The 61,767-nt window shown below is 30.8% G+C and overlaps 8 protein-coding genes across 12 annotated transcripts; 3 read left to right on the top strand and 5 right to left on the bottom strand.

Moving 5' to 3' along the window:
• The first annotated feature begins 6,514 nt into the window (after positions 1 to 6,514).
• LOC123221099 (general negative regulator of transcription subunit 3-like) lies at positions 6,515 to 17,738 on the top strand. 3 transcript variants are annotated; one of them, XM_044643797.1, is made up of 16 exons: positions 6,515 to 6,786; positions 7,700 to 7,831; positions 8,822 to 8,959; positions 9,898 to 9,948; positions 10,296 to 10,385; positions 10,469 to 10,615; positions 10,811 to 10,921; positions 12,142 to 12,198; positions 12,988 to 13,716; positions 14,078 to 14,233; positions 14,897 to 15,059; positions 15,453 to 15,598; positions 16,226 to 16,504; positions 16,628 to 16,759; positions 16,850 to 17,031; positions 17,400 to 17,738. In XM_044643797.1, exons 1-16 carry the CDS (start codon positions 6,694 to 6,696, stop codon positions 17,464 to 17,466), a joined length of 2,673 nt encoding a protein of 890 aa, XP_044499732.1. In that variant the 5' UTR covers positions 6,515 to 6,693; the 3' UTR covers positions 17,467 to 17,738. The 3 variants fall into 3 exon arrangements, with proteins under 3 accessions (XP_044499732.1, XP_044499731.1, XP_044499733.1); XM_044643796.1 differs by having other exon boundaries at positions 6,516 to 6,786; positions 14,072 to 14,233; XM_044643798.1 differs by lacking the exon at positions 12,142 to 12,198 and having other exon boundaries at positions 6,516 to 6,786; positions 14,072 to 14,233.
• Positions 17,739 to 20,086: 2,348 nt separating this feature from the next.
• Positions 20,087 to 22,977, top strand: LOC123220480 (glucan endo-1,3-beta-glucosidase 8-like). The gene is made up of 2 exons (XM_044642714.1): positions 20,087 to 21,244; positions 21,718 to 22,977. The coding sequence occupies exons 1-2, from the start codon at positions 20,916 to 20,918 to the stop codon at positions 22,823 to 22,825; spliced, it is 1,437 nt and encodes a 478-aa protein (XP_044498649.1). The 5' UTR covers positions 20,087 to 20,915; the 3' UTR covers positions 22,826 to 22,977.
• Positions 22,978 to 28,790: 5,813 nt separating this feature from the next.
• Positions 28,791 to 30,304, bottom strand: LOC123220281 (GATA transcription factor 5-like). The gene is made up of 2 exons (XM_044642395.1): positions 29,973 to 30,304; positions 28,791 to 29,797 (listed from the first exon to the last, which is right to left on the bottom strand). The coding sequence occupies exons 1-2, from the start codon at positions 30,123 to 30,125 to the stop codon at positions 29,063 to 29,065; spliced, it is 888 nt and encodes a 295-aa protein (XP_044498330.1). The 5' UTR covers positions 30,126 to 30,304; the 3' UTR covers positions 28,791 to 29,062.
• A 3,808-nt stretch (positions 30,305 to 34,112) lies between these two features.
• Positions 34,113 to 39,155, bottom strand: LOC123219883. The gene is made up of 7 exons (XM_044641833.1): positions 38,568 to 39,155; positions 37,396 to 37,450; positions 36,915 to 36,989; positions 36,666 to 36,757; positions 35,538 to 35,619; positions 34,656 to 34,739; positions 34,113 to 34,389 (listed from the first exon to the last, which is right to left on the bottom strand). The coding sequence occupies exons 1-7, from the start codon at positions 38,891 to 38,893 to the stop codon at positions 34,273 to 34,275; spliced, it is 831 nt and encodes a 276-aa protein (XP_044497768.1). The 5' UTR covers positions 38,894 to 39,155; the 3' UTR covers positions 34,113 to 34,272.
• Positions 39,156 to 40,157: 1,002 nt separating this feature from the next.
• Positions 40,158 to 45,259, bottom strand: LOC123221364 (TATA-box-binding protein). Of its 2 annotated transcripts, none has more exons than XM_044644214.1 (9): positions 44,650 to 45,259; positions 42,952 to 43,039; positions 42,592 to 42,663; positions 41,956 to 42,006; positions 41,594 to 41,638; positions 41,378 to 41,470; positions 40,959 to 41,060; positions 40,775 to 40,848; positions 40,158 to 40,532 (listed from the first exon to the last, which is right to left on the bottom strand). In XM_044644214.1, coding segments are annotated over exons 1-9 (606 nt in total). In that variant the 5' UTR covers positions 44,730 to 45,259; the 3' UTR covers positions 40,158 to 40,531. The 2 variants fall into 2 exon arrangements, with proteins under 2 accessions (XP_044500149.1, XP_044500148.1); XM_044644213.1 differs by having other exon boundaries at positions 40,158 to 40,509.
• Positions 45,260 to 47,141: 1,882 nt separating this feature from the next.
• On the top strand, positions 47,142 to 50,851 carry LOC123220263 (PHD finger protein ING2-like). Its single transcript, XM_044642362.1, has 7 exons — positions 47,142 to 47,365; positions 47,480 to 47,551; positions 48,297 to 48,496; positions 49,566 to 49,629; positions 49,913 to 50,169; positions 50,283 to 50,321; positions 50,530 to 50,851. Exons 1-7 carry the CDS (start codon positions 47,320 to 47,322, stop codon positions 50,638 to 50,640), a joined length of 789 nt encoding a protein of 262 aa, XP_044498297.1. The 5' UTR covers positions 47,142 to 47,319; the 3' UTR covers positions 50,641 to 50,851.
• A 3,543-nt stretch (positions 50,852 to 54,394) lies between these two features.
• LOC123220516 (TMV resistance protein N-like) lies at positions 54,395 to 57,133 on the bottom strand. Its single transcript, XM_044642760.1, has 3 exons — positions 56,839 to 57,133; positions 56,073 to 56,614; positions 54,395 to 54,925 (listed from the first exon to the last, which is right to left on the bottom strand). Exons 2-3 carry the CDS (start codon positions 56,567 to 56,569, stop codon positions 54,697 to 54,699), a joined length of 726 nt encoding a protein of 241 aa, XP_044498695.1. The 5' UTR covers positions 56,570 to 56,614; positions 56,839 to 57,133; the 3' UTR covers positions 54,395 to 54,696.
• Positions 57,134 to 58,191: 1,058 nt separating this feature from the next.
• On the bottom strand, positions 58,192 to 61,206 carry LOC123220341 (TMV resistance protein N-like). 2 transcript variants are annotated; one of them, XM_044642532.1, is made up of 4 exons: positions 61,057 to 61,206; positions 60,214 to 60,795; positions 60,105 to 60,106; positions 58,192 to 58,722 (listed from the first exon to the last, which is right to left on the bottom strand). In XM_044642532.1, the coding sequence occupies exons 2-4, from the start codon at positions 60,718 to 60,720 to the stop codon at positions 58,494 to 58,496; spliced, it is 738 nt and encodes a 245-aa protein (XP_044498467.1). In that variant the 5' UTR covers positions 60,721 to 60,795; positions 61,057 to 61,206; the 3' UTR covers positions 58,192 to 58,493. The 2 variants fall into 2 exon arrangements, with proteins under 2 accessions (XP_044498467.1, XP_044498468.1); XM_044642533.1 differs by lacking the exon at positions 60,105 to 60,106 and having other exon boundaries at positions 60,218 to 60,795.
• Between the last annotated feature and the right edge of the window lie 561 nt (positions 61,207 to 61,767).

Raw genomic sequence — 61,767 nt, 5'->3', positions numbered from 1 at the left:
GGTCCAACTGCATCTTTCTCTTCTTAGATATAATAATTCTATTCTGCAGTCCATCCATTCAATTCCTTTCAGCATATATATCTGAAGTTTTTTATGTGTTTCTGTACAAAAGTTCCAACTCCATTTCAGTTTATATGACCAATGAGCATCACTTGGAATAACCTGAAACAACTGGTTGTGTTTGCTTTGCATATTTTTTTGTTGCCCCCAATATGCCAGGTATTCATGGGCATAGATGTTTGCTATCTCGCCAAGAATATGCACAGACCAATATTAAATCCAGAAATTCTCACATATAATATTATATAATGACTTCATTTTCTTCCTTCTGAGATCTTATTTGACACCTAAAGAAAAATAGCATTAGTTAGAGAAAAATAATGAGAGAATGTATATACAGTTATTAAAACTCTTTAACGGTAGAAAATAAATTTTTAATAATCATTTTTCCTTTGTTAAAGTTTTTTTTTTTTTTTTTTGTAGTGTGAGCAAATACAAATTTGAGAGCTAACTCTCATGTATGCATGCCAAAATCGATCTTAATGTTGTGACGTCGGAACGAAATCTAGATTTTACTTAAATTTTATATTTTGAATGCCAAAAGAGAAGTGAAAGACAATCCTGAAGCAAAGTTCGAGAAACAATAGAAACTCATAAGAAAATGAATATTGCTAATTATAAGTTGAAAAAATTGTGTTTTCTTTCACTTTGTTTCACTTTCCTTGACTTTCTTTCCTACCAAACATCATAAACACTCATCTAAACTCTACAAAGATCAATATCGAAGATCTCATCTAAATTCATCCATGCTATTGTAGTTGAGTCAACTAGTGAAGGCTTTGATCATAGTTCAAGTTGGCTGCGAATACTTGTAAATATATTAATAAAAAGAAATATAATTAGAAGAAAAAATTTTGATCGACACATGATTTTGGGGTAATAATAGTGTCAGCTTGTTTAATCTCTTGAAAGAAATTTGGGATCAAAGCCATAAACACACCAAGTTGAAAAGAGAATTTTATTTTGTAATTAAACTTGGAAAAAATGACAACAGATAGTAGAATTAACAGCAATAGTTATATTATAAAATTCTTCAAAAGTAACATAACTTAAGGTAATCATTTTTCTTTATAAAAAAAAAAAAAGAATCAGAGATTATAAACGTTTAGGCATATTGGGGAGAAAGCTATTAATATTAATTGTTTGAATATATGCATGGCATTTTGTACCTAGAACTTTGATATATATGTGGATCACATATACCCACTTTTGAGTACATAAATAAATATTCATATGATATGATATGATATGATTTTGAATTAAAAATAAAATAACGCTTAATTATATAATGATATATTATGTGTGTATCTATTTAAAAGTGAGAACGCATAACGTTATTCATCAAATAATTTATAGTCGACTTTGTTTGTAATACATGCATATATGGAATATGAATATATTTTTAATTTGCCTAACATATATTTTGAATCCAAGTGCTCAAATCCTCTTATTCCCAAAATAGGTTGGAATTTTATGTGAATTAAAGCATATAATTAAATTGATGTGATAAAAAAATTCATGATGAGTTTAAGAAGGTGTGGTGATAAATTATTCTTTGCTTTGTATTGCAATTAAAATATTGGAGAGGTGTAGGTTAAAAGACATTTGGAGATAATTATTTGACAGGCTAAAAGACTCACTCTCACCCAAGGTTTATTCTATTTCCAAACACACATATGCAAGACTTTAAAAGGTCAAGCACTTATTCATGGGCTATTAAACTTAACAAAATCCATTAGTTTTAAGGGGTAAAAATGTCATTTAACCAGTGATATTAAAAAATATAAAAATATATATAATTTTCCCTCTTTAGTTTTAGAACTAATATTTTCCTCATGATTAAGTTTTGGAAAGTTTAATTTTCCCCCTAAGATTTCAATTTTCTGGTAAAACCTCCCCTCTCCGGCAATCATGACATGGTGGCCCTCTCTCTTCGTTCTTTCGGACTCGTCTTTATTGGAGAAGATGAGTCTTCAATTGGACAAATTGATAAAGATGTTGATTCGTCTTCATCAACTGGCATTGACACCTTTTGTCATTGGCTCTTTGTTGATTTCAGTTTCAGTCGACAAGACGAATCAATATCTTCATCGATTTGTCTTATATTGTTGATTCTTCTAGATTCGTCTGTCGAAAGAGAACATCAGAGGGAGAGATATCATCAGAGAGGAAAGAGAGTGATTGTTGTTGGCCAGAATAGTTTTCCAAACCCTAAGGAGAAAATGGTAACTTTTCAAAACTTAAACATGAAAAAAATTATTAGTTTTTCAAACCAAATGAGGGAAATAATATAAACTTTTAAGTTTTAAGGTTTAGTTGTAAAATAACGATTTTACCTTTAAACCTAATAGAAGTTAAATAATAAGAAAGTATTTGAGTTTTTAAAACTCTATAAGTATGAGTTTATCTTTGCACCAAACCTTAGGTGCGAATAAATCTTTTGGCCTAGTTGATAATTGTAAATTAATAATTAATTTATGCATGAATATGGAACCAGATCCTAGCTAAAAACAATTTATGTTCGCTAAACACTTATGAAGATTTGCATGGCTAACAATGGATAAAATAATGTATACAATAATTACTTACGAAAAAAAACTTTTTTATAAACTCTCCTTTAAGAAGGAGGTGAATGTGGGACTGAGTGCATATGTCTCCAACTAATTTGGGTCATAAGACACCAAAAATTATAACTACTTCCTTATTAAGGGCAAAGGACTACTTCCCACCCAAATTTTAGCTCAATCTCAAAGATATACCTATGATAGATGAACAACCTAAATATTTACTCACTCCTAAACTGTCGTTAAATTTTTTGTTAAATACATCGGTAAAACCATTATTTAACAATAATATTTAAAATATATTATTTTATTTTATTTTTCCTCTCATATTTTAAAAATTAACATTTATCTCTCATATATAAACTTTGAAAAGTGACACCCCCCCCCCATATTCCTTTTTTTTTCTTAACTTCTCCCTTCAGTCACCAGCGACCGACATGGCTAGAGGTTAAATGACGAACATCATTTAGATCTGGATGACACTTGTCTTCCTTCATTAGACGACAGAACATCGTCCATTCTTTGGACGACACTCATCATTCATTATGGACAACGAAACATCATCTAGAATGGATGACTCTCTGTCATCCAAAGATTTGAACAATGCTCCGTTGTCCAGAGATCTAGGCGATGAAGCATAGTCTATATATAGACTATGATCATCATACTTGGACGATGATCATCGTCTAGAGGATGATCTCTGGACGAGACTCCTATGTTGGTCAATCATCGTCAGAGAAAGTGGTTAGAATTTAGGGGGGAAAAGTTAATTTTTTAAAACTTAATTCAGAGGGAGAAAATGTTAATTTTCCAAACTAAAGGAGGAAAAAGAGATAAAATTTTAATTATTTTAATATTACTGATAAAATGATGAATTTACCCTTTAACCCTAACGAAAAATATGTGATATGTCTTAACAAATTAAACTTTAGATAGGTATTTGAGTTTTTATCTGTCATGAGTATATATTTGTCATTTTAACAAAACTTGGGTGGGAAATTTTCCTTTTCCCCTATATTAATTACACCATGATTTTTAAACATGTGCTCAAATAACTACTTTATATTGTATTACATATATTAATTGATAATGTTGAAAATTGAACAAATGAGAAATATATTGAATTGACAAGATTTGAGTGTAAGAATATGAAAATTAGGGTAGAGAATGATTATGCTAGGTTTGGCTGGAAATCATATATTTGAATTATATCTATAGTCTAGCTATTGATATAAATTATTTACTAAAAAGGTAAGGCAAAAAAACTTATTCCCACCCAAGGTTTAATCTATTGTCAAAGTAATATCCATTAACTTTAAAAAATTTAAATATCCACTTGTTATCTAATTTTTGTTAAAATATTTTATTACTTACCATGGTAAAAATGTCTTTAAACTAATAATATTAAAAAAATAAAATTTTATCATTTTTTTCACATTAATTTTGAAAATTAACAATTTTTCTCTAACCTCATATTTTTTAATTTTGAAAAATGACTTTTCCCCCAGCCTTAGGGTTTCATCACTTTCAATTTTCTGTTTTTGTATTCACTTCCCTAAATTTTTTGAAAATTTTGTTTCACCCTCAGCTCTAAGGTTCATCTCTTTTAGCTTTAGGGAATCCGATTGCCAGTCGATCTTCTCCGTTGATGCTCTCCTTCTCTCACGATTCATCTTCCATCTTTGATTTGACCATCTTCTATCTCCTTTATCATGATTCATTGACCAACAGTTCCATCTTCAATATGGCCATCTTCTATCTCCTTCATCACAATTCGTCAATTGACAATTTCATATTCGATTCGATCATCTTCCGTCTCCTTCATCATGATTCATTGACTGACAATTCCATCTTCGATTCAACCATCTTCCATCTCCTTCATCACAATTCCTCAACCAATGATTCCATCTTTGATTTGGCCATCTTCCATCTCCTTCATCACGATTCCATCTTCATAAACCATTGATTCCATCTTCAATTCGGCCATCTTCCATCTCCTTCATTAAGGTGGATATTTAAATTTTCAAAAGTTAGTAGATATAACTTTGGTGATGAACCAAACCTTGAGTAGGTAAGAGTTAGTCTTTTGGCCAAAAGATAATAAGAGCTTAGCTTGCATTAGTTTCCTATAATTAGTCTCTCATTATGCCTGTATATATATATATATATATATATATATATATATATATATATATATGTGTGTGTGTGTGTGTGTGTGTGTGTGTGTGTGTGTGTGTGGAGAAAATTACATTTGAATATATACAATAATTATGAGTAATAATATAGTAGTGGTTTCCAAAATGTAAGGAAGAGTAAATGCACTTTATTGGTTGTTGTTGAATCATAGGATGATGGTTACGTGATAATAAAAAACTTATCAGTACTATTGAGTTATTGTGGAGGTTATGGTGTAGATAGTCTTGGTTGCCTCTTGAAGGTAAACAGTATTTCTTTAACTTTTAATCTTTTGCACTCGAAATTGTTTTTTGTTAGTCATTAGTCGTTGTCTGTTAGAGTAGTCTTTAAAAGTTGACCTCGAGCAAAATTTTTGATCATACAGTAAATGCCTCCAATTTTAGAAGTACAAATAACAGTGTTAAAACTTTTATACTTCTAAATTTGACTCTATGTGGATGGTTAAGATTTCAAGTATGGATGGTAAACACTTACTCATCATATGTATGAGTTGTGCCTAGTTGCTTTAAAAGTCACAATGTCTTAAGAGTCACATTTCTCCACTTTAATTTGATGATTGACATGTATCTAAGAGCAATTTTAAATGGTGAAGATGTTCTCTTCCTCTTTCCTCAATTGCTTATAGTAAGTTGAAAACCCTAGATTTCAAAACCACACATTTTTTAGCTTATTTTTACTTGCTTTAGTGAAACAAGGTTTCCATTGAGCTAACACATTTATCAAAGTTTAGAAAAAAAATAATATATTAGTAATTTTTTATTATTTAAAATAAAATAATAATTAATTTTATATATTAATTTTATCAAATATAATAATAATTTATAATTATTAATCTTTTAATTAATCTATTTTTTAGTTTTTTCAATATCCTATAATCTACATTTTTTTAATTTAATATATTAATTAAGTATATAAATAATTATGCACATTAACATAACACGTGTTTTAAAAAAATATATGAAACTTATAAATTGCATAAACATTCAAATCAATTGAAATTTAAAAACAATAAAATATGATAAAAAATCTAAAAAATTAATGCATATATGTTTGATGAAACTTATTTTAAAATAAAATCAAAATTTATGATATGTTAAAAATGAAAAAACTTTTTAAATCAATAACAAAAGATTTCAAACCGGATATAAAATATTTGAATTTTATTCAGTAAATTTTGCAAAGGATATTTAAAAATTAATTAGCATTAATTCTGATAAAATATGGGATTACTAGAATTGCTCTCAATTTTAATAATCAATAGTCTTTTTTTTTATTATTATAAAGTGCAAGCTTACAATTAAATATGATATTAAGTAAGACCGACCTCAACATAACCTATAGGGTTTGGTTAAGACTTATCACTCGATGAGTTTACATGTCAAATCGATCCAATAAAAACTCAAGATTTGGAGCACGATTTAGAATCTCAAAATCTTGTTCTCATGGGTCTTTAGTGAATCGATCCACGTGTTTTTACGAACTCGCTCATTAAATTATAAGTTTTTAATATTTAATTTTTTTTATTTTTTAACAAATCGTATTGGGTCACCTGTGGGTCTTATCCGGTGGCTTGGGTCGATTAGTGGGTCTTATCTCAGGGTCTGCCGGGCCGATATAAACAGTGCCACATTATACAGAAATAAATCGGTCCAACTGCTTTGACTGAATTGTACTATATAATTGGGCCATGGCGGCCAAATCCGAACTCCTGATTTACGCTCCACGTCCTCATCTCTCTCGATCGATCAAAGAACCCAGAACAACTACAACGCCAAACCAGTGGTAACTCAAATCCATCTACATTGAAGAACGATAAATAAATTCTCTCCACAAAAGTTCGCTACCCTCACTGTCACTTAATCCACCAAAAAGAATGGGCGCCAGTCGCAAGCTCCAAGGCGAGATCGATCGAGTGCTTAAGAAGGTCCAAGAAGGTGTCGACGTCTTCGATAGTATCTGGAACAAGGTATACGCCTTATATCAATGATCCTCTCTTTTTCGTACAATTCGCAGCGTCTGTTTTAAGTGATTTATTGTTTCAGATCGGTCACTCTTGTTCCGGTTAGCTCTCCGGAAGTATTTATCGACTCTGTAAATAAATGATCTATGTTAAAGTTGCATAGTACAAAACTACGAATTTATTTCGTTTTGCTATCAGTCACTCTGTAAATAAATTATATATGTTAAATTTCGCCTAACAGAGTACCGTGTATTTTATGTTTCAATTTAGAAATTATTGCAACGTATATGCGGACAAAAATGTGTAAAAGGTGATGAATACACATCTTTAGATGGCAAATTACAATTCGAATAGTGTACAATTATTTGCATAGTTTTTTTGGTAAGTAATTATTTGCATAGTTGAATAGTGTACATTTTTTCTTTGGCATTAGATGATGCCATACAATGCATTTGTGTAAAGTGTTGTTTATGGATCAAGAGGAAGAAAGTGATAATCTGACTGTGAGATCACTTGTTTATACTATCTGAATTATATGTAACTTTGTGCTTGCATGAATTGACATAAGATGAAAGCAAATGTGTAAGGGATTGTTAGCTTGTTTGTGCATGTGTTTATAGCACACTCATTTATAATTTCTAAACAGTGTTGAAGAAGATATGATTTGAGTATGTACAATGAGCATCGGACAGCCAATTCCTTAGTTGAATGTGTTCTTAAACATCTATTTTCTTCTCTTCCTGTTATTTTTTATTTTTTGGGGTGTTTATGCACTGTTTCATCCCTTAGTGCTTTTGTCTTAGAATTTGACTAGGGTATTTGTGGTTTTAATTGGGTGTTTATGGATTGCTCTTTTTATTTGATTTATAATGTTCAAAGTTTTTTTATTTTCAAATATGGTTTGGGATCTGTGTTATAGGTATATGACACAGACAATGCAAACCAGAAGGAGAAGTTTGAAGCTGACTTGAAGAAGGAGATCAAGAAGCTGCAGAGATACCGTGATCAGATCAAGACATGGATTCAATCTAGTGAGATCAAAGATAAGAAGGTCAGTCTTATTTTCTCTTATAATCTTTTTGTTTATTTCCCTAACATTTTGAGTTGGTTTGACATATTATAATTTTTTTTAGCATGATTAATGCCACCAATTCCATAAAGTTAGTTTATATATGTTGAATGCTGGCTGCAGTTCCATTTTTTATGTAGACTAGATGCAAAGAATTTTTAGTTTATATTATATATGATATTCTTTCTGTTGACCTTAGAATGACCCTAAAAATTTATAATTGCAAATGAAAGAAAAAAAACATATGTAAACTGGAAAAATCTGCAGTTATTACATGTGTAAGTGGAAAAAGAAAAGTTGAAATTTTACTTGAGGAAAATTGCACATGTTTTGGCTTATGAGCCTCTGTACTTAACCACAATAAGAATTTTCTTATATGTTAGCGATAGAACACATTTTCTTAATGAGAAATATGAAACTATATACAAGTGTGTGTGTGTGTGTGTGCGCGCGTGTATATTCATATTATTCCGCCCAAAATAGCAAAACAAAACAGGAGAGGATACAAAAGAACATAATTTAAAGCAACACAGTGTTGATCTCTATGTATAAAGGAAAAAAATTATCCTAAAAAGGAAGCACATAAATAGGCATAAAATCAAAATCTTCCCCACAATGGTAAACCACTATTAAATTAAGATATTATGATTAGAGCAACTGTTTCTTAGTGGGTCTGCAGGTTTTTATTTTCTTTCCTTTTTACACATTTATCTCTAGTTTTCCCAATTGATCATTATGTGTTAGACAACCCATTGTTACCAACCCTATGAGTAATAGAGGTAGTTTCATGCTTTCAAAGTTATCTAATATTCTAAGAATTGGAGAAGCAGGAGATTTCAGATAATTTATTTTTTGGCCTTTCTTTTACTTGCCTGAAGTGGTTTGACATATGGTGATTTGAAGTTATGGATTAGTCTTTACTGGATTTTGGGTTGGTAATTAATCTTTTCCTTCTGTTATATGTTGATGTAGGTCAGTGCTTCTTATGAGCAGGCTCTGGTGGATGCTCGTAAGCTTATTGAGCGTGAAATGGAAAGATTTAAGATATGTGAAAAGGAAACTAAGACAAAAGCATTTTCTAAAGAAGGGTTGGGACAACAACCAAAAACTGTAAGTGCTGCATGCTATAGTTTTCTTAATTTATTTTGCATGCACTTGTAAAATGTGCATTTCATATTCATGGTTTGGCTCTCTTAGTTTTGTGATATTTCAGAACCTCCAAGTTCTTTGAGGCAGTCCTATGAAATATGTTGCTAATAATGTTGATTTGGTAACTTTTACCATGTCTTCTTTCTTTCATTGGATTTAGTTTGGATTAGACCTTACTAAGTTGAGTTGAGTTGATTTACTGGAAAGAAAGAATGTATTGAATTTCTGAAGGTTTTTTAGTGGATAATATAGAGAGCCATAGTTATACCCATGCTGAGTTGGTGCTGTTGGCCCTAATGACTAAGAAGTTTCATTGATGTTGCTATGATTTATAAGATTAACACATATTAATCCTGTCAACATTGAAAAAGTGTGCGAGAGATTGAAAAAAAGAAGAGAGTTTGATTTAGTAGACTTCCACATATGAACCCTCTAAATTATAAAAAAGAATGTATGAGGTTTGATAAAAAGACCTGTTACCACTGTGGTGAAGCTTGGTTCTGGTAGTGGCCTCTACTAGTAGAAAATCCTGGCTATGCTCCTCTGGAGAGCATTGTATGTGTGGCATTGCTGAATTGGTGCTTCTTCATTTGTAGGCAATTTTAAACGGTTTGTTTTGGCAATTGTTATTCAGCCTGAACCTATTTGGTTGAACTTTTTTGGTTCTTTGCACTTTCCCCTTCTTATTTGGTGTCGGCGCATGGCTTTCTATGGGAAATTCATTTTAAATTGCTGTTTCTTTGTCATCTATAGTACCAGTTTGTACTCAGTGTTTGTTGCTGGTTTTTACCATGAAATCAATTTTGCTTGTATAAAAGAATTCTATTCGGTTCTTATTCTATCTCGAACTACCAATTATGTGAATCGTTTATTGTGGGAATCTTATGTGATATGTGAAGGATCCAAAGGAGAAGGCTAAGGCAGAGACAAGGGATTGGTTGAATAATGTGGTATGTAACCAGCCTTCAGCTTAACTATAATGTGGTCCAGTTGCAGAGTTATTCTGCGATTTTTGGTACAATTCATTTGGCATGCATCTAATTGAGTTTTTATTGCTATTACTTTGTGCCTACGCACTCTGCATTTGTTGCAAGTATCTTTTTCTTTTTCATAAATGTGTCATTGATATTGGAAAATAGTGAGAAGTAAATATATTGAGGTCAAAATGTGTGCCTAATGGCATTTTATGGTGTTAATTTAGTCTGTTTCTATTTGCTCCTGTATATATTTTTTTTTTTCTAATTTAAGGAGTATTATATTATGATTTGATCCATTTGTTGGTGTCTTGACATTACAGGTTGGGGAGTTGGAGTCCCAGATTGATAATTTTGAAGCTGAAATTGAAGGGTTATCTGTGAAGAAAGGGAAGACAAGGCCACCTAGATTGGTTAGACAAAATGGAAATGCATATTCGTTTAAATGATTCTTCTAACGTTCATTGAGATAATACTATCATTTTTGTTTCTCCAGACACATTTAGAGACTTCTATTACACGGCACAAGGCTCATATTATGAAGTTAGAATTGATCCTGAGGCTACTAGATAATGATGAACTAAGTCCAGAGCAGGTCAATGATGTTAAAGACTTCTTGGATGACTATGTGGAACGTAATCAGGTTTAGATTACATCCTTTTTTTGCTTTTTTGGTTTATGGGTGCAGTATAAGCAGCTACATTTAGATGCAATTTTGTTGTGAGCATCTGCCTATTACTGTATGTGCCTTTATGCAGCTTCATTTATTTCAACAAGAGCTATTTTTTATGCTTGCATTTGAATCCCTTTCATAAGAAGCTATATATTCTTTCTGCAGGAGGATTTTGAAGAATTTAGTGATGTTGATGAGCTTTACAGCACATTACCGCTAGACAAGGTGGAATCCCTTGAAGATTTGGTTACAATTGGTCCTCCAGGCCTTACTAAGGTGAAATCTTTATCCATAAGGTTTATTCTTGTGATTACGGTATTATGCAAAATATTAAACGGAATTATTGGGGTTGAAATTTAGAGACTTCTATTCCTCCTTACCATATGTTTGTAATAAATTTTGAAAGACATGTCTCCTATTGCCATTGGCTCTAATCTTTGTAGAGGTGACCTATATAGTGATTCTATTTTATTTCTTTTTAACTTTTTAAAACACTGAAACAAATTAATATCGATTAAAGAAGCATTTTCAAGCAGTGAACAAGTACGTTTATATATGCCTGGGTTAGGGGAGCTCAGGGAAAAAAATCCTTAGATTATTAAGGTCTGCACATTGTAGAAGAGCCCTGAAATCGGCAATAAAAATTTAAGACTAATGCCCTCAGTCATTTCACTGTGGCTTGTCATAGTACTTTAATCATTCCCTAATCTTTGCATTATATTTCCCTGTTCTGAAAGCATGATAAATGTATTCAAAGTAGATACTTGGTCTTTTTGTGGGCTAATGATCTTGGATTTTACATTCTTCAAAATGGAAATTCCCTTGTAGATAATGTTGCACAAACTAGCAAGGATGTTATTGTTTTGTCTTGGTTCTTGCTATTTGACTGTACATTTTCATAATTCAGTTATTGGTAGTTATTATTATTATTTTTTTAGTTTGCTTGTCATGCCTGTTATGTTTTATTTTTTAATATTGTTGGATGCTTTAGTTCTTTGCGGTGGCCAATGTAGCCTTCATGTATATTCTGTAGATTGTGGCTTGTTACTTGATAAACTTATCTCCTTGCCTTGCAAGGTTAATTATGCCTTGTAGGTTTATCATTTGATTGTGTCATGGCAAGGTAAGAGTTAGATATAGAAAAGAATAGCAACTTATTTCTAAATATTTTTACTGCCTGTCAGTATCCTTTTATTGGGCTAAATTTGCGATCACTGGGATCGATACCCTTATCAGTCCCTTTCTTTTATTTGAAGCTCTTGAATGTTCATGCGCCATACATCTATTTACTTCTCTAATTTGTGCTCAAAATCCACAATGGAAGAGTTATATGTTTGAATAGTTTTTATAAAATTTATTCAGTAATTGATGATTTGATCTATGGCTTTGGATTCAAATTTGTTCATCATGGTCCCATGAGATAACCACAACTTATCATTCTTTTGTGTCAATGTATGTGGAATTTTGTAGTAAAATAAAATTTAATGTCTTGGCAGGGTGCTCCCGCTCTTAGCCTGAAGACTTCCTTGGCTGCGTCAGCATCTCAAATACCCGTAGTTTTTCTTTCTGTATTTCATTTTATTTTTTTAATCTTTCACTAATCTGAATTGCTAGAGTAAATTGTTTATTAAACTTGAATCTGGTAGTGATATTGAAAAAAAAGAGAATATTTGGCTGCAGTCTATACTCCATCTCCATATGATCTGATTTTAAAGATGCTTCCTTTTTCACTGAAACATCGAGAAATAAATTGGTTTTCTCATTATCACCTCTTCAATAACTAAATATTTTTTACTTGCTTCTCATAGGGAATCGTTGCTACATCTGTAGAAAAGCAATTCCAGGCCACTCTATGGTCCTAGAATACATGAACAAGTACTATTAAGTTTTGAGGTTTGATGGAATCTGGAAAGCAAATTATGTTTTTATATTTTATTGATTTAAAGTGGCCCTTTATTGATTTTCTCTATTTGATTTATTAGCGGTGGAGTATATTATAGTTGTCATGCCAATTAGTGGACTTGCACGTCTATGTTAGGTTTATGTGAATTATTCCTCTTGGAAGAATATTGTACTATTGCATGTTTTCAAATTGTTCTTTTTCCTTTGTTTTATGTGAACCATAAAGAGGTTAATGTGTGATGAGTTTTTTCACTCCTCTTTTCTCTTAATTTTGGACTTAAATGATGGATTCTGTACTGTCTAAATATACTGCTCATTATTGCTGCCAGTTAGTGATTAATTATACAGCATTTTGTTGCATCCATTTTTTTTTAAATAAAAATGTTTTCTCCCTCTTTTATGTTTCTGTCAATATACCTAAGGTTTGGGTTTCATTCTAGGTTACTGCCACTTCCACGCATCAGCAGGGTACTTCTGTCCCAGAACAAGTTGAAGATACAGCTTCCCAGGATAGTAATTCAGAAATAGTCTCTAGGACACCATCTTCAAAAAGTAGTGGACTTAATTCTTCAACTGCATCAACTCCAGCTGTGGGTCAAACAACCCCCATCACTGTCAGTGGCTCAACTCATAATTTGTCAAGTGTGTCAAATGCTTCAGCTGTACTTTCAGGTTCAAGTTCTGTTCGAGGTGTATTGGATAACACAAGTGCCATCAGTTCTTCACCGCCAGTGAATCTGACAAATCCTACTAAGGAAGAAGATATTGTGAGCTTCCCAGGCCGTAGATCATCTCCATCTCTTGCAGATGTGAGGGGCATTGGAAGAGGTAGCCTCTCCAGCCTACCTTCATCCAGCATACCTCTTAATTCTGCCACAGCAGTTCCTAGCAATGGAAACCTTCGCTCAGTTCCTTCAGTTTCAGATATGGCAAAGAGAAATATTTTGGGAGTTGATGAGAGACTTGGCAGTCGTGGCATGGCACAATCGCTGGTCTCCCCCCTTAGTAACCGAATGATGTTGTCTCAGGCTGCCAAGGGTAATGATGGGACTGGATCAGTTGATTCCAATAATGCTGGAGAGGGTATGGCAATTGGTAGCAGAGTTTTTTCCCCTTCAGTAAACATGCAATGGAGGCCTGGAAGTTCCTTTCAAAACCAGAATGAACCGGTTTGTCATTTTCTGCTAATTCTTTTTCATGCTTGTGAAACCACCTTTTCTTTTGTGCCAGTGTGTGCTTGTGTGTTTTGTGTCTGTAGGATCCATTTAGAAATAACACATTGACCACTTGGTGTGGCATACATTCCCTGTCAAATTTTGGGATTGGCATTTTGATCTGTTTATTGATTGCAGAGTGTTTGTTTTTTGCTGACTTATCTGGGATAAAAACTGGTCTGTGCTTCATTGCTTTAGTCATGTGAACGCATAATTACTTGTTACTGTAACAGTGCATTATTCGATATTCAATGTAGTGAAACATTGTTTTGCTTCTGGAACTAAAATATATGGATTTTGGATTTTCAAGGGGCAGTTTCGGGGAAGAACTGAAATTACACCTGATCAGAGGGAGAAATTCTTGCAACGGCTCCAACAAGTGCAGCAACAAAATCACAGTACCCTTCTTGGCATTGCTGGTGCAAATAATAAGCAGTTTTCTTCCCAACAACAAAACCCACTGTTGCAGCAGGTGCTGTTTCTTGCCTTAGATCTATAATTCTTTTTACTACATTCTTAGATGTCATTAAATAATGAAAAGATAGTAATCATTTGACCATTTATATAGCGACCATATGTCTTTACTTTTCGAGGCTGAAGAAAGCCTTGAGTGGCCATCAATTCATATCATTCTTGTTATGGGCATGACACTAAAGTTGTGGAACCAACTAAAATAAATTGGCCATTTCAGACACATAGTTATTGTTGCTGATCACCTTTGTAATATGCATACTTCTATAAGGTTGTTCTGAAACAGAATCTATTATTCTGATGTTATCTCATAGCTGTCGGTACCAATTGGTCGAATCTCTCATTTAGTTTTATTTCTGCACTGTGGGTAAGTTTATTGGTAAATAACAGTATCCCCTTCTCTTTGAGTGATCTGTTCCCCGTTTTATAGTGTTATATTGTATCAATTGATGTTTTATTGTGGAGTGGTATCTCTCTGCTTAATATCATACCCTCTTATTGCTTGAATCTCTGATTATCATTTAGTTTTGGGTATATCTATTGTTTGATAGACTATCCACTCCTCTTTACTGATCCATTCCCCCGACTTTATAGTGTTAGTTTCAAAGAATGTATTTGTGTTGTAACCAAAACTGCTGTACATGACAACATTGTATTTGTGCAGTTTACTCCAAACTCATCCATGTCTCCACAACCTGGTCTGGGACTTGGGGTTCAGGCACCAGTACTCAATACTGTTACATCTTCCAGCTTGCAACAGCAGCCAAGTTCTATCCATCAACAAGCTAGTCAACCGTCATTGATACCTAGTGGTCAGAAAGATGCAGGTTTTTTTCGTTTTCTTTTTCTGTCCATTTTTCTTTTGCTCAAACTGAGAAATCCTGGGATCCAATTATATGTTGTATGTTGAGAAAGATGATAAACTAATTGGTGGGCTATTAACCCTCCATATCTTGAGACTTATTTTCTAAAGATTCACATCATTAAAAGCTTAAAAAACATATTTATTCCGCAATTCTCATAATATTAACACTAAATCAAGTAAATGAATGCCTAACAGAAAAGTAAATTTGATAAAAACCAAAAAGTTCATTGAAGGAAAAATCATCTAGTGAGAATTTATTCAGTAAAAGGTAAGTAAGGATTTGCATGAAGGTATGCGTATGATAGACATCTTTATTGGTTACAGTTGTCTACCTGTCTATCTGTTTATGAAGCAGAAGTTGGCCACTTGAAAGTTGAGGAGCAGCAGCAACAGCAGAATTTACCTGAGGAATCAACTGTTGAATCTGCTCCTAGTCCTGGGCTTTGCAAGAACCTTGTGAATGAGGATGATATCAAAGTTTCATATGCAATGGATTCTCCTGTATGTTGAGTAACTCTTTTTTTATCTTAGTTCTGAGTCTTCTTAATTATCTAGATCAGACTGGTTGATACACTGTCTTGTTTTACCTATCTGATTGTATATTGCATTATCTTAAGTTGAATTTAATATTTTTTTGGGGAAAGAAATCAGTTTGTTCTTAGCTGAGCGGGTCAATTGTATTTGTCCTTTGTAGAAATGTTTATTTAGAAATTGGAGAAGGCAATATGAGGTCTTGCACGTTAATTCCAATCTCCCTTAGTTTATCAACCAGTGATGTCAGTCCATCTGTGTTTAGTTTCTAATTTTAGCATAAAGAAGTTTCTTTATTATTTGAATTTATAATGCATTCTTCTTTGGTAGTGGCTGATTTGAATATGTTCTGATAAAAAGTGCAGTCTGTAATTACACATTCAATGAGTTATCACAGATGCTTGTATCTAATTTTGTTGGAACACAAATTTAGTGTAGATCTATATTACTGAATTGTCTTGTCATCATAGTACCCTTCTTGTCCAAGTAATTGTTTGTCGTGGACACAAATGTCATATCTAATTTGTAGGTGATGGCTTGTCTACGTGTAATCGAAGTGGCATGATTTAATTTGCTTGTAACATATTTTTGCTGCAGGCAGGAGTGTCTGGCCCTTTGACAGAGCCTGTTCAAGTAGTTAGAGATGTTGATTTATCTCCTGGGCAACCCTTACAGTCCAGCCAGCCTTCTGGTGGTCTTGGTGTTATTGGTCGGAGAAGTGTTTCTGATCTTGGTGCCATTGGCGATAATTTGAATGGTTCAACTGTGAGCTATGGAGCAATGCACGATCAGATGTATAATTTGAAGATGCTTGAGTCTGCATTTTATAAACTTCCACAACCAAAGGACTCAGAGCGTGCCAGGAGTTACATTCCTGTATGGATGCACAAAATCCTTGTTTTCCTTCACCTGTTAGATTTGCGCATGTTTACTGTGTTATTGAATAGCTGTCATCTGTTACCACTCAAAGAATAATTATCTTTTGTTGGTCTTTTACAGAGGCGCCCTGCAGTGACACCTCATAACTATCCTCAAGTTCAGGCACCCATTGTGAATAACCCAGCCTTTTGGGAGCGATTGTCTCTGGATAGTAGTAATGATACACTGTTCTTTGCTTTCTACTATCAACAGGTATTATCCGTACTGTATTTATCTTTCTTATGCTGCTTTGTTGGTGTTATACTTCCATCAGTTTGTTATCAAGTCAGTTGTTTTCTACAGAACACATTCCAACAATATCTGGCTGCAAAAGAGCTAAAAGGGCAATCTTGGAGGTACCACAGAAAATATAATACATGGTTCCAACGGCATGAGGAGCCAAAAGTTGCTACTGATGAATATGAACAAGGGACTTACGTGTACTTTGATTTTCATATTGCCAGTGATGATCCCCAACATGGATGGTAAGTCGAATTTGATATTACTTGACAATAAAAAGCTTTTATTTGCAGTTACATGTTCCATTTAATGCATGTGTTTACTCCTATGTGGCTTTGTCATCTTTCGCAATAAATCAGAGTTTCATTGGTTATAAAATTATGCAGTCTTGTCTGCAAAATTTTTAGAATCAATCACCTGAATATTGAATGACATATTCTTTGTCCAGAAGCCATGAACATCATTTCCCTGCTGTTTTATCATTCTGCCTGGTTAATTGATAGAAATTTTTTTTCTTGATAATTCTCTTTTCTTAATGGGACATATTATTCTATGGTGTTCTATTAGAAAATCTGTTTTTGTGGTTATCATCATCTATGTTTTTGGCTTGCAGGTGCCAAAGAATTAAGACGGAGTTCACTTTTGAGTACAACTATCTTGAAGACGAGCTAATGGTATAGACAACATGCAGAAGATGGTACGAAAACAGATTAATTTAGCATAGCTATGAATTTACTTGCAAAAAAATTTTGCATTGTTCATGCTGTGCCTCTTAATGGAATTATCAATTGTTAGGCTAATTGTTCCATGTCCAGTTTTTAATGTTGTTGATAGTAGAGAGTTTTTTTTTTTTTTTAATTTATTAATGGCTAAGAAAATTAGTTTTGCTCACAAAACGTTTCCATTGTTTTTTTTAATATTATCAAAGAAAGTAATCCCCCTATTTGTCCCACTGTTCATCTATTTTCTTGTAGTCTTTATTGTGTCATCTTTTTCTTCCAGCATCTCGTTGATCTTCCAATGATTTAGAAAATTTTCTCTATTCCTCAGAGGTCTAAGGATCATTTGTCAATTTTAATTTCCAAACTTTGAACATTCTTCTGAAATCAAGAGAGATTTTAAATTCTTGTGACAAAATCATTGTCATACATGCTAGGGAATTTCCATTATTTGTTGAAATAGATAACATTTTTTCTATTTATTTATTTATTTTAATAATTACCATATATAAAAACAACTAGTTGAGGCAATGATCCCATTGAAGGATGTGAAGTTGAAATAAATTTGAGATATTTATTGCATGTGCTGTGGTCCAGAGATATTATATTTCTCAAAGGGTGAATTCAATTTGTAGATATGAATCAAACCACTAAGTAGATCCAATGAAACAAATCAGTAGCATCCATTAGTAAAACAATGTGTTATATCTCTTTAAACGACGATGCGTTATAATGTGATTGAGTATAGTTTTTTTTTTTAAATTTAATTATATAATGATATATCATTATTTAGGTATAAAGTTATTAATATAATATTGCTTAAAAAAATATAGTCAAATATATTTCATTTGGTGTCACTGAATCCTGATTGATTTAGTGTGAAATAGTTATCTTGGAAATTTAAGGATGTCAACCAAAGAGTAATCTGCGTTTTCCCAACCAAGGAATGACTTTAAAACATTTTTTCATCTCTAATAGGATAAATAACATTTTTCATCTAAAATTAAGCGTAAATAATTTATTTATTTAAAATTAAATTTTATTAATAGGATAATAGTATTAAAGGATAAAATTATTAATTTATTATTATTAAAGAATAAAATTATTATATAACTCTAAATTAATAAAAATTAAAAATAATATTTTAAAAATATAAATTATTTAAAAAATCATTTTATTTCATTTCTTTTTACCATCACTCATTTTTCTCTTTCTTTCTATAAATAAAAGTACTTTTTATCATATAATTAATATTTAAAAATAAATTGTAATTTTTAAAAATACTGAAAGTTTTTATAAAATTTTTAAGGAGTTATCAAAATTTTTGAAAATATCACTTTCTGTTCTAATTGTTATAAAAATGGTAGTTGTGTATCAAATGACTAAAATTTTTTTATTTTTAAAATTAGTAAATAATGAAATTATTATTTTATCTTTTTCAAGTTCATTTTTTTAAACAAAATTTTAAAATGGATAGAAAAATGTTATTTATATCAAACTTAAGGTGGAAAAATGTTATTTACTCTTACCTAAATGACTAAATTAAGGTAGTGTAGACGAAATTACTGAACTCTTACTAGCAAAAGAAAAATGTGACACCTTTTATCTTGTTTCTTATGCTCCTTAGGTTGTGAACTTCAAGTCCGTAGCTCGGTTATCTTTTTTGTCCCTTTTTATTTTCCCTTTAAATGCAGTTCTATGAAGAGAGATTGCTAGGTGAGCACTTTCAGTCTTCTCTTGTCTCGAGCTCTCTCCTCTTGCGCCTCTAATCAAAGTAACAGAAACTACAATGAATAAAATGTTTTGCTTTTGGTAAGAATAATATTATGTATATAAATAAATTACATATAATATAATTTGATAATATCTGATTTGATGATTTTAAAGTAAAAAATAATAATAATAAATTATCATATTATTCAATCATACGCTATCATCTCAATTTATACATAAAAAGTTGTTATATAATTTGTTTTTTTGTATTGTTTTATTTTATTATTACACTCATGTAGTTTGAAAGCACTCACTTTTCATATAATGGTATATACATAATTTAATACACAAATAATGATACATCATTATATAATTTGATAATTTTAAATTAAAGATAATTTTAAATTACGTATATAATGGTATATACATAAGTTAATACACAAATTATATATATTATGTATAGACATAGTTTTATTGCTTTTCATAAATTATCTCTTGTTTTGTTGTACTTCCTTTAGTAAAAGTGAGAGATTATTCAACTTACATGCATATTCCAAATCCGTAAAGCCAACCACAATAGTAATATGATCTCATCTTAAGTCTCAAACTTATACTCTCGACTTAGTCGCTCAAACTATACCTTCAAGGCATACACAAACAACCTATCCCATTTCTTTCCATCAAATATTTTTGTTATTTAATATTTAATATTTATGATTTGATGAAGTTATATGTCATTTTAAATTATCTAATTATATAATGATATATATATAAATATATTATTTATATACTTAAATTTGATACAGATTGAATTACTCTTCCAAGCATATATTATGATCTTACACATCAATGTCATATGTATTAGTATTCAAACTTGCTCCTCATCTCGAGAGGGACACAGCATTATTTCTTTTTTGAAAAAAAAAAAATTAAAGGATTCAGATATAACTGTAGTTTCAAACTCATTTTCACTAATGGAGATAAAAAAAATTTTGCATGAACACGTTTTTAGATCATAATTCTTTTCTTTTCCTCTTGAATTGATCAAAGTGACTTTAACCTGTCAAGCTCAACTAGCTTGACGTAATTATCTTATCAAAATCTAGCCGTTAACCCCTCTCATAATCCCACTCTGTTTTTTTCTCACCTCTGTTAAATTCATTTGTCCGTTAATCTTTCTTTTTGATCTTCTCTCTCCTTTGCTTTCTGGGTTTCTCATCAAATCTCCTCTGTTTGCCCTGTTTTTCACTCTTTTCATCCCTTTTCAATCTCTTCTAATCATTCCCTTTTTATCTTTTAACACAAACGTGTTTTCTAGAAATGTGTTGTAATACTGTTTTTGTCTCCTAAAACAAAGTCGATAATTTTCATTTTTGGATTCCATTACTGGACTGCTCTGTTTCTGTTTTAACATTTTTAACGCCCTCTCTTCTATAATAGAAAAATATAACAAATATACCAGTATAAATCCTACTTTTTGTATTATTTTTTATTTATTTTGATATTTTTTACATGTTTCACGATCTTTGATCGCTTCATTTTCGCTGGTTTCTCGTACCCACCTACCAGATACAGTTTTTTCCCCTCTCCATCAGTTAGTTTTCTGTTTTTCTTATATTTAATACTTCTCACACCACCTGACTTATTTTCCCGGAAAAAAAAAAGTTATAAACTTTCCCGGAAAACAAAGATAAAAAATGGGCTTTTCTTCGTGTCTGAAATTGCTATTGATTCTTGGTGTTCTGAGTTGTTGTGTTAATAGTCTTGGTGTGAACTGGGGAACTCAAGCTAGCCACCCTCTGCCTCCGAATATAGTGGTACAGATGTTGAAAGACAATGGGATAACAAAAGTGAAGCTTTTTGATGCAGATCAGAACACCATGAGTGCTCTTGCCGGTTCTGATATTGAAGTTATGGTGGCCATTCCTAATAATCAACTTCAGGTTATGACTAGTTATGATAAAGCCAAAATTTGGGTGAGAAAGAATGTCACAGCATACAATTTCAAAGGCGGTGTTAACATCAAGTAAGTTCAAATTTTGTTGTTTTACATTGCTTTTTAGTTTTTTTTTTTTTAATTAGCTGATGTGGGGTTGTGCTATTCTAGCTGGCATTCATGTAGTGAACAAGAATTTCAATGTTTTTCTAGAGAACTTTTGACTTTATTTTTTTTAGAGTTCTGTTCGCCTGAGCTTGTGATCCATTGATTTTGGACATTTGTTGAAATTTGTGATTCTTTGTGTGTGTGTGTTACAGTTGAGGTCTGATGTATAAACTAGGTGACTGAATTCTGATAAATCCGAATTCTGATGCCTTATTAGAAGAATTTGGTTGTATGGTTTTCATTGTTCGATCTTGAGGATTTGCAGTGATTTATGAAATTATTTTATCAATATTCTATTTGTATATGTATTGTGCTAGATTTTTTGGGAAGGTGTTTGCAAATAACAGGCAATCTCATTGATTTTTTCATCGTCTTTTTTAAAAATCTTGCCACAGATATGTAGCAGTTGGGAATGAGCCTTTCCTCAAATCCTACAATGGTTCATTTCTAAATTCCACTTTCCCAGCACTTCAGAACATTCAAAATGCTCTTAATGAAGCTGGAGTTGGAGATTCCATAAAAGCTACAGTGCCCTTGAACGCTGACGTCTATGAATCCCCAGACAACACTCCTTATCCATCTTTTGGAAGGTTCCGTTCAGATATTAGTACACAAATGACCCAGATTGTTGAGTTTCTAAATAAGAACGAAGCTCCTTTCACTGTAAACATCTATCCTTTTCTTAGTCTCTACGGTAATGATGATTTCCCTGTAAATTATGCTTTCTTTGATGGGGCTTCTCCAATTGTTGATAGTGGAACTGGAATCGAATACACCAATGTTTTTGATGCCAACTTTGATACTTTGGTTTCGGCTTTAAAAGCTGCTGGATATGGAAACATGACCATTTTAGTAGGAGAGGTTGGTTGGCCAACTGAAGGGGACAAGAACGCGAACAATGGTTTAGCTGTTAGATTCTATAATGGCCTTTTACCTAGACTTGCAACCACGAAAGGTACCCCTCTTCGGCCTGGATACATTGAAGTATACTTGTTTGCTTTACTTGATGAGGATGGGAAGAGCATTGCTCCCGGAAATTTTGAGCGTCATTGGGGAATCTTTACGTATGATGGACAGCCTAAATTCCCAATAGACTTTTCTGGTCAGAATCAAAACAAACTCCTTGTTGGTGCCAAAGATGTGAAATACCTTCCTAATAAATGGTGTATGTTTAATCCGAATGCCAAGGATGAGAGCAAGCTCACTGATAACATAGAGTTTGCCTGCAGTAACTCTGACTGCACAGCACTTGGATATGGCTCTTCTTGTAACAACTTGGATGCAAACGGGAATGCTTCATATGCATTTAACATGTACTTCCAAATCCAAAATCAGGATGAATTGGCCTGCGGTTTTCAAGGTTTGGGCACAGTTACTACACAGAATCTTTCAACAGGGCAATGCAATTTTCCCATTCAGTTAGCTATATCTTCTTCTTCTTCTTTAAGCCCCTCATTTGTGGGTTTGGTGTTTATGATGGTATTATCATATATGTTGCAATAGATTTATTAGATTATGGATAGAATCTTCTTATTTTTCACTTTATTTTTTTCTCACTTTTTCATTTATTTTTTATAGTTCAGCATATGTTACTTTGAACCTATATTTATTTTGAAATTTATTCAATAAAACTACACTCCCTTTTGTAGTTTGTATGCATCAGTTTTGTTATAAATTTCAGTTTAATGATTCTTTTTTGGCGATGTGATGGAAATTGGTCGATCTTGTTGGATTCACAGTCATATGGCTGTGCTCAAACTCCTCACAGATTCCATTTAGTACAAACTTAGAATTCTGATTTACATCTTTCTTAATCTACTAATGTGCTCTTTCTTCTTCAGCATAGATACATGTTTCAATTTTTGGGGACTGAATGCTGCTTAAGTTTGTGACTATATCTTAAGTGCCTAGAAATCTTTCTGAAATAATCTTAAACTAGAAGCAGACACATTTTGTCATATGTGTGCTCAGACACAACGTTCTCCGGGGAAGAAAGAATCAGAAAGTTCCTTTCGCGGAAAAGTATTGAATGTTCTCCAGGTTTTGATTATTCTGTGAGGCCAGCATGTTAAAAGTTCTTGTATGCCAAGTTTCAGTTGTGGAAATTTATGAAATACAGAGCATTTGATTTGAGGGCATGATGAGTGTTCTGAGTTCCACATATATGTAAATTTCTTTCATAAAATAAGGCTAGCCAGGGAATGTGTAGTTGCATCTTCATCTTCATCTAAAATGGAGAAAAGGGTTTTATTCAGATGGACATTATTGGTAATTGATCCATTGTTGAATCACCCGCCTTTTGTGGTGGTATAGGCTGTGATGAAACCGTTACTACTCACATAAATTAAGATTCTTTATACTGTACTCAAGCCCATTTGTGACCCATTGGGTTTTTAGCCCAATTCACATTTGTCCAATTTTTTCTGGTCTAGAGAAAGAGAGTACATTTATAGGTTTGAATGTTGCTAGGAATTGATAAATTTGTAATTATACTATATTTTATATTCGTAATTACTTTGTTTGGATTAGATCGATAAAACAAAAGTTGGTAGAAGGTGGCAATTTTTCAGGAGGACTAGGCATAACAAGTGATGAATGACTATCCCTGGCCAAAACTCCAATTTGAGGTAGAATGTCTAATAGTAAAGGAAATGATATCAAATTAAGAATGAATGGGCATTCCCAATTATGAACACCCATTTCATGTCAAAACTCCAATTCAAGACAAAATGACTAACGAGCAACTAAATAATATCATTCTTAATCAAACAACGTCAAATTAAAAACCATAATAGTCATTCAAACTTCATCAATATTATAAAACAGAACATGCAACGGCTAAAAAAACGATCGAATGAATACATGTTCTTTAAAGGCAAGTATTGTATCAATTAAAACATTCATTCCATTGCAACTTTATATTTTTCGATTTCACCTTTTCAAAGAAGACTCTGAAACTATAAACAATACTATTTTTTTTATTATCCTAAGATCCTTTGGCATGATTTGGAAGACTAAGTGCATATAAAGATCAAGGAAGACTAAATCTACTCATTTCATCTCATGGGTTGATCTGTAGAAGTCTTCTTTACTCCTCTTTGTACTTTATGTTAAATTTTATTTCATGCATTGAGGGGATCCTAATTTGATGATAATGAGAAATTGTGTCATCAATTTACGAGAAAATCATTTACAATGTGTGTGTGTGTATATATATATATATATATATATATATATATATATATATATATATTATTTAAGATGTGAATTAATTTTTTAATTGAATATAAAAAAAAAATTGATAAAATAAATAAAATATAAAAAGTAAAAGAGGGCCTATAGAAAAGCAAAATAATTGAGAGAAAGAGACATGCACAATTAATTTAGACCCATTATTTTTATCTACCTTCAAAATCTTAGGCCAAGCTTGTTCAATTTTCTGCCCCACATTGCACCACTTGCCTCACATCTATACCTTAATTTCAATTACGCCCCCTAATTATCAATAAATTAAAATTTCAACACATCTCATTGCAATTCCCTCTTACATCAAATTTGTCGGCCAACATTTTTCAAAAGTATTTACAAAAATTAAGATATGGATAAGCAAAAATCTTTCGTATAAACAAAGGTTTCACCATCTATCACAAGACACTTTTTTCTTACCCATCAAACTTTCATTATCATTTTTTTCTACTTTTCTTCTTCACCCTTCTTTTTCGGTTTATTGATTAACCTTATCTTATTTTCTACGTTTAGTCGGCAATTGTTATCGATTATGATAATAAAATAATATTTTAGTATTGTTTTTATTATATTAATCTAAACATAATAATAATTTATATTTAATAATCTTCAAGATAATTTTTTCTTTAATAATATTTTACGTTTTTTTTTTAAATATTATTCAAACCAAACACTTTTCTTAGTCATTTTTACATAAAATTTGGCTCAACCTCCATTTAAGGGTGAATACGAACAAAGCTAAGCTCAAATACCTTTTGACTCGAATTCAGTTTGAATAAAAAATAAATCAATTCAAGTTCTACTCAAATTTAGGATATTTTGAGTTTGATTTGATTGAAAATAATTCGGTTTGAGTTTAACTCAAATTCATAATTAGAATATATGACTCAAATTTGTGGCTCATTAATAAAACAATATCATTTAACAATTATTTAACATAATTTAAATCGAATCACGAGTTAATTTCAAACAAAATTGAGTTATCTATTTAATTTACGAGTCAAACTGAGATGAATTTTTTATAACTTGAATTCAGTTTAATTTTAAAATGAATCAAACTTCTTAATTCGAACTCAATTTATAGTTAAAATAAATAAATTCAAATTAAATCGAACTAACTCTCAAACTCAAACGAGGTGAGGTTGGGTCCAGCCCTAACTCCACCAAAATCTACAAGATTTATAAAAGTTTTCGTGTGAATGTAAGAATGTAACTAGTGTTGGAAGCATGCAAAGTTAAAAGTAAGAAGAAATTAGAAATTGAAACGAGGAAGGAAAGTGGCTGACAAAATAGGCAACAGAGAAGGGACCCATAAGCCATAACACACAACCACCCACCACCTAAAATTAGATTAAATTCAATTTTATTTAATTTAAACGTTATTATTATTTTTTTTTTTTTTCATTTTGAGATTCAAATTTGAAAATTGTGGCTGCTCATTTCACTGCATTGCATTGCAGTGCACTGTCCTCAACAATCAACATGATGTTTTATTCTCACCGTCCTTCATTTATTTAATAATTAACTTAGAATTTAAGTTTTTATTTTCATAAATTTAAGAAAAAAAATACTTTGCATAAAAAATTCACATCATTATTTTTTTTTAGTAATCCCATTTGAATAAGATTGTTCTTTCAAAGTCAACCACACTAATAAGTCAAAAATTTAATTTTAAAATATTATCGGAAGGTATTTAAACTCATATCCTTTTATACATAGAACCCTAGTTAGTAAATACAGAAACAAAAAAAAAGATAAGAATTATGTAGGTATAATATGATAAATGATAAAAAATACGTTTATAAAAATACAAAACACGTATATATAGGTTTAATATAACACATCGTCAATAATATGTTTTAAAAATATGATAATATCAAATATAATTTTAACACTTTTTATAAATTTTCTAATTAACAATTCAAATATAAGGTATTTAATTTACTATTAAACCTAATATAATATAATATATAATCAAAATTCAATTATCATAAAAAATTATCTAGAGAGATTAGATATTTGGGTGATAAAAAAATTAGGTTTTTTATTTTATATAATTATAGTATTATGATAATTAATTAAAAATACAAAAAAGACATTTTTTTAATTTAAAAAATTCATAAAAATTGAAAAACTTAAAAAACAATAAAAATACGAGTTTAATATAAAAAATATATAAAATTCGTGTTTAATATATTTTAAATTTAAACTTTTGAAATAATGTATTTAAAACCCGAATAACTCACATTTTTTTTATCTAAATATAAAATCGCTCAATTATCATTAAAACTACCCGTTAACAAAGGTTTAGTCTAAAGTTGATGTAAAATAAATATATATAATATATTTATAATATTATAAATATTTATAATATTATAAATATTTATATATATCAGTATCTTGAATCATATGATATATAGAAAACATTTAAAAAATGACAATAAAAAATTAGACATTAACAAACTCCATTTCCACGACCAAAATACTTTAATTCAAAATTTTATTTAATTATAGATTTCCCATCAACAATCCAATCTTAATTTCTATGCAAGAAATTTAATTTTCAAACTTTTGTCAATGTTAGTTATCTCTAACACTCTCATCCAATAGGCCAATGCCATCTCATCACTTTTTTTTATTTTTTTATACTAAAATCTCCATAACTTGTGCTTGCACGAAACATCACGCTTTGAGTACTAGGAATTTTTCTCACTTCTTTTGTCTTAGAATATAATGTAAATAGTTCTGTGAAATGGCTGACTTCCGGAAAAATCGATATATTTTTTTACATATAATTTATATATAAAAAAATATATATTATTATATAATTAAATAATTTTTAATTATATAATAATATATTATTTATATACTTAAATTATATACTAAAAAATATACGTATAACATTATCATTGTTGGGCTCCTCTACTTGAGGACTATTCATTCGGGACAAAATCTTACATTTTTATATATAGTGTAATAATAATTTTTTCACACATTTATGACACACAGTATTAGTTGATTAGAAAAATTATATTTTAATAATAAGATTTTATATATAAAAAGATATAAAAAAATAAAAAAATTATATTTTAAGGTTAAATTACTATTGAAGATTTTTATTTTAAAAAGATGGGGATTATCTTAATGAAAAGTTAGAAGCTGGTAAATTCAAGTAAGAAAAGGGTTTTGGTTTTCTTCTGAAATGAGAAAAGAGGGAAATTTTTGGAGACTGAGCTAGTCATGGAAACTTGAAACATTGTGCAGACAAACAAAGGGAAAATGAAAAAGAAAAAGCAAAGGTGAATAAGGAAGAAAGAAAGGACAAAGAATCTCTTAAAACTGTATGCCATTTGGTACAAGGCATCACGTGCATGCCCGGAATGAGTCCATCTCCACACCTTATCTCCATTCCACCACTGCCAAATTACTCTTTCCAATTTATTTATTTTTAACGTAATTTTATATATAGAAATACACATAATTCAATGTAAATTATAAAATTAAATTTAACCATTTAAAATTTATAATTGAGTTCACTTTGATTTATTAAATGGTTACAGTTTAAATAATTTTTAAATCGAATTAAATTATAAATTGTATTTTTTTAAATATATATATAATTATATTTAATAAAATTTTTAATAAACAATTATATGTACAATTTTTTTATATTTATTTTACATATTTATACCTATATTTAACGTAATTTTTCAACAAGTATTCAAGTGTATAGCTTAATTTTTTATATTTATTTTATCATTTTTTTAAGTATATATTATATTCTTGAAAATTACAAGTTAATTAATTTTATTAAATAATATATATTAAAAATGAATTATTTTAATAAATTCAAACTTAATTAAACTATATTTTTTTAATTTGTTTTAATTTAGTTTAAGATCTAACCTAATTTAGTTTAATTTAAAAAATTTTTAAATCATTTTTTAGAAGTGTGGTATGAAAATGCCTCAATCAGTGTAGTTCTTATGATGCTGTTTAATTAGGAGAAGGATCTTTGATTAAATTGATTTATTAGTTTCACCTTTCTGGGTCAAAATATTCTGCTAAGAACAACCATCATTAACATGTTCTTTTCACTGCCTGCCTTGTTTGTCTGTATATTGTATGTTTGCTGCAGCATGTTCCACTTGCCTTTTTCTCTGGCACTATAATTATGCATACATTTTCCCGAGAAAATCTACCCAAGAAACTTTCCCAACCATGACAAATTAACCTCAATTTGATTAATCACAATTGGACTCTAAATACAAAATATCATAAACGCCAGTGATATGAGCACTTTTGGAACAACCCCAGTAAAATCTGAGCAACTGAAGAAGAAGAAAGGAAGAAGATGGCCTTAAAATTTGAGCAATTGACAGCACTAATACTACTACTACTTCTACTAATAATGATAATAACAATTAAAATTTCTCCATATTTTTCTATCTAAAACTTTAAACTTGAATTTACATACTGAAAAATAAGAAATTTTCACTTGGGAACTGAAGGGAGCAAGGCCATTCTCATCTCCATAACTTTCTTGTGAGAATTGGAGTGCAAATAGCTCACAAAAGTAGGACTTTTGGCTGGTCTATATTCTGGCAGCAACCTCCCTGATTTGTACCTCACCCCACATGCATTGCACAGTGTTTTTGGCCCCAATGGTCCAGCCCTCCACTGTGGGGTCCTTTGGGCTAAGCAATGGGTGCACCTCCTTGGCTGCTGCCCCCCTATGTGTCCCTCTACAACACTCTTCTCCACCTCCTCTTGACTTTGCACATCACAATCTTTCACTTTGTTGCTGGTGGCGGTGGTGGTGGTGGTGGTGGGAGTAGGAGTAGTGGGTTCTTTTTTGGGCTCAATGAGTTGACTGTCAGCCAGCCAATAGGCCTGGTGGTGGTGGAGCAAAGGAGGGTCAGAGGTGGGCAAGTTAAGGAGTTGGCTGTGGTGAATGCTATTCCAGGTGGTGAATGGGTGACAGATTAAAGTTTCAGTTTTGGAAATGGAAGGTGCTGGGGATCTCTTTCTTTTGCTTCTGGCCTTGCTTGGAACCACAAACTTCTGCAGAGAAGGTGGAGTTTGTTGGGGCTTTGAGGATTTTGGTACTTCTGTACTTCCATTTTCAACACTAGTTTTAGGTACGGCTGCTGCTGGAAGACAGCTCCCTGTGCTTGAAAAACAATCCTCCACAAAAACTGACAGCCATTCCAAACTAACATCCACCTCCTGCAAAAAACCCAACAAAATAAAAAACATATTTTGAACACAAAACACAAACAAAGCAAAGTTCGAAACTTTATCTCCATTTCAGACTCTTCTCTGAAACCCAGAAGAGGGAAACACAAACACAAACAAAGCAACAAAACAGAGGTGAAAGCAAGAAAAAAGAGGAAGAACAGACCGTGTTTTGAGCGGGGAAAAGGTCATCAAAAGAGGCATGAGTAGTTGTAGTGGCAGTAGTTAAAGAACCAAGCTTTGAGCAAGGAGGAGAAAGGACTTGCTCCGGCTGGTGGTGATACTCACCGGCGACAGAGACATTACGGCAAAAATCCATGGAAATTATCTGTAGTAAAACCAAGAGAAACACAGAAAAGAAAAAGAGTTTAGGTTGAAGAAGAAAAATCTCAAGCAGCCTGTGTTTAAGTCTGTGTGAGTAGCAGTAGTTGTGGCCCTTTATGGCCTGGATTTTGTGTCGGCAGATAAAGGTAACAGAAGCAAAACAATCAAACACAAAGGAAAATTAAACTTTCACCGCTCCCTCTCTCTCCCTTTAAATTTTGTACCAAATTAATCACTCTTTACTGTTCATAAACCTAATTAATTAGGATTAATTGGGTGGTTAATTTTGATTCAATAATGAAAGCGTTATGCAAGTAGAAGTCATACATTTTCTTTCATAAAGTTATGAATTTTGTAACTTATAAGCCTTTAATTCATATAAAATAAAGTTGGCATCAATTAATTGGAAAACAAATGGGCGGGTCGTTTTGGTTTCTCACACGTGTCCAGCTGCTATTGGATCCAACTTTCAAAATGTTGTGACTTATTTATTTGGCATTTTAATTTAGGCCACCTAAGGAGGTTGGGAGGTGTCAGCAAGGGTTGATGATTAGTCAAAATTGAATTATTAAAAAAAACAATTTATAAAAAAAGATAAGATGAATATTTTAGAATGTATTTTAGAATATAAAAATTCTAGATAATAAAAGTAAAAAAATAATTTTTTTAAAAATTAAATTAAAAAATAATTAATTTTCAAAATTAAGATTGAAAAAACAAATAAATTTTTTTCTTTAAATAAAATTTTTAAATGATAATTTTACTTTTTTATAACAACAATATTTTTATAATTTTTCTTTTTTATAAAAATATTTATAAATAATTAATTATCTCAATCTAATGTTCCTAGAAATGTGTACTCCACTAAGAAAAGGTCAAAAAAATTGGACTAGTTTTATTTAAAAAATGAATAATAAATTAATAATAATACAATTACCAATAAAAACATTTTAATTATATAAATTGAGGTTTAACATTAATAATAATAATAACAATGCAATAGCATTTGCCCACATTTTATTATAATCGACAAGCACATGGCAAATGCAGCTTTCACATTTATTTGATAAAATTCACAACGTTCAACTAATTTTTCATTTTTAATATTAAGAGAAGAAGAATATTATTTTTTTAATATGATCCGCACAAAATAATATATTTTTGTCTTTCTCATGTCATGCATGCTCAGAATATAGATTATTTTAATAATGAGGTAATTTTATCAGAAAGTATATTTTGTTATTTATCTGATTTTATTAATGCTCAAAAGGCTTATTCCCCTCCCTTAGGATTGGTTTATTCTTAAAGTGATTCCCTCTCATTTTTAAAAGTGTAAGTAATTATTTGTTGTCTAACTTCTGTTAAAATTTATTGTTACTTATAAAGATAAAACTGTTATTTTACAAAAAAACAAAAGAGTCCCTCTCACCTCCCCATCATTTGATTTTTCTATTTATTATTATTATTATTATTATTTTCGGTTCATATGGTTTTGATGATGTTGTTGTTTATATTAATGTTTTAGTCCATCTTATGTTAACCCAAATGTGCGAAGACATCATCCCACTCTAACTTATTTCTATTAAAAACAAGATTAAAGCATCTTTAGCTCAACATTTAATATTATTTCTTATAATATAGAATATTTATTTTGATTTAGTTGAAACATAAATGTTATATTTGACATAAAAATCATCTTATTACTCGAGAATCTTCTTAAAAAACCACAAATTCTTATTATAGTAGTAGACCCACAAAAAAAAGATTTGAATAAGTTTATTAATAATATATTAAAATAAAAAATTTTAATTTATATAATTTAATAATATGATTGATTTTACCATAAAAAAAACTGTAAAATGAGAGAAAGGTTAAAAAAAATAAAATGGAATCATTGAGTAAAGCAATCTTTGATTTTATTATAACTAATCCTTCCATTTTTTAACGTGCAATCATTCTGTTTCTTACTCAAAACACCCACTTCCTGTCATTATTATTTTGTCAGAAAATCTTTTAATATATATATATATATTTTTTTTTTTTTAATTCTAATTATTATTTTTATATAAATATATTTGTGAAATAAACTCATTTAATCTTCTTCCTCCAAGGAAAATAAAAATGTTAAATAAAAACAATTAAAAACTCGTGCTCATGGTTCCTAAACAGTTTTATTTTTAGTGAAATAGTCTGGATATATTTCAAGTCAAAGACAGTCAAATATACAAGAGATAAGCACCTACCAATCAGAAGCTACTCATTTATGCAAGAATTATTATTTTTTCACCTTACCTCAGACCTGAAGACATTTTTCACACGTTATTATTCATACAATCCCCAAGTCTCTTAACATAAAATTAGTTATAAAAAAGTATAATTGTTATTTTATATTTTAAAATTTGGAAATAAAAAATTGTTTTTAAAAGATAATTCGACGGATGAAAAAAGATGTTTTATGTATAAGAAAGTTTAAATTTAAATTTTTTTTGATAATATTTTAAAAATAAATTAGTTTAATTTCGAAAGAATAATTTAATTTAAATGAGATTCTTCATTAAAAACGAGAGAGTAGTTGGAAACAAGTTGGATGATGGAAGAGGAAGGAAACAAAATGAAACCTAAGAAGCAAAAAAGGAAGAGAAGAGAGAGACTGACCTCATTGGCAAAATTTTGTAAAGATAATATGATAATTTCCAAAAGTTAATAGCTAAAGGATAAAATGGTAATTTAACTTTTTGACATGTATTAGAGCCTTTTTTTTCATTAACGAGATTAAATTTTGGGTGCAAAAATAAGATTCATGCTTTAGTTAGTATAAAAGAATTTAAAATTAAAACTTAGGTTGGAAAATATTATTTAATAATTATTTAATATAATTCAAATCGACACATAAGTTTAAACCGAATCAACTCATCTACCTAACTTGCAAGTCAAACTCTTTTTAGCTCGAATTCGATTCGATTTTAAAACTAGTCAAACTTTTTAAATCGAACTGGATTCAAATTCAAATCGAACCGAATCAAACTGAGCCGACTTTCAAGCCTGAACCAGCTTAGTTCAAGTCTAACACTATTCTTTAAGTCTTTTGACCAAGACTGCAGGATTGGTGACACAGAAGGCTGATTTTGTATGAAAGAAAGCTTCCCAGTCTCCTCTTAACTCTCGATTAGAAATGAGACAGAAAATGCAAGCAAGTGTTGATGGAGATGAATGGATGGCAGTATAAGAATAACAATGTGAAATATGTGGCCATGTTCATATTTATAGTCATAAATATATGATGCTGTCCAGCTATATATCTTAAAAATAAGTGCACAACCCAACAATTTCCACATTTAAAGATTAGAATATAATCATGTACATCTATATATATACCTCCTAATTCAATTGAATATGCCTCCCTAATCCTGCAGCTGTATGATGCTCCATATTCTTCTGACTATACATCAGTTTTTCATTTGGAAAGCACCTGGAAAGCACTTAACATCTGGAAATCAATTTCCTCCATCAATTCAATGACTGATCCATACAACAGATGACTGCTAGAGCCAACACTTATCCTAGTATACACGTCGATTTATAATATAAAACACCACACTTGTAAAGTAAACTAGAGAAAAAATTAGGATATTGATAGACTGAAACTCAAGATATAGTTTCTAGGAGGTAGGCAGAATAAATACACCAAGTGGAGAAACAAGTTCTGGCATAGATGCTTTTGACAAAGCAACACTTAAATTGGAATATACCAAATGGAAAATATTGCAGGGACTCATTGCATAATCAAAATATCAGATTCTAGGCAATAGAAATGGATTCCCACACAAAAGTGCATTGACCTTTCACATCAGATTGCAAATGTTCTTCTTTTTTTGTGAGTTAAACTACAGATAGATCAGGATTCATGGACGGTATAAGTATCTAATAGCTCGAGCTGAGATATCATCAACAAGAAGTCTATATCAAGGAGAAAGAAAGGGAATAGGTAAGTATCTACCATTTTATTTCAAATTAAGCATTTGGACAAGTTAAGGCATTACAAGGACTATAAGATGCATGAATTTTCGAGCCCCATCAAGAAGACTTTGATATAGTATGTACGAAGTATAGGAATGTGCAATAATGGCCCCAAATGATGGATGTCATGACTCGTTTGGTAAATATTGGCGCCATTCTTGTGGAGTCCCCTTTCTTATCTTGAGCATTTTTATTGCCGCACTTGTTAAGGGTATGGCAAGTATGTCATAGTCCTTCGGTACCTGCACGATCAAGGGGCATAAATCATATTTCTCTCAACTGTTATTTCCATGAACTGAGACTTAACACAATTGGAACCCAAAATTTTAGCATTAGCAACCATTTTAAAAAGTTGTCCTAGTGTTCAAAGCACGAGGAAAGAAACAGTATAGCAGATGCCAGATTTAGCCGAAACCCCAATTTCAGATTTTCAACAATGAAGTTTAGCTGCAAACCAAGCTTAAAGCTTTACTCTTTCACAAGAGAAATGTAGTGAATGAATCTCTACCTTGGGGACTTTAAGGAGTTTCATATTTGCTTCCTCTAAAGTTTTAACACCTTTTTTTGAATTGCATTTAGCACAAGCAGTAACCTGTTACAAGAATAACATTAGCGGAAACTGGAAACATTTGGAAAAAATTATGGTTACATCTATATGAATGAAAATGAATCTCCAACAATAATCAATGACTTTGTTGTGTAGTGCGACATAAAGTCCATATTACCCTAATGTACAATCAATCGTTTCATCATGGATTTTTTTTTTTTTTTTAAATGAGGCTTTCACTTTTGTCGGCCTTCTATTTTTGGTATCATGTTTTTTTGAAACTTCTTTAAGATTCTATGTCAATCTATCTTTCAAATGTCATGTACTTTTAGACCCCAATTGGCATTTTAAACGGTAATTTGGTTCTGTGTAAGGTCATGTAATATGCTTCCCACATCAATCAATGACAGAGGAAACGAATCATTTTTAATTATTCTTGCTGTGAAACTTTAGCATAAAAATAATAAATCATGTTCACACAGAAACAGATTAACAAGGAAATAAGTTGCCAATAAAATCCTACATTTTGAACAACTTAGGAAATGAAATGAAAAATGGCTAACTCCAAAGTGGTAATATAAGCTGATAGAGCAGTGAAAACATGAAATAGAACTCCAGTAAACTCAACAAAGCCTTCGCTGTAACAAATTTAAAGTGAGTTAGTTCAAAAAAAGTGAAAATCATACTGTTGATCTATGTGTTCTATTTTATTTTATTCTAAATATCTTTTCCGCTCATCGTCTTTATGCAAATAATTTCATTTGCAACAACTAAACAATTCATAATGCATGAGAAGCGTATGCAATTCAACAACTGAACATAAAATGAAAGAGGTTAGCATACCAGATTTTCCCATTTCCATTCTCCTCCTCGCGCTATGGGCAGAACATGATCAATAGTTAAGTTCCCGCGTGCAGAACAATATCTATTGGCAAAGGAAATACAAAAGCATAAACAGATTATACTTGTATTGTACAGCTTGTCGTACAAAACTTCAATGACAAAGGGAAGGAACAGGAGCAATGCAGGAATAAGAAGCTAACAAGATAACACCGAATTTTTAATAAAATTTCTATTAAGAGTTAAGAGAAACTATGGAAGTCAACTTAAAATTTGTCTTCCTGAAATCAAAATTGAAAAGCCAACAATCTAATTAGATAAGCCAAGCAGATTCACACTGATAGATATAGGTACAAACCACTGCACCACATTTTTTTTTTTAAAAACTATTTGATAATCCAATGCTATGTTCGACAACTCTCAGAAACTATCTTTTTTTATGACACGGTAATAGTGCAGGATATCTCCTGAGGTTATTCTTAAAACATGCTAAACCAGTGCAACCATTTCTAAATGACATCATTTAATCAAATGGTTAGCATAGAAATTTTTTTCTCTTCACAACTCAATTTCCGTGCCAGAGTATGCATAATCTAACCATGAAGTCTGATAAGCAAATGCAATGAGATAATGCTATCAATGAGATAATCTCATCTATTGCATGAAAGATCTGCGTATAATGACAACCAAGATCCTCAGACTTAAAAGGAACTTTTTTTGAAAGATAGTGATTGCTCAAAATATTTTTCTGAAAACAGATGACAGCATTTGATCTTTGTGCTCCTGATATGGCTATCTTGATCAAATTGAAATAAACTTGCCAAGGTTTTCCTCCCTCAACTGAAGAAATTAAAAAAAAAAAAAAAGATATAACATGTATAAAGACTTGCAATGGTTGAAACACAAATAACAGGTAATGAAAAAGTTTGAGAAATAGAATAATAAGCACATTGACACAAAAATCTTATTTCTTGGTACACTGAACTATAAAAGCTTCCCAGAGAATTGGTAAAACATAAGTAAGAGCTTGCAGGAAAGAACCACATAATCTAACTAAAACATTTAATGTTTTTTGTTAAAGTTTATTTACTGAAAATGCTCAATGAATTCAACTTAATCAAAGGGTATTACTGGCATGTGTAGTTGTCTCGATATAGTATGTTTTTACGACTAAGGCTGCTTTTGATTCTTCTTCTCTTAACAACCTGCAGTAGATGTGGAACCTAGATGCAAAAAACAATGTGGTCAGTTCAAGTGGACTACAACACAAGTCAGATCTAGAAGAACTTATTCAGCAGGGAGGGTTAAGCTTTCAACAATTAGTTCAGAATAGGAAAGATCAATTTAATAATAAATTGGGAATGAGCCATAATTGCATACCCTTAACACAGCTGGTATGTAGAAGGATCCACTCGGGGAGTTTACAGTCTGATCATAGTATTCCAGAACATCAGCCTGGTAGAAGTAATATCAAGCAAACAAAAACTAAAATCAACAATTTAATAAATATGCTTATGCCTATGTGAATATAAAAAAAATAAGGAAAATGCTGTATGTTTAGATGAACGAATGAGTCTGCAAAACGACAGAGGTAATATTCCAGATAACAAGACATGAACCCAAAAAATACTTTCTCTTGTAGATAATTGAGAAGTCTGCTCCACTATTGTCCTTTACCCATATGCTATGGAACATCAGGTGATGTGCTAACCAGGCAGATCAATAATTTCTTCAAAATTAGATTTTTCACTCTTACTAAAACACCCTAAGTTTAGCAGAAAACATAAACAAAAACACTAAAATTCACACTTTACTAGCACCTAAACATAGAAGATGAACAAGTGAACAACATTAGTCCAACCTTCTCCATGAACTCCAAACAAATAGCACGCCTCCAACAGACGACATTGACTGGCCTGGAGCAAGACAAACAACAATCAGGTCCACATACAAATTCAAGTATCCAAGTCTTTATAAAATATGGTATGAAGGCAAAAGAAAAAAAGAACCAATAGGTGCATTTAAGCTCTATATCATACATATGTACACCAAAAAATTGAACACCAGATGAAAATTTGACCTCTCTCTTCAACTAAAGCAATAATATTTGACTATGTATAGGTCAATTCATATGAGGAAAGAAGTGAAAATAAATTAGAGAGAAAATAATGCACTAACTGAATTCCAGACAATTTTGAAGAAAAACAACAAAAGATCTGAAACTTCTTGACGGTTAGTATGACCATTTTAATGCAACAATAATGAGTGTACACTTTGAAACACAACCAGGCTGAGGATATCATAGCCATGAAAGCGTTAGTTAGTGAACATCCAATAAGCATATCTGATAAGGCTCATCTCAACAAGTAATTCAATGATTAATGGTAGTATAATTATATCAAAAATGTTTATGGCTGACTGCCAAAGGCCTGTAAATTGTGCCCGCTGAAACCATAGATAAGTTGCCAAAGTGGTTCTCTAAGAAACAAAGTCTATACCATCGTTTAAAGAGCAAATAAGCAGGTTAAAAGTTGTTTGAATTAGAATGACTTGTAAGAACCTAACTGCATACAAATTGATTATACTAACAGACTTTGTGCTTGTAGTCCAAGTCACAACTTAGGTTTCCAGTTGCATCTTTGCCAAAACACTTGACAAGTATTTAATCCTAAACTTAAATAAAGAGGTCCACCAACCAATTAACTATTTTCACCTTTTCATTATATAACCGTGAGAATCCCAAACTTCAAAAACGCCTCCTCGGTCCTAAAATCTGGTCATTTTCATTTCATTATTGCTATTGGACCTTCTTTTAAGCTACCTTTATAATTTATTCTTCGGATAATAGCTAAGAAAAACATACTCCCGTATCATCAACTGCACACAAACCGCTGAATTAACTAAAATCCAGCTCAAATCAACTCTTACAAAACACAAACAGCTCGAAAAACAATCTAAACCCAGTAAACACGTACGAATTATCATTAAAAGAATCATGACAGAACAACCATGAAGTAAGTTACAGAGACTTGCCTGTAAGAGATATCCAAAACTAGGCCTCTAAAACAAGCCAAGTCATCAGTCTCAAGATCACTATCATACTCTTCACTTTCATCATGAATCCCTTCATCACTCACATTAAGAATTGCCTCCGCATTGAATTGTCTCGATTTCTTCTCATTGACAGAAGAGTAAACTCTCGTGGTAGACTTAATAAACCTGAGCCCTCTGTTGTGAGCTTGAATAGACCGTAAAGTTCCAAGCTTGTAGTTAAAAGGGTCTCTTGTTTCCACACCAAAGGATGCTCCATCACTATTGAAAAGCAACTTTAAACGACCTTGCGCTGTGAATTGAGCCATAAATGGAAACAAAACCCAAGGAAAAGAGTTGGGCCGTTTAACTTTGAAGAGAAATGCTTAAGTGGAGGGATTATTTCAGTCGCTTGCATGCAAGAATTTAGAGATGGAAGAGATTGAAGGAAAGAAGAAAGAGTAGTTTTTGAAGTGGAAGAAAGAAAATTATAAAGAAAAAAGTATCCTTTTTACGTAAAAAACCATTGCCACATGTTTTACAACATGTACTCGAGAATATCTTCTTTAAGTTTGAGTATTAGCCAAATGACAGATTTACCAAACTCGTCAAATTAGCACGCCGAGAAGAAGAGTCTATGTTAGAATTTAGATCAAGAGTTGTGCAGTTCCGGTTCACTGTTTTTAGCTTAATATTGCACATGATTATAATTGTTGATATAATAAAATTACAATAAAACTATGTGTACTCACTTTGAGTACACAAATGTATACACATTTATATATGTCATCATGTGATTGAATGATTTTGAATTAAGAATAAAACAATAACCAATCATATGATGACACATATGAGTGTGTATATATTTGTGTACCCAAAGTAGATACATGTAGTATTGCTCATAAAATTATATCTATAATTTTATTTACAACCAATGACTTATATATTATTAAAATTATATTCAAAACGAGTTAATTTCAATTTGACAATCAACTCTGATCGATTAGATCTTATTCAAATTCGTTTAATTCAAATTTAAATTAAAAAATTTAATTTATTTTTTAAATCAAACTGAATCAAACTAAAGTTACAAAAAATTTAACTTAATCTGACTCGTATATTGTAATTTAACTTAATTCAAACTTAATTCATAATTTATTTAAATTTATATTATCTAATTGTTAAAACGACATATCGTTTAACTCTTATTAGGTAAATCGATATCATCTTATCAAATCACGAATTTAAACTATAAATACAAATTATAAATCCAAACCATAGATTTAAACCATAAACTCCAACCAAAGTCTAAATCAACTTATTTTCTAGTATCTTTCATGAATTGTTTGATTGTGGGCGTATATATTTGCCATAATAAAAACCCCCTTCAGATAAGCAGCAATCCACGCAATAATTTCTGTTAAGTCATCAAAAGCTAAAACTTCAAACAATATCGAGGCTAATTATATAACAGTGAATAGAGCCATCAATGACCACACAAAATTCGCAGTTTTATGCAATAGAAGCTATGCTACTCATCAGTTGCACAAAATTCACACAGTTTTATGCTATAGAAACTAAGCTATTCATCAGTTGTCAAAATTGGAACGTAGTTGCTATTACTAGAGACATCCAAAAATACTTTTTGGTTCACATTAAATAATCAGGAAACAAGTATGTGGCTTCACTCCTACTCTTGCCAAATGAGTAATTACACAGGATGTTTCAGCTCATCATGCACCAATTCTCCGAAGGTGTCTGATTAGATTTACCCAAATGAAATAACCACAAGCATAAAAAGCCAGCTCCCGCAGCCCATGCTTCATATATATACACACTTGAATCAGCCTCCTTCGACATCAGGCAATTAAAAAAAAAAAAGAAGCATTTTCTGAACTGAGAACCGTCGACAACAGAGTAGAACCACTCAATATCATCTGCCAGTCTGCACCAGTCAAGCAAAATTTTCTGTTCTTCGTCAAAAGGAATCATTAAAATTGTCATGCTCAGGTTTTTGTTACTTTAGAAATATAAACATATAATTGTTTTTGAAAGAAGCAATGATATGTAAACTGGGAAAATAGTCTAAATATTTGGGGATGTGTACTCATGTTTGTATTCAAGGCGCATACATGCATGGATAGATGTATGTCTCTGTGTGGGTTAGAGAGAGAGAGAGAGAGAGAGCGAAAGAGAGAATTATGCCATACCACTGTTGGACCTTCCTGAACTCAGTAAGCACAGGGTATATGTTCTCAAATGCCGTGTAGGTCTCATCTCTTACCTATGGAATGGAGGATAGAAAATTGTCTTGCCAGTCAGAAAATCTGTTGATGAACATTATGCAAATTGGAGAAGCAGAAAGAACAAATAAATGAAGAAACTCAAAAGCACCTTAGCTCCTGTAATCACAATCTTTCCAGAGACGAAAATTAGTAGCACAATTTTGGGTTGTTTCATTCGATATATAAGGCCAGGAAAGAGTTCCGGTTCATACTGTATTAAAAAAGATAATAAGAATCCTAATCTGTAAAAACATAGTAGATGGCAAAACATAAAACAGTGTGTAAATTCCATAACATCATTTCAGAACTCAAATAAAAATATATATGATCTTTACATCTACCAAACCATATAAAGAACTTCGTTACACACTGTCAAAAGACCACAAAGATACATATTGAAAAAACAAATCCAAAAGAAAGCATTAATCCACAAGATGATGGAAAATAAAAATTAATTAAAGATAAATATGACATTTATCCATTAACGTGGCAGAAAATAAAAATGAACAAAAGATAAATATAACATACACTCGAGAAAGCACCATGGGAGTATGCAAGACCTTCAAGTCTGATAGGAAATTTTACATCACAAGAACCAACAATATTTTGAATCTTGAAGTCCTGTATCAAAAATAAATAAATAAATAAAGCATGCAAAATATGTAAATAATTTTACAAATGGTAATACCAGCTTAAAAGTAACAAGAGATTTCTTAGAGAGAGCAAGAAAGAGAGCACAAATGCCTTGAACTTTGCTGGAAAACCAAGCTTTTGGATGATCCGAGCATACTGGAAAACACAAACAAAATGTCAAACTAAGTAACTCTGCAAATATACCCCTACTAATAAAATCAATACAATTGAGTCTTCATTGTTGATAAATCAATGAAATAAGCATCTATCATCCATACTAAATCTTATGAACATTTAACATCCTTAACTCCATCAGTTCAATAAGGAAAACTTTTAAAAATAAATTCTAATTAGAGAATTGACGAATGTGTTATTTGAAACATGTCAGTATTTTGTTTCATATCTATCACATCTGCAGCTATGATCACAGATATAGTTAAATGTTACAAGCATTTGACAGGCCATCTACAAACCTTTCTTGCAGCTAGTTTTGACTGTTGTTCACTCTTTGCACCAGTGCAAACCTGAAACAAGACAGCAAACTCTTTAACCTAAAAGGCAATGCATATAAATTATGCAACTTCTAACATAAAGGAACAACTATTATACACAGGTGGCATTTGATTATTGTTCTTTCTCTCAAATAACAAAAATCCTGTGCTGCCTGCATTGAGTTCAAAAGGAGGGACTATTGGTGGACATTACATCCTGTAGTAATCAACAAAACCTGAGTTTTAAATTATCAAAGTAGGTGGTCCCCATGGGATTTGAACCTCTAAACTCTTAGATGTAAAACAAGGCCATATCATTTGACACATCCTAAGAGTCATATTCTGACACAACTACAGACACAAAAATCTAGTGTTTTGCAATAAAAAGATTCCAATATGTTGATGTGTCAACGTATTAGCTGACTATCATTTTCAACACATATGGAAGCATGATCAAAACAGAAACATTTATTGGTATGCAAAACAAGCAAAATAGATGAAGAAAGATCCATCAAACCACTGATTATTATGACAGCACTAAACATGATAGTAAAGCAAACTTATAGGTAATAAATATGACAATGAAGATAATAATTTAGTGAAGTAAAGATATCTGACCATCTTTCCAGAAGCAAAAATCAAAGCTGTAGTTTTTGGTTCCCTTATTCTCATAATGACGGCAGCAAAACGCTGTAAAGGCATTAAAAGAAATGTCAATGACTGAATACAGCATAAATAAATATACAAGTTTCAGTACAACACACAAGACCATTATAATAATTAATATTTTCTGATTAACCAAACATAACAATCCACATGATACACACAAAAAACATAAACAAAGAATGTAGAGGGCTAAGTGTCACGTCCTACATGCCCCACACCCAGGTAAGCAATCAAACTCAATCATATTTCACAAACAACTGAACGGTTCCTAAACAATCTAAGTTGACAGTTGATACAATGTATCCGGCATACCTTGGGATTATATTCAGCATTACGAGCTTGCAAGGCAATCTGCTTCAGATCCAACTTACAATCTAAGTTAACAGTTGATACAATGTTCCTAAACAAACCGTCACCATTCAGAATAATGTTAGTACTTCAAAATAATCAAACTTTGGCTATTTCACCAGAATACTACACAAGAAAATTAATAAAGGAATCCATTGTAAGGATACCATATATAAAAGTTGTACAGTTATAACAAGAGACAACATGAAAATTAAGAACATTTAAACCAAAATAACAGATACATATGACCAGTAAAGAGTAGATTTTTTTTTTCCAACCCTTAAATTATGAATTTTAAGGGGGAAAAAATGCATACATAGCAACCAAACATAATAAGACATATCTGATCAAAACTACTAAGTGAACATTGTTAAGCCGGCCAATGATGTATCACCACTGCATTAGTGAGGCTATCCGTGACACTTCAATACAGAAGCTGGCAGCAGGACAACAATCACATAACAAACAGAAATATCACATCTATTACAACATCAAAGACCATATTAGCAGTTCAATTTGATCAGTCTCAATAACTTTAAACATTTACCTGAGAAGGACATTGAATTTGGAGATCAAGTAAATCACCACAGCCTAAAATGTCATATCCTGATTAATTAATTTCATCAAAAAAGCAATCATATTCACACCTAAGTCTACCCCATGCTGTATAACATTAAACTTCATCAGGTAGACTCCAAAGTTATTTTTCTGTCTAAGCTACTTCAATGTCTGTTCTGATGAAAATTATAAAATTAGCAAATTGCTTTCCCACCTGTTTCGGTAAACATTTTATAATATTGTTTGTTTTGCAATTAAAAGGACTCCTTTGTCTTAAAAAAATTATTGTATGCAAAATGAAAAAAATTCCATTGATTTTCTATTTTTCAATAGGACTTATATCATAAATTGCTCGAACTCTTTGTCCCAGAAAAAGCACATAAAACAAATGCGATTTCATACAAAAAGATAATTCCAGTTGAAACTTACAAGGATCCGACAAAGTATTAAATATTAATGATCAGTATATGCAATTTACTGAAATTTCAACATAAATCTTAAATTTAAAAAAAAAAATATTTCTTATCCAGACAGAATACAACTTCATCAATATAAATATCCATATATTCTTCTTATTACTCTATAATTTGTCCTATGGGAACAACACCTCAATCTCTAATCAATTAAACCAAAAATATTTATCTTGTTATAGAATCCAACATAATCCAAACATGCTAAGAGTCTGGCCAAGAAAAATCGATCCATAATTATATACACACAAAGAAACACAAACCCAAATCTTCAATACAGTCTTTTTTTTCTCATAGTTAACAGACTACCCAATATTCCCTTTTATAAACTTGTTAAACTACAACTTAAAACCAAAGCTATAATAGCTTCAAAACTAAATCTAAAAGAAGATCCAAATCAAAACACCAAAGATCACAAATTCATCTATAATCAAACACTAGTTTCTTCTTTAACTATACCGCACATTCACATATCCGTACATCTTAACTACTTACAAAAGTCACGGTATCTAATCAAAAACCGTCTACCCACAACCTCCATCACCATCAAACCAGCTGAAACAACACACCCATACACATATATGTAGCTACTTAGTTCATATATACAAGTAAAATTACAGAACCAGAGGCTTACTGAAGAGTGGGAACAATGCCAGAGGGATGCTTGGAAAGATCCACCGGCTGGCTCCCTTCCAAGCCACCTTGATCAGCCATATCTTGCTTTGTTCCTCACTTATCGATAAAATCCCTAAATTTATACAAAAATTTAACTTTCACGCTTTTATCTTTTCTTTTATCAAAACAAAATCTGGGTTTCTCTCCTCAAGGATAAAAATCAAAAATTATTTTTCCAAAATTTTAAGATCCCGATTCAAGTCAACGGCAAGAAAACTACAAATTCACAAAAAATAGCTTCTGGGCTTTTCTTATCTAAGCTAAAAGATTAAGAGTATCGCAATATAACATGATGTTGATACAAATTTGGGGCAGATTAGAGTCAGATCTTGAGAAATCTAGGTTTTGAAGGGCACCCAGAAGAGAAACACCCAGGAATTGGAGGGAAAAGCGTTGAAATCAGGGGTTAAAGAGGGAAAATTTTGAAAAGAGAAGTCTTTTATAGGTTCTGATTTAGAAGAGTTGTAAGGAATGCTTGGGTCTTGAGGATGAGGATTTGAGGCTCGAGTCTGGTGTGATCTGAATGTGAGAAAGAGAGATAAAGAGAGAGGCGTGGGGTTAAAACGGTGAATTTTTGCACCCTAGCTAGAGTATATATAGAAATCACCGGGTAGAGTGGCCAAGAGCCCGTTATAGCAAATTGTTACTGGATATTGCCGGTTAACCATACGGAGCGCTTTGCCGCAAGGTTCTAGAAGGACAGAAAGGAAAATTGAGCACGTAATTGCTTTTTGACAAATATCGTTTAAATACATCTTTCCTAAATCATTTAGTGCTTAAAAAATAAATATTTTACTTGAAAAACAAAAAGATATATTTAATGGCATTACTTCGGTCGTGAGTCTCGGATTGTATATGCTATAATATATTAAAATTTTAATTTTTTATATTATATATCAAATATCATATATTATACCGTATTAATTTAATATATTTTATAATATATATCATTTTTTATCATATTATATTATAAAATATGTATCATATATTATAAAATATTGATAATTATATTAAAATTAGATCATAAAAACGAATCTTATTTTTGTCATTCAAGTTTAAAGTTATTGGGTTAAATAAATTGTGTTTTATGTCATAATATTTAGGCCTTTTACTGAGAAATTTTCAATCCTAGTTTGATTTAGAGTAGCGTTAGATCATAATTTCCCAATTTTAACTTGATTTAGAGTATATTCGGACTAACTTAATATAATTTGAATAGATTTGTAATTATTTATTGTTTTTACTCTTTTTAATATTTTTTTATAGTATTTTAATTTCTTTTCTAAATAACTTCAATTAACTCCTGACAAAATAATTAACTTATATTTTTTTAAATATTAAAAAAAATTACTTAGCAACCTTTTAAACACATATAACCAAAATTTATTTTTTTAAATATGTTGAAATTTAATTAGTTTTAACATCATTTTTTATGCATGTTATGATATTGGGATAAACGTAAAAGAGACGATGAAATTAGAGTAATTGCATATTTAATTGTTCATATTTCATCTTATATTTATTTTATTTAATTTTATGAAATTAAATTTATTATTTGAGATACATATAATATGAAATATTTTGTCACAAAAACTTAGAGAGATAAAAATATTAGCTATTTTTTTAATAAATTGCTACGTCACTATGTCAATATTCTAAGACTCTAAAATGCAATAATTCTCTTTTGTAATTATCGACCATGATTAATATAATGATAAGTTATACAAATGTAACAAAAATCTCAGATACTAAATATCCGTAAATTAGATATCATTAAAAACTTTATTTCTTTGATTAATAATTTCTAATAATATAAAATCTTGATGTGTCACTGGTAACTTTCCTAAAAATAGTTTATAGGTTATTTTCGATAAATCATTATAAAATATTATTGTCATCAAATTAATAAATTAGACTAGTCATGTATATAATTGTCTAATCTTTCATATTTTACTAATATATATAAAATTAAACATTTTATTTCTTATAGAAGTGAATAAACTAGTAAAAGAGAATTTACGTACTGATTTTAATCTTGCGAATAAAATTTGTTTTCACCCTTTTACGAATTGTTATTTTTTTTACATTAGTCATTGACATATTGAGGAAGATGCCCAATGCCACTTGAAGTTATATACGTTAGGCTAGACTGACAATATTTGGATAATATGTGTCAAACAATTTTTTTAATTAGTGTGTTATTTAGAGGAAAATTTTAGAAAAACAAATAAAATCATGTACATAATTTTTTAATATAAATTTATACATAAATAATAATATATTATCATATAATCAAATATTATTTTATTTTTAATTTTTAATTATTTAATAATATATTAATATATAATTATTTATATATAAAACTATACACAAAAATTATTAACCTATCATTTTTCTAAAAAACACAAGGGCTGTCTGCATTATGAGATCGTGTTGCCAGCAATAAAAATAAGTTAGCCACAGGACAATTCACCCCGCTTCCCAACTCTCTGCCATTCTCGCAGTCAAAATTTCCTTTCAACGCTCAAACCTAAAACGACACCGTCTTCTTACTTACCTCTCGTTTAAACCGGACCTCAGAACAAATTGATGCATCAAAACTCTAGAACTCGATCTCCCCAATTCTACAATGGCAATCGCAAGAACTGGAGTTTACGTCGACGACTACTTGGAGTGTAATTCCCTCCAGAGTTCCTCAAATTCGTATTAATTTTATTTTGTTTTTTCAATATTTTTTGGATTTCATTTGAGCTTAAATTTAGGGTTTTTTTTTTCTTTTTTAATCATAGATGCAAGTACATTGCCAGCTGAGCTTCAAAGACTTCTCAATACGATCAGAGAACTCGATGAAAGATCCCACTGTAAGGCCCTATTTGATAGTCTTAACCTTCATAATACCCCCATTTATATAGGTACTCATGTTTGCATGCTTGCATGTTATGTATGTGTTGTGAACTTGTGATGCATTTTTAGAATTTGAATTATTGCATACACAATTATCTGCAAAATGCATACATGCGTGTATGAAAACATGGATATATGTATTGGTATATGTAGTGTGCTTATGTGTTGTAGATTTTTTATATTTTTTTCATTTAATCCAATTCGTTTTTTCGTTGTTTGGATATGTACAGTGTCTATGAGCGTAAACAAACTTGTATGTGAATATTTATGTACACTATAGGGGCATATTTGAGTTGAAGTTTACCAAATTGGACATTATAGATATTGATTTATTATAGACCCTTGGCTAAAGATCACAACTTTGGAATGAGGTCAGGCGATTCTCATCCAGTGGTCTGTAGTACTCTGAATTAATGTATCTATTTCAAAGAACGACCATAATGCATGTGTATAGTACAATCATGTGTTTATAAGTCTGTATAGATGTAGATGTATGTAGTTACTGCAATAGTGTTAGGATTAGCACACTTGTTCTCAATCTATAGGTTAGTTTCAAAGAAATAGTCTATGAATTAGTTTAAATCTTGCTGTTTTATTTTTATTTTTGTTGAATAAATTGTTGGGAATCCTAACAAATAGCTTGCTTTATAGTTTATTCTATTGGTTGTTAATTTGGTTGGTATTTCCCTTTCGGGGTGGAAGCAATGATAAATCAGACAAGGCAGCAGACAAGGTACTGCTTGGGAATGGCAAAACAGGGTACTAGGAAAGGGAATGGTTATAATGGTAATGAAGAAGAGGATTCTATGGAGAAAACACAAAAAGATATTGAAGCAACTCAGGATAATGCATTGAATTTATGCACAGAGAAGGTTTTGTTGGCACGGCAAGCTTATGACCTTGTGAGCTTCCTTTTAATCAATGAATTTATATTTACTGTAGTTCAATTGGTGGCATTGTTGGAGATAATCATCGCACAAGTATAATTTTAGTTTGTTTGAGGATTTGACATTTAGGTTTGATTATGCAACATTCTGGTTAAAGCTGTTAAGGGCACCTTACTGGAAAATACTATAAAAAATAATTATTAAAGCCTTATAGGATAATAGAGATATTTATACTGTAGCCTTCTTTACGTAACAGGCTCATGAAGCTTGTGCCGAGGTAGACAAGGTACTTCATACCCTTTGGACCATTTGATTTTGGTTTTGAACATGAATTTCTCTTCTCAACTTAAAAAAAAGGAACAAGCACATTAGTTCAGTAGCTCATTGTTTTCCCGAAACAGAATCACTTTATTCCATAACAAACCTATAATGTGAAAAGAATGGTGAAAGTGTAGTTGGCAAAAATCATGCACAATTAGCATGTCTTGTTGCCTCTTCTTTTACCTCTCATTAGTCTAAAGCAGTAAATCAAATCCTAAGCATGAAAGCAAGATTTTAGGGGCCAAAATAAGGCCATGTACCATCAAAATATAAACTTCACATCTCTTTAAACATTCTAAAGGGCATACTTCTGACATCAACTTGGCAGAGATACTTATCTGATTAGCTTTCCTAATTATTATGTTGCATTTAAACCAACTGTGAACAATGTAGAAATACTTTGCTGCTATAGCAATTATTACAGTGTTGTCCCCTCTGTGAACAAGTTATTTGACTATTGGTGAAAATTAGGGTTTCGGTTGAAAACACACAAAGCATGGTTTCTTTGAAGGAGCTTTATTTTTTTAAAGACAAGTAAACTTTTTTCACGCTCCATACATCTTGGACCACCTTGCTGTGTATAAGGCCAATTATATGTCATACACTGCATGACATAATCTAAAGCTTTTGTGTTGATGCATTGCATTCTAGGGCCATTTATCTCGATTCTTGTCTGTTTTCTGCTTTGCATGCTTTGGGATTTAGAAAAACATACTATGGTTAGAGCTGATGGAAGCTTGTATCTCACAATATTTTTTTTCAGCTAGATGGCCATATAAAACGACTTGATGAGGATTTGCACAACTTTGCAGAAGATCTAAAGCAAGGTATTGTTATGCATCTAGTATGTTCAGCTGTATTGTTATTTCCAGTGTAGTATACTGTCATTTTGAAAGAGCTATGAAACACAAAAATATTGCAATCAATAAGGGTCAGCATGAATACCCTGAGCTGGTATATTCTAGGATCTATTTTTTATCATTCTCATTGTATGTGTTAAATTAATATAATAAATAAAGTAGATAATAAAGTACTCTAGTGAAGAGAATAATACTTGAGGCAGTTTATTGATTTCTCATTTCTTTTGCTTTACTTTGGCAATGTTATTAGAGGGTAAAATACCACCAGATGAGCCAGCAATTCTTCCACCATTACCCATTATTCCTAAGATTGAGAAACGCAAGTTCTTCTATGGAACACCACAATCAAAGAGAATTGATTTCAGGGATAGGGAATGGGACCGAGAGCGGGATAGAGATTTTGAGCTGATGCCACCTCCAGGTAGCCATAAGAAGGAGTTCACTGCTCCCATGGATGTTGATCAACCCATTGATCCAAATGAACCTACGTACTGTGTTTGCCATCAGGTTGTGCTTTTGTTAACTGATTTTCTGAACAGTTGGTATTTGTCTCATTCATACTTCAGTTGGAATTTGTCTCAATCACTTTATTAACCTATTGCAACTTCTTGCTTCTTTAGGTGTCATTTGGAGATATGATTGCTTGTGACAATGAAAATGTAAGTTCCTTGTCCTTTTTTCTTTCTGTTAACTTTTCTAGTTATAACTCATGGCTTCTTTATGTATTTGCAGTGAATCATGCATATGTAAAGAAATATAAATTTTTTTTTTTCTTATAAAAAAAAAGTTAATGGGTAACTTGGTACAATTCTTACATATTTTGGTACATTTTCCTTCATTTATTCTACTTGTTTATTTCCTCAACAGTGCCAAGGAGGTGAATGGTTCCACTACTCGTGTGTTGGACTTACGCCAGAGACTAGATTTAAAGGAAAGTGGTATTGTCCAACCTGCAGACTGCTTCCCCAATGTCAGTGATTCTACATATTGTAGATTTAAATCGTACTAGTGAAATATTTATTTGTGTTGTTTCATAATCTCCTTCATCTGGAAAGAGAATTATTTTCTGTAACTTGATCGGTGCAGTTAAGTTTGTGATCTGAAAGTTGTCATCTAATGAAGTTGGAAAAGAAAAAGGAAAATATAAGAGACAAATGAAGAGAAAAATCAAATCACAGAAGTTTTCCTAGTGTTCTTGTGTCCATTTATGTCCTAGGCTTTAAATTTTTTTATGAAAAACTGATTCTTAGGCTTGTGATTTGCTCCCATTTGGTGTAGGTTAGATTTTTCAGGGTTATCTACATGAAGGAAAGTACTAAGATTCATAGTTTTATAAAGATTATGATAGGTTCCCGATTTTGAACTCAAATTCACTAAGTGAATCGGGAGATTGTTTCAGGTTATAAGATAGTTAATTGGGAGATTGTTTCAGGTTATAAGATAGTTTTACAATTGTCAAAACATTAACTACCTGAAGCCAGAAAGAACTCCGGATTCCAGAAAGAAAGAAAAAATAATGGTAATAAACAATATGATAAAGTAGAAGGGGTAGGTATTTTTTGAGTTTTTGCCTTTATTTCCATGGTAATAAACAATGAATTCATGGATATAAACAATATGATAAAGTAGAAGGGGAAGGTATGGAAAAAAATAATGGTAATAAACAATATGATAAACTGTTACTGTATATTTTAGAGTTTTTCTTTATTTATTTTGGTATGGATTATTCAAGTTTGTTTTTAACCAATAGAATTTGGTTAATCAAATTATAAAAATAACTTAGATTTGAGTTTGACTAGAGTTTGACAAGGCAAATTTAAGGTTAGCTTGAGTTCAAATCGAATAAAAAATAATTTGGTTCGATTTTGATTTAAGTTCATGGCTAAAATTAGGGTTAGATTTGAGCTGAGCCGAGCTCAAGCTCGGCTTGGTTCATATATAGTTGGTTCGAGTTCAGGCTTAAGCTCGACTGAGTTCGGTTAAGACTGACTTTTTTCGGGTTTGAATTTGGTTTGACTCATTTTTCATTATCAAAACTATATCGTTTTAATATGTATTAGTTAAAACGACGTCGTTTTGTATCAAAAATTTTAATTTGAAAATCTGACGAGTAGCTCGAGTTCGACTAAGGCCGACTCTTTTCGGGCTCGACTAGTCGAGCTTGAGCTCAAGCTTGAGTTGGTTCGGTTCGAATCTAACCCTAGTTAAAATCTATGCTTTAATCTGTTGTTTGAATTTGTAATTGGAATTCGCAATTCATTAATAAATTAACGTTCTTTTATCCAATATTAGATAAAATAAAGTCATTCTTATAATTACTTAGACATTATTCAAATTGAATCGCATAACCAAATTACCCTTATCATATGATTAAATTTTAAATTTTTTTCTATCCTAAGGTCATCAAGAATTTTAACTCATGAATAGAAAACTAGCAAATTCAACTATTTACCTAAAAATAATTTTTCCTAATTTCACCTAATTTTTCAGTAAAAATACCCTTGAATTAAAATAAACCTTTTTCTTCGATAACTTCATCTTCAAACCACAAACGAATGGCAGGTTATGTTGGAGTTTTGCTTGTGTTTGTTAAAATCAAGCAGCTTTTGTAAGAATCAAGCGGAATTAATCAATAACTACATCCACATTGACGTGATTTTAAATTTAAAATGTGTAAAATTTTTCTACTTCTAATTTTATCAACTAAATAATGTAAAACGTTTTTGTGTTGAAGATGAAGTTTTGCCGTATTGGTTATTAATGATTGAGAAGAGTAGGGATGATGAGTTTATGTACATAGAATGGGGTTTAGTTTGATTGTTACCTTGATTTTAATTAAAAAAGAAACAAAATTTTTTAATTGATTTTGTGGGTTTCCATTTAATTGATGACTTGAATATTTGTAAATTATGGATATAAAACCTTAAATTAAGCAGCCTTTTTTTATTTTTTGGGTTAACCGTTTGATTTGGTCAGAGTCAACTTTAATTTTGGAGAAAGATTGTTTAATTACTAATTTTCCTTACGAATAGATGGTGTAAAATTTTTTATTGAAAAGAAAATCTTAAAATTATTTAATGTAAATCTATATGAATTTTTAACAATTTAATATATTAATGTAAATTATGGGTGACTTAGATGGCCATGCCAAAATATAAAAATTTTTAGATAAAAAAAACTTTTGGTTTGGTGTTGCATAGGTTTCAATTACTTTTATGTTTGTATAATACTATCCAGATAATAAAACAGATAATTTTTTTAGTACATACCTTCTTTCAGAGGTATTATTAGTTATATAAAGAAATTTTATAATATTTCCATTTATGGTTTTAATATGATAACTATTATTTCTTATATCTTTAAAATTAAATATATTTTTTTTGAATCTACTAAAATATAACGTTGGTATTTAATTTGGTTTTATTTTTTAACAAAATTGTGATTTTTTCAAAGCCTTCAATTAAGCGCATTGACCGTAACATCGTATTTACTTTAATTTCAATCAATGCTAAAACTAAAAAGAAAATTACTTTTCTTAAGAATTATGCGTATAGTTACACTATCTATCAAATACATGACTTTACTATCAATTTTTGAAATTAATATTTCAATTTTGGAGTTTATTGTTAATAACATGTTATAAATACAACTAGAAAAGTTGGAAAAGGTTGAAATAAGAGGAATTGAGTTATAATAAATCAAACCGAAGTGGAAATTGCTTTGAAGTTTTAAAATATAGCAATGCACAAAGAGTAAAATGAAAAGATATCTCTGAAGCAAGGGGTAAGGGGGTCGCTCTAGTGAGAAGCCACTGCCCGGTCGTAAATGAGCCACCCAACTTGTTTTCACAGCTAATCACCCAAATATTTATTGATTTCACAAGGTGGAAAACCACCTACAAGGTAACAAAGGTGTCCATTGTGTTCTTATTATAAACACGAGCCTTCTTGGACATAATTTTTAAAGACTTTTTTTGACACAAGCGATAACTGCTTTATTCTTAAAGTGTCTTTTATTTGACTTATAATATTACAAAATGGGGATAGGTAGACATTTTTGGCCGCATTGTATTAAAATATATGGGCATTGCTCTACTTATTCTAAGATAGATATTTTATTATTAATATTATTTTATTTGATTACTTAAATTATAAAGAATTTCTACAATTTTAATTAGTGAAGATGAAATATCAGAGCTTATATTATAATCATTTTTATCTTAATTATTAAAATATTATAAATGTAATTTTTATTATAATTATATTTTTATTTATTAATTTTAAAAATAAAAAATACATTTGAGTAAAATAGTATCTTAATATATTTTTATTTGATCAAGCTAAACATAACCACTATTTTTAATCAAATATAATAATAAAAAATAATTTATATCTAATAATATTTTACATAATTTATATCTTTTCAAAAAATATTTAAAATTTTAATAATAAAATATTATTATTACCATAAGAAAATTACAGAAAATGCAATTCACGGGCAGGCAGGGAGAAAGAAGGTAATTAATAATGACCCAGTAACTTAATGGAAGCTTCGTGGTATTATCTCTAACATTTGCTTTCCAGAATTTTTAAAATATTATAAATAAAAATCTTGCTCAAAGCTGTAAAATTAAATGAATTGTGACAATTAGGGCAACATAACATTTTAATTTATATTTTGTGTAGAACATGCCCTCCAAATTATGTATCAAGTGTTTGTCAATACAGAATTCTAGTATGAAACATCTATCCAATACATACATAGAATGGGTGTTTTATAACATTTTTTTATATGGAATGAATGTTCACCATATAATTATGTAATATTAAATTAAAAATAAAAATTCAATCATACAAAACCAAGTAAAATGATATTTGCACGTAATACTTAAAATGAAGAGAAAATTTTAATAGTGATGAGAAGGTTGAAACTCAAATTCCAGGAAACCTCATCAATTGTGACGGCAGCCAATGAATCAAAGCTGAAACAGTGGTCAACGAAATTATCTTCAGCAGTAAGAACGCCAATTTTTGTCTATAAATACCAGCCTCCTAAGGAAAAAAAAAAAACCAAAGGGGCTATCAGAGTTTGCCCCCGTTGAAACCTTGGTGCTGGTATCATCTCTGCTGCCTGTATTCGTAGCTGCTCTAAACATGAACTCACTCCAACCATTACTTTCCTCAGATTCGTCAATCTTGAAGCAGAAACACTTAACTTTCTTTTTACTTGTTTAACAACGTCTTTAATCAAATCTGCCTCATACCTGCAAATCAAATTTTATTCATTCATATTAATTACAAACAAACAAAAAAACCAACAACAATAATAACAATCAATCAATCTCTTCTTCAATTTACTCATAAATAATAAAATTCATACTACTACTTCTAATTAATTAAGTACCCAACATTAATCTGTATTATATTTCCATTAAAAACTTGTCATAATTAAGATGAATAATAAATAGTCAAACTACATATTTATTAACTAATTCATCTTCAACTGCGCTTCAAACCCAAGTTATTTTCTCCAATTTCCTTTTATTAATTCATAACTCTTTCGTAAATAACTGTTACGTACATGTTTTTCAATTCCCTTTGATTAATCAATCTCTTCATCAATTTACTCATGTATGTTAAACATACTCACTCTACAACATAAACAAATACTCCTGATTTAGTAGCCAACATTTTGTATTATATTTCCACTGAAAACTTGTCACAATTAAGATCAATATTAATTCATACTACCTACTTACTAACTATTTCTTATCCCACTAGGCTTCAACCCCAAGTTATTTTCCCCAATTTCCTTTGATTAATTCATAATTCTACTATAACTAACTGTTACGTAGCTGTTTTTCAATTAATTCCCCTTGATTAATCAATCTCTTCATCAATTTACCCAAACATATTAACCATACTCATACTAGAACATAAACAACTACTTCTAATTCGATAGCCAACATTCTGTACCTTATTTCCACTGAAAACTTGTCACAATTAAGATCAATATTAATTCATACTACCTACTTACTAACTATTTCCTATTCCACTAGGCTTCAACCCCAAGTTATTTTCCCCAATTTCCTTTCATTAATTCATAATTCTACCATAACTAACTGTTACGTACCTGTTTTCTAGTTAATTCCCTTTGATTAATCAATCTCTTCATCAATTTACCCAAGCATGTTAAACATACTCACACTACAACATAAGCAACTACTTCTGATTCGATGGCCAACATTCTGTACCTTATTTCCACTGAAAACTTGTCACAATTATGATCAATATTAATTCATACTGCCTACTTACTAACTATTTCTTATTCCACTAGGCTTCAACCCCAAGTTATTTTCCCCAATTTCCTTTGATTAATTCATAATTCTACCATAACTAACTGTTACGTACCTATTTTTCAATTCCCATCCGGGGTGATTAATCACCTCAATTAGAGCGTTCCTCCATGTTTCCACCTTTTCTATGTCCTCCCTAAAAGTTTCTTCATGCTTTGTAAGTGCTTCCTCAAAATTTCCTTTCTGTTCTCGTTCCATCGATAGATCCACATCGTAGATTATTGGAATCACCATTTGTCCCAATGAATTTTTACATTCAACAATCTTAACAAGTTCTCCCAAGCACCAAGAAGACGAAGCATAATTTCTTGACAAAACAACTATTGAAATTCTTGATTTTTTGATAGCATCAAGGAGTTCTGATGAAATGGGTTTTCCTATCTCAAGTTCTTTGTCATCCAGAAATACGTTAATTCCTTCTCGAGTTAAAGCGGTATAGAGATGACCTGTGAAATTCTTTCGAGTGTCTTCACCTCTGAAACTTATGAAGACGTCATATTTCCAATCAGAGGAGGAAGAAGATCCATAAGAAGAGACTCTTTGAATGCTCATGGTGAACTTCTAATTGACTTCAACCCAATAGCAACTCTCTGAAAACTGAGAAAAACAACAAACAAATTTAGAGTGCGATCAAACTCTTATCTTCTGAATATTTGTAAAATTCAATTGATACCAAATTAAATTCGATCTAAATTTCATAAGATCCCGTATTTATTTGTATAAATTGTTTCACTTGTGTTCTCTGACTCTCACGATCGTTAAAAAATAAAATGAAATCAGAAAATAATAACCATAGATTTAAGGAAGCAAAGAAAACTTACAGATTTTGCCTGAGGATGAACTTTAAGCCGATCCTCAACGAAAGTTTCTGTGTAAAACTAAAACGAGATCGGGAAGGCAGAGGATTTTCCTGTACTGTATATTGAAAGAACTCGGACGGTTTCAGCTTCGGAACCAGTGAACCGTCTCTTCTCATTTGGAGGAAAGCTAAATCACCTGGAAGCCCCTGATATTTTAGAGATAACCTCAAAGCCCATGAACAGTTAGACACAAACCAAAATCTTAATCTTTATCGATGGAGATTTTATATTCCCATGTTGGTCAATTGGCAATATGGGTGTGTTTAATCCATTTTGAATCCAAATAAGCTAAAACTCTTGGTTAAGAATGCTTGGGAATGGTGAAGCATTGGAATCTTTAGGGGGAAATCTTCTTGGCCTCGAATTTCTGTCACGTTTGTAAAATTTTTTAATTAATTATTTATTAAAAAAATAACGCTAGAGAACTTAGATTTTTGACATTAACTAATAATCTATCGACCGATAACTTATTTTGTATTTGAAAGAAAATATTTAAATATTATTACATTATTCGCTTGTAATCAACTTATATAAGCAACGACACTGTAGATATAGATATTTCGATAACTAGATCGAATTACGTTAAAAATCTTGCATTATAATTTTTTTGTCTTTTTTTTTCTTTCATACTCTCATACGCTATAGTAAATATATGAGCATTGTTATAGTGTTTTAAGATAGTTATTTTATTACTAATATTATTTTATTTAATTAATTAAATAATAAAAGATTTTGACAATTTTAATTAGTAATGGTGAAATAACATATAATATAAGAGTTTATTTTATTATCACTTTTATCTTAATTATTAAAATATTATAAGTGTAATTTTTATTACAATTATATTTTTATTTATTAATTTTAAAAATAAAAAATACATGTGAGTAAAATAGTATCTTAATATATTTTTATTTGATCAAGCTAAACATAACCACTATTTTTAATCAAATATAATAATAAAAAATAATTTATATCTAATAATATTTTACATAATTTATATCTTTTCAAAAAATATTTAAAATTTTAATAATAAAATATTATTATTACCATAAGAAAATTACAGAAAATGCAATTCACGGGCAGGCAGGGAGAAAGAAGGTAATTAATAATGACCCAGTAACTTAATGGAAGCTTCGTGGTATTATCTCTAACATTTGCTTTCCAGAATTTTTAAAATATTATAAATAAAAATCTTGCTCAAAGCTGTAAAATTAAATGAATTGTGACAATTAGGGCAACATAACATTTTAATTTATATTTTGTGTAGAACATGCCCTCCAAATTATGTATCAAGTGTTTGTCAATACAGAATTCTAGTATGAAACATCTATCCAATACATACATAGAATGGGTGTTTTATAACATTTTTTTATATGGAATGAATGTTCACCATATAATTATGTAATATTAAATTAAAAATAAAAATTCAATCATACAAAACCAAGTAAAATGATATTTGCACGTAATACTTAAAATGAAGAGAAAATTTTAATAGTGATGAGAAGGTTGAAACTCAAATTCCAGGAAACCTCATCAATTGTGACGGCAGCCAATGAATCAAAGCTGAAACAGTGGTCAACGAAATTATCTTCAGCAGTAAGAACGCCAATTTTTGTCTATAAATACCAGCCTCCTAAGGAAAAAAAAAAAACCAAAGGGGCTATCAGAGTTTGCCCCCGTTGAAACCTTGGTGCTGGTATCATCTCTGCTGCCTGTATTCGTAGCTGCTCTAAACATGAACTCACTCCAACCATTACTTTCCTCAGATTCGTCAATCTTGAAGCAGAAACACTTAACTTTCTTTTTACTTGTTTAACAACGTCTTTAATCAAATCTGCCTCATACCTGCAAATCAAATTTTATTCATTCATATTAATTACAAACAAACAAAAAAACCAACAACAATAATAACAATCAATCAATCTCTTCTTCAATTTACTCATAAATAATAAAATTCATACTACTACTTCTAATTAATTAAGTACCCAACATTAATCTGTATTATATTTCCATTAAAAACTTGTCATAATTAAGATGAATAATAAATAGTCAAACTACATATTTATTAACTAATTCATCTTCAACTGCGCTTCAAACCCAAGTTATTTTCTCCAATTTCCTTTTATTAATTCATAACTCTTTCGTAAATAACTGTTACGTACATGTTTTTCAATTCCCTTTGATTAATCAATCTCTTCATCAATTTACTCATGTATGTTAAACATACTCACTCTACAACATAAACAAATACTCCTGATTTAGTAGCCAACATTTTGTATTATATTTCCACTGAAAACTTGTCACAATTAAGATCAATATTAATTCATACTACCTACTTACTAACTATTTCTTATCCCACTAGGCTTCAACCCCAAGTTATTTTCCCCAATTTCCTTTGATTAATTCATAATTCTACTATAACTAACTGTTACGTACCTGTTTTCTAGTTAATTCCCTTTGATTAATCAATCTCTTCATCAATTTACCCAAGCATATTAACCATACTCATACTACAACATAAGCAACTACTTCTAATTCGATAGCCAACATTCTGTACCTTATTTCCACTGAAAACTTGCCACAATTAAGATCAATATTAATTCATACTACCCACTTACTAACTATTTCTTATTCCACTAGGCTTCAACCCCAAGTTTTTTTCCCCAATTTCCTTTGATTAATTCATAATTCTACCATAACTAACTGTTACGTACATGTTTTTCAATTAATTTCCTTTGATTAATCAATCTCTTCATCAATTTACCTAGGCATGTTAACCATACTCATACTACAACATAAACAACTACTTCTAATTCGGTAGCCAACATTTTGTACCATATTTCCACTGAAAACTTGTCACAATTAAGATCAATATTAATTCATACTACCTACTTACTAAATATTTCTTATTCCACTAGGCTTCAACCCTAAGTTATTTTTCCCAATTTCCTTTGATTAATTTATAATTCTACCATAAATAACTGTTACGTACTTCCTTTTCAATTAATTCTCTTTGATTAATCAATTTCTTCATCAATTTACCGAAACATATTAACCATACTCATACTACAACATAAGTAACTACTTCTAATTCAATAGCCAACATTTTTTATTGTATTTCTATTGAAAACTTACCACAATTAAGATCAATATTAATTCATATTACGTACTTACTAACTAATTCATATTAAGCCTAGGTAATACCAACGAAGAATTAAGAAAACAACTCGTTCAATTTCCTTTACCAACAATTCAATCAATTGACATTCTGGTCCCTTCAAGAAATAGTAAGAAGAAATATAAGCGTTTTATATTTTAAGGAAGAATAAAGAATATATACCTATCCTTCAAGTGATATCCAGAGAGATTGGCCACCTCTGTTAAACTCTCCCTCCACATCTCCACAATCTCCATATTCTGTTTGAAAGTTTCTTCATGTTCATCAAAGGCTTCTCGAAAGTCTCGATTTTGATGCCTTGGCACACGTGGTTCCACACCATAGAAAATTGGAATAATCGTTTGTTCCATTGTGTTCTTACATTGAACAATCCATGCAAGTTCATCCAGGCAGCTAGTAGAAGAAGCGTAACTTTTCGAGAAAACAACAATTGAAATTCTTGATTCTGCAATTGCTTTTCTTACAGCTTCTGGTGGAATGGGTGTTCCTCTCTCCATTTCTCTGTCACCCTTAAATACTTTAAATCCTTCTTCATTCAAAGCAACATATAAATGATCTGCGAAATTCTTGCCAGTGTCTTCACCTTCAAAATTTAGAAATACATCATATTTCCAACCACCGGAAGAAGAAGAAGAAGAAGATGAAGAGAATCTTTGGCTGCTCATGTTATATAAACGATTTGCAGTGTCGAATCAACTAACTTCGTTTGGGAAGATTCCTGTGTATGCAATTAATTTACTCTGCCAGATAAAAAAAGGTTGAAAAATCAAATAGCAAATCTAATTTCCAAAAAAAATTCCGGAAAAATAAAAATTATAGTCTTAGACTCCGATCTTGTGTAGATCTATGAATTGGACTTACACAAAATTATATTGAAGCTAAATTAATTCTCAGAGCCTATTTTGTTGAAAGATTAGTACATTCGTTTAAAGATTACTTTCTTCTTCAATGTAAAATTAAAAAAAATAGACTAAAGGAAACAAGAATGCCAGAGAAGTTACAGATTTGACGATGTCGCAGCCAAGAATTATAGATGAACTCCGAACCAATCTGTTGACAAACGAAAAGCCGAAAGGTTTTCTTGTGTTGTGAACTGAAGAAAGTTACAATCAGATTATCTCCGATTCAAGAGAAATTGATATAATTACTAAACACCCCCCAAAGTTCTAATAATACCATGCTAAAACCTTTTAGAAGCCATGTAACCGTAACCCCTCAAACGTCGGTCAAGTACGCATAAATAATATATTTGAATTCCGATTTTAAGTATTTATAAATTATTTTTTATTTTATTCAAAACCCAAATGTAATTTATCAATTCTTTTGAGCGAGTGTTTGATTTCATTAATATTTTATTATTAAAAATAAATTATTTATAAATTATTATTATTATAATAAAATTGAATCTGGTCGTGCATTAATTAGTAAAGAGAAATCATATTAACAGCATGGTGCTAGAAATAGAGCACAAACACGTTCAACATAAAAAAACTGTTTATTTTTTTATAATGGCTGGCAATAAATTGGAAAACCAATCAAGGTACCATTCCTAAACCCAAATTCATTCTAGGCAATCTCCTTAATGTTGCTTAGCGAGCACATAGCTTTATCCTCTTGCTCTTGTTATGAACTTTGCCAGTATAGCCCACCATCAAGAGGGGAACAATTACAGAAGCATCTGCACCATAGGCCAAGACTTCTTATCACTACAT

Source organism: Mangifera indica, chromosome 7 (genome assembly GCF_011075055.1).
Source record: "Mangifera indica cultivar Alphonso chromosome 7, CATAS_Mindica_2.1, whole genome shotgun sequence".
Lineage (NCBI taxonomy): Eukaryota > Viridiplantae > Streptophyta > Magnoliopsida > Sapindales > Anacardiaceae > Mangifera > Mangifera indica.
This window is presented reverse-complemented; position numbering and strand designations above follow the sequence as displayed.

What these genes read in the sequence shown, in the direction of transcription:
- LOC123221099 (XM_044643796.1), top strand. Translation starts at nt 6,694, where the DNA reads ATGGGCGCCAGTCGCAAGCTCCAAGGCGAGATCGATCGAGTGCTTAAG. An exon ending in AGACAAGGCCACCTAGATTG is followed by an intron (nt 10,386 to 10,468) that starts GTTAGACAAAAT and finishes TTGTTTCTCCAG; the next exon opens with ACACATTTAGAGACTTCTAT. An exon ending in CGTCAGCATCTCAAATACCC is followed by an intron (nt 12,199 to 12,987) that starts GTAGTTTTTCTT and finishes GTTTCATTCTAG; the next exon opens with GTTACTGCCACTTCCACGCA.
- LOC123220480 (XM_044642714.1), top strand. Translation starts at nt 20,916, where the DNA reads ATGGGCTTTTCTTCGTGTCTGAAATTGCTATTGATTCTTGGTGTTCTG. An exon ending in AAAGGCGGTGTTAACATCAA is followed by an intron (nt 21,245 to 21,717) that starts GTAAGTTCAAAT and finishes ATCTTGCCACAG; the next exon opens with ATATGTAGCAGTTGGGAATG.
- LOC123220281 (XM_044642395.1), bottom strand. Translation starts at nt 30,125, where the DNA reads ATGGATTTTTGCCGTAATGTCTCTGTCGCCGGTGAGTATCACCACCAG. An exon ending in TTTTCCCCGCTCAAAACACG is followed by an intron (nt 29,798 to 29,972) that starts GTCTGTTCTTCC and finishes GGTTTTTTGCAG; the next exon opens with GAGGTGGATGTTAGTTTGGA.
- LOC123219883 (XM_044641833.1), bottom strand. Translation starts at nt 38,893, where the DNA reads ATGGCTCAATTCACAGCGCAAGGTCGTTTAAAGTTGCTTTTCAATAGT. An exon ending in GTTTTGGATATCTCTTACAG is followed by an intron (nt 37,451 to 38,567) that starts GCAAGTCTCTGT and finishes GTCTTGCTCCAG; the next exon opens with GCCAGTCAATGTCGTCTGTT. An exon ending in ACATACCAGCTGTGTTAAGG is followed by an intron (nt 36,758 to 36,914) that starts GTATGCAATTAT and finishes TTTTGCATCTAG; the next exon opens with GTTCCACATCTACTGCAGGT.
- LOC123221364 (XM_044644214.1), bottom strand. Translation starts at nt 44,729, where the DNA reads ATGGCTGATCAAGGTGGCTTGGAAGGGAGCCAGCCGGTGGATCTTTCC. An exon ending in CAAAACTAGCTGCAAGAAAG is followed by an intron (nt 41,639 to 41,955) that starts GTTTGTAGATGG and finishes TGTGTTTTCCAG; the next exon opens with TATGCTCGGATCATCCAAAA. An exon ending in TTGTGATTACAGGAGCTAAG is followed by an intron (nt 40,849 to 40,958) that starts GTGCTTTTGAGT and finishes TCCATTCCATAG; the next exon opens with GTAAGAGATGAGACCTACAC.
- LOC123220263 (XM_044642362.1), top strand. Translation starts at nt 47,320, where the DNA reads ATGGCAATCGCAAGAACTGGAGTTTACGTCGACGACTACTTGGAGT. An exon ending in ACTCGATGAAAGATCCCACT is followed by an intron (nt 47,552 to 48,296) that starts GTAAGGCCCTAT and finishes TCGGGGTGGAAG; the next exon opens with CAATGATAAATCAGACAAGG. An exon ending in TTGCTTGTGACAATGAAAAT is followed by an intron (nt 50,322 to 50,529) that starts GTAAGTTCCTTG and finishes TTTCCTCAACAG; the next exon opens with TGCCAAGGAGGTGAATGGTT.
- LOC123220516 (XM_044642760.1), bottom strand. Translation starts at nt 56,569, where the DNA reads ATGAGCATTCAAAGAGTCTCTTCTTATGGATCTTCTTCCTCCTCTGAT. An exon ending in GGATGGGAATTGAAAAATAG is followed by an intron (nt 54,926 to 56,072) that starts GTACGTAACAGT and finishes TTTGATTTGCAG; the next exon opens with GTATGAGGCAGATTTGATTA.
- LOC123220341 (XM_044642532.1), bottom strand. Translation starts at nt 60,720, where the DNA reads ATGAGCAGCCAAAGATTCTCTTCATCTTCTTCTTCTTCTTCTTCCGGT.